The sequence below is a fragment of the Pithys albifrons genome, chromosome 1 (assembly GCF_047495875.1).
Source record: "Pithys albifrons albifrons isolate INPA30051 chromosome 1, PitAlb_v1, whole genome shotgun sequence".
NCBI lineage: Eukaryota > Metazoa > Chordata > Aves > Passeriformes > Thamnophilidae > Pithys > Pithys albifrons.
Genome location: NC_092458.1, coordinates 81631131 through 81703219, shown reverse-complemented (window position 1 = coordinate 81703219; position 72089 = coordinate 81631131). Strand labels below are relative to the sequence as shown.

The following is a 72089-nucleotide window of genomic DNA, read 5'->3' as shown; positions in this document are numbered from 1 at the left end:
TTCAAGCCATTCCAGGAAGAATATAAGTTCTCACAGTATGAACCTGCCATTCATAGAAGTTTCTCTTTTGCATAGTGTGAATGGACTTTATTTTCCATTCATTTAATTTTCTTAAGGTTGTGTATGCCAAGTCTTGGATTCAGCATGAAAAATTATTTGATCTGCAACCCTGATTTCATTCAGTTATGAGAAAAGGACATACTTTCTTAAAAGTGGTCTTTGTATTCTGAGCTTCTGAGCTAAGGAAGCTCAGAATTAACCCATAATCTATTTATTCATATTTAAAGACTCATTTCTCTCTGTGCTGCCATGGCTCTTTTTTGCTACTCTAATTTCTCCTTTACTATACATTTGTGGCTAGTATATACATTATTGACATCATCAGAGCTATTGCATGAGTACACTCATTTTGATGTGACTACATGGTGGTCAAGATGGACATAATGGAATTGCACCAGAACTTCAAAATAGGCTCAAGAAACATTTTGGTGAAGCAGCAGCCCTGCTTAACCTTCACCCAGGAAAAAGTGAAAAACCCTATGACGTCAGTTCATTTCCATGTGTGTCCATCATTACATTTTAGCAGTATCTTTAATTAAATGTAGAAGCCCATAAAAACCTGCATAATCCCTGACACGTCTGTATACAATGTCTGCATATAAAGGTGACCGCTTCCTTAAATTATTTCTCCATTAGCTGCCTGCAGTGATATCCTTCACAATTTTGCTGTTTCACTGACTTTGACTAACATAGAAGACCTGGAGAAAAACATTGAATGACTGGAGAATAATCAGATCTACACGCTATAAAAGAAATGAACATTTAATCATTGTTTTTTCCTCAAGGAGATCAAATTCTTTGTAGAGAGAACATGTTGCAATACACAGCTACAGAGCTTGTTACTCTTGAAAAGTATCACCATACAAAGCAAACACTCAGGTAGCATTCACAAAGGCAAAGCTTCATTTTAGGAAGGTCAATTTGCTCAGTCACAAAACACTCTTTTCCAGTTTTTGTAGGATGATATATCATCATATCAGTCATGCATAGAAAATGTACAGTTAAGTGTTTATGGGACAAGGGGAGATAATTTAGCCAAATCCCCACTGGCAAAACAAAACAAACTAGAACTAGATAGGAACTCCAATATCTGTACAAAGCCTACAAACCTGACTGCTTTGAGAAGGTCCATAAAACAGATCACAGAACACAAGATCCTGTGACCAAAGAAAGAAGTAAAATGCATGTTTTTCTCCATCAGAGAAGATCAAGACAAGTATCTGCTGATGTAGCATTTCAGTGAATAATTTATGTGTGCAGAGGCAGGGGGAGGGGCAGCTATAGGGTTTTCATGACAAAGAAGTACCTGTTTTCTTTTGTGTATGAGTTAAAACTCTGGATTTTGGGGTAGAACTTGAGAAGAGGACACAGGTCCACAAGGAATGGTTTGCATTTTCTTTTTAGCACTCTCACTGTCTAGGAGCAGTAGGTTTTCATTTAACCCCAAACTCTCCATTCATAATCTACCTGGAAGCGTACATTACTCGTGTAGAAAGCAATCCCCATCCCTGGAACTGGGGACACTAAGCTCACCACAAGATCCTCTAATAACTGCGGAGTGCCCTGCTTCTTGAGATCCCCAGGAACACAGAGCTCAAAATAGGAGGCTGTACACAATGTGTTGCTGTCCCAGAGCTGTTGCCTTTTGAACAATAAATTTGGGAACCACTGGCATAAATGGGGGGAAAGCAGAACTTTGGAAGGCACTTGAAATTCTGGTTAAAACTCAATATTTACTATTATGTACATCAAGGTCAGGTTAGGCAGGTCTTTGTGTAAGCTGGTCTAGTGGAAGGTGTCCCTGCCCACAGCAAGCTGGGTGGAAACTAAATCTTTAAGTTCCCTGCAACCCAAAGCATTCTGTGATTCTGTGGTTCTATGATTATTCCTTCATGTTCTGACCAGCTGCCTAATCTTGTGTGGACTTCACCACTTCCCATGGCAAGCTCAGTTAAGCCTGTCTGCAAGTACAGTGATTAGGTAATATATGTTTATTTGGAGATAGATTTCATGTTTCTTTGGGTGTGTTTTGGAGGCAATGCTTATCCCTCAGAGCTGTCAAACCTATCCATGAGCATGCAAATAGTGGTCTTAACATCCTTGCAAAAACACTGTGAATACAGAAGAGATAAAACTCAACAGTATCAGTGCCCCTATAGCAAGAAGTTTTAATATTCTTTTTAGAGATGGACACAAGCATAATGTGAGCTAAGTCCAACACATTGTATTTATCTAAGAAAATTCCACAAAAAGGCTTTCCAGTATTGAAACACACAGCCAAGGGTAGAAGTCAAAACCTCTCCTGAGCTGTCAATTTTTGTAGCAGACTTTGGGGACAGATACACTCAGGCACGGAGACTGTGCTGGGTTTTCCTAAAGTGTATTTGTCTTGTCAGTACCCCTGTGTGGGATAATAGCTTTCCAAGATGATCTCCCAAGCAGAAGTTGAGATATTTGCTCTCCAAGCCAATAACCTCAGAGCCTGTGATAATGTTCAATTATAGCAGCTTTAATTCCATTATGTCTAAAGTAGATATAATTGATTTGTCTTCTGGATACTTATGCATATAATGGCACAGTTATTCAATACTTCTACTCTGCTTGACTCAGAGACTAAGTTTCTTGCCATACATGTCTCAGACATTAAAAAGCATCTTTATTTGAAGAAAAATTTTCAGGATGGGTTATTTCTACATGTGTTTTTCAGAATCAGGTAATCCCAGTGCCCTTACAGCATCAGCTCAGAGCATGCTACATCTTGCACAGAAAATAATCCCCAAAAGATAACATATTTCTCCAAATATTTCAGAGATAATATTTACACCTTGTCAGAAATGTCTTAACACAGTGGTTTTGCCAGAAAAAGATGAAACATCAAAATTAAAACTTTTCATGACCACCAGCCTGTTTCCATGAAACTTTTGGTCAGGAGAGGATCCTCAGCAGCATGACTGAAATTTTAGATAAAGAAAAAGCAAAATAATATGTGGTGTGTTTTTTAATATCATCAAGACCTAGGATTTGCCCTGGTCTCAAGTAAATGTCAAGCACAGATATATTGGAACGTATAGCACTAAGGCTTATTTTGTTCTTCACATACAGTCAAGAAACTACTACTGAAAATACTGTTGAGCTGATCAGAAACCCAGAATTTAAACCAACAATATTTCCTTGTCTGTTTCTCAAACGGCAGCCTCAAACCATCAGAGGAGGAAATCACTAGCATCTTTGTCTGCAGGCAAAGGTAAGAAGGATGCCCAGACCTCGTTCTTCAACCTTGCGCACACTGCTGACTTCTTTGCACCAGAAGTGATTCCCTGTTTGCATCCATGGTACAATGTGGACTGGAACTTCTCATGGCCTGCAGGTAAATTAATCACCCATGCACACTGCTTCACTCAAAATTCTTTTCAAACAACTGAGCAGGTGTTGTAGTTTGGGATTATTATGTAAATTCTCTCCCCTGCCACTTAACTGCCCAGGCCAGCGGTTAACAAAAGAAGCAGTTAACTGTGATCGCTGGGGTGGGGGCAGGTTTGTCTCTTTTGGTTTTTTTTTTTTTGGATATTCTCCTCAGTCTTGGCTCGGCGGAAGGGGGGAGTGGGGACTCCAAGGAGGCAGGCTGCCCTGCTGGTTACTGCTGGGGTTTTTTTTCCCTGGCTGTCTTGCCGCTGCCTACTTCGGACCACCTTTTCCTGCCGTGCTGCTGCCTGCCTTGGATTTGCTGCTGGTTGCTCGTACCTTTTCTGCTTCTTGGACGGGGAACACAGGGGGAAGAGACTGAGTCCATCTGAAAGCCCACTGCTCGTCTGTTTCGCTGGAGAGGGACTGAAACTCACTCTGCAGCCAGCCGAGCTGTGACAAGGACACTTAAGTATAACCTTTTCTCCCGGAGGAAAACCTGCTGGGTTTTGTTGTTGTTTTTTTTTCTCTTATGGTGTTGGGGAAGTGGGTTGCACTAGTCTGTTTACATATATATATATATATATATATATATATAGCAGTTATCCTTCTTGTATTAAAATTCCTTTTCCTAAATTTGATAAAGAGTGGTGTGATTATTGTGGAGGAGGCCCCTCCCCTGCTTGTGGGTAAAACATTTTGGTTTTTCCCCTCAAACCGAGACATTTCTTGGCGCCCAACATGTGGGGCTTGTAAACAAAGAAGGATAACTGCTATTTTGTGGCACCATGTGGGTCTTGAGCTTAGGGTTCATCAGGACCATCCTGTATAATATATTGGCTTTTTGTTGGTACAAATTCATGCCAAAAGGAGCGGCAGGTTTAAGTCTTATCAACAAATCAATGAGCAAAACTCAAATAGCCGCAATTATTATTGAGTTCTTACTCTGGATTTATGGTGCCATGAATTCGATGCCTTTGGATGTCATGTGGGTGGTGCTCTCCAGGCTGTTTTCCTGCCGCAACCTAAGCTGCTACCTCTGGGGATTCAGTGATAATAGTACGGACCCTTGGGAAGGAACAAAGGGGAATCTCTTCTCCCAACCCTTTGTCCATTCCCCATTCAAGTCTGCTACAACAGCTTTTGAGATGTTTAAATTCTCCCTGGATGCCAGAGATATCTTGCTCTTTATGGTTTTTCTGCAGGGTTGTATCCCTGCAGCTTACAGAATGTTTGAAGGTAGGGCCAGGGTTTTTCCAGAATGCATTCAGAAACCTAGCCCAGTGAAGGGGGAAAAGCGAGAGAATAAAACCCCTGATGCCACAGTGAAGGGAGAAAAGGATGAGGCTAAACCAGGAGGACAGGCCAAGCCTATGGAAGTTGCCCCTATTCAGAAAAGGAAATATAAGACCAAATTAGACCATCCAGCAGACGATGAGGGGGCTGCTGCACCTCCACAGCAAGCAGACCCAGAGCCTGAGATCATCACTGAGTCATTGTCATTTGATAATCTCCGTAGTTTGCGGAAAGACATTGCTCGACACCCGGGTGAGCCCATCCTGACTTGGCTGATCCGAGTTTGGGACCTTATGGGTGAAACCTTACAACTGGATGGTGCTGAAGCCAGGTTTTTGGGGGCTCTGGCCCAGGACGTGGCTATTGAACAGGTGTTCGTGAGGGAATCAAAGCCCCTTTCACTCTGGGCACGACTTCTAACGAGTGTAAGAGAGAAGTTTGTTTATAGAGAAATCCTGCAGGAACATCATATTAGGAAGACTTGGAAGACGATGGAAGAAGGAATTTTACGTCTGAGGGAGATGGCAATGATGGACGTGCTTTTTGGAAGAGGTGGGCAAGCCAATAATGACCCTGACAAGGTCAGATGCACACCACATATGTGGTGGGACCTTTCACGCTCGGGGCCAGCTGAATACACCGATTTCCTGGCATCCATGTATAGGGAAGAGAACCATGAAACAGTGGGCGCAGTAGCAAATAAGCTCCGGATATATGAAAGCATGACCCACAGCCCAATGCAGGCCCGTATTTCTGCTGTAGAGACATTGGTTGAGAGTCTCAAGACGCTGCCTGCAGAGGTAAAAGCGATCAGAGAGGAAATTAGGGAAAGTCTCCAAGTGGCACCAGTGCGAATGAGAACCTCTGAAGTCAGAGCCAGACGCCCCCCAGCCAGAGGAAGTGGACAAACCTCACGAACTGAGATGTGGTACTTCCTGGCCAAACATGGAGAAGACATGGGACGGTGGGATGGGAAACCCACCCGTGCCCTTGCAGCCCGAGTACAAGAACTGAAGGAGAATGGAAGAAGGTCAGTGAGAGTAAGTGCAGTCCCAGTTTCCCACGGGCAAGAATCTGACCCACAGGAGGGCACCTCCCAGGTGTACTCATCGAGAAAAGGTTCTGACCGCTATGACCAGGATCAGTGTTAGAGGGGCCCTGCCTCTAGCCAGGTAGAGGCACGGGACAACCGTGTCTATTGGACTGTGTGGATTCGATGGCCTGGTACATCAGACCCACAAAAGTATAAGGCTTTGGTTGATACTGGCGCTCAATGCACATTAATGCCATCAGGACATGTGGGCTCAGAAACTATTTCTATTTCTGGGGTGACAGGGGGATCTCAAGAGTTGACTGTGCTAGAAGCTGAAGTGAGCTTGACAGGGAGAGATTGGCAGAAACACCCCATTGTGACTGGTCCAGCCGCCCCATGTATCCTGGGCATTGACTACCTCAGGAATGGATATTTTAAGGACCCAAAGGGGCATAGATGGGCTTTTGGAATAGCCACTGTACAGACAGAAGGGATTGAACAATTGAACTCATTGCCAGGTCTCTCAGAAAGTCCTTCTGCTGTTGGACTGTTGAAAGTTGAGGAACAGCAAGTGCCAATTGCCACCACGACAGTGCACCGTCGGCAATACCGAACGAACCGTGATGCTGTGATCCCCATCCATAAGATGATCCGTGAACTGGAGAGCCAAGGGGTGGTCAGCAAAACCCACTCACCCTTCAACAGCCCCATCTGGCCTGTGCATAAGTCTGATGGAGAATGGAGATTGACTGTGGACTATCGTGGCTTGAATGAAGTTACCCCACCGCTGAGTGCCGCTGTGCCGGACATGCTGGAGCTCCAGTATGAACTGGAGTCCAGGGCAGCAAAGTGGTATGCCACTATTGACATTGCTAATGCGTTCTTCTCCATTCCTCTGGCACCAGAGTGCAGGCCACAGTTTGCTTTTACCTGGAGGGGCGTGCAGTACACCTGGAACCGACTACCCCAGGGGTGGAAACACAGTCCCACCATCTGTCATGGACTGATCCAGACTGCACTGGAGAAGGGTGAGGCTCCAGAACACCTGCAATACATTGATGACATCATTGTGTGGGGGGACACAGCAGAAGAGGTTTTTCAGAAAGGAGAGAAAATCATCCAGATCCTTTTGGGAGCTGGCTTTGCCATCAAACGGAGTAAGGTTAAGGGACCAGCCCAAGAGATCCAGTTCCTGGGAGTGAAGTGGCAGGATGGACGCCGTCAGATTCCAACAGAAGTCATCAATAAGATCACAGCAATATCTCCACCCACCAGCAAAAAGGAAACACAAGCCTTCCTGGGTGCCATAGGGTTCTGGAGGATGCATATCCCAGCATACAGTCAGATCGTAAGCCCTCTCTACTTGGTAACCCGTAAGAAGAATGATTTCCACTGGGGCCCTGAGCAGCAACAAGCCTTTGACCAGATTAAGCATGAGATTGCTCAGGCTGTAGCCCTTGGACCAGTCAGGACAGGACCAGACATACAGAACATGCTCTACTCCGCTGCCGGGAATAATGGCCTGTCTTGGAGCCTTTGGCAGAAGGTGCCTGGTGAGACTCGAGGCCGACCACTTGGATTCTGGAGCCGAGGCTACAGAGGATCTGAAGCCAACTATACCCCCACAGAGAAAGAGATCCTAGCCGCCTATGAAGGAGTTCAAGCCGCCTCAGAGGTGATTGGCACAGAAGCACAGCTGTTTCTGGCACCTCGACTACCAGTGCTGAAGTGGATGTTGTCAGGACAGGCTGCCTCTACACATCACGCCACTGATGCTACCTGGAGCAAGTGGATTGCCCTGATTACGCAGCGCGCCCGTATAGGAAAATCAAATCGCCCTGGGATCCTGGAAATCATCACAAACTGGCCTGAAGGTGAAAATTTTGGTCTAGCAGATGAAGAGGAAGAGCAGGTGACACGTGCGGAAGAAGCTCCACCATACAATCAATTGCCAAAAGAGGAAATACGCTACGCCCTCTTCACCGATGGCTCCTGTCGCATTGTAGGGACTAATCGCAAATGGAAAGCAGCTGTATGGAGTCCCACACGACAAGTTGCAGAAGCTACTGAAGGAGAAGGTGGGTCGAGTCAGTTTGCAGAGCTTAAAGCCGTGCAGTTGGCCCTGGACATTGCTGAACGAGAGAAATGGCCAAAGCTTTACCTCCACACCGACTCATGGATGGTGGCCAATGCTCTCTGGGGATGGTTAGACCGATGGAAGAAAACCAATTGGAAACGCAGAGGGAAACCCATCTGGGCTGCCGATATATGGCAAGATATTGCCACCCGAGTAGAGAAGCTGATTGTGAGAGTCCGCCACGTAGACGCACACGTGCCCAAAAATCGGGCCAATGAGGAACATCTCAACAACCAACAGGCAGACCGAGCTGCGCAAGTGAAAGTATCACAGACAGATCTGGACTGGCAGCACAAGGGAGAGCTGTTCTTGGCTCGATGGGCCCATGATGCCTCGGGCCATCAGGGCAGAGATGCCACTTATAAATGGGCACGAGACCGAGGGGTGGATTTAACCATGGACATTATCTCTCAGGTTATCCACGACTGCGAGACATGTGCTGCCATTAAACAGGCTAAGAGAGTGAAGCCCCTGTGGTATGGTGGGCGCTGGGATAAGTATAAGTACGGGGAGGCCTGGCAGGTTGACTACATCACACTGCCACAGACCCGCCAAGGCAAGCGCTATGTGCTCACCATGGTGGAAGCAACCACAGGGTGGCTGGAGACACACCCAGTGCCTCACGCCACTGCTCGGAACACCATCCTAGGCCTGGAAAAACAAGTGCTGTGGCGACATGGCACCCCAGAACGAATTGAGTCAGATAATGGAACTCATTTCAAAAACAGCTTAGTTGCTACCTGGGCGAGAGAACATGGCATTGAGTGGGTGTATCATATCCCCTACCATGCACCAGCTGCCGGGAAAGTTGAGCGGTGTAATGGACTGTTGAAAACCACTTTGAAGGCGTTGGGTGGAGGGACTTTCAAACACTGGGATCAACACTTAGCAAAGGCTACATGGCTAGTCAACACTAGAGGCTCTGTCAATCGAGCCGGCCCTGCCCAATCAGAACCCCTTCACACTGTAGATGGAGACAAAGTCCCTGTAATACACCTGAGAGGTATGCTAGGGAAAACAGTCTGGATCAACCCTGCCTCAGGCAAAGGCAAACCCATTCGTGGGGTTGTCTTTGCTCAAGGATCTGGTTCCACCTGGTGGGTGATGCAGGAAGATGGAGAGACACGATGTATACCTCAAGGGGAACTTATCTCTGGGTAAACGACTCATATTACTGTATTTGTAAACACTTAATTATTTGAAAGAAAATTTAAGTTTAATGTAGAGTATCGGCATGGAAGAGAATTTAGGGGTGGATAATGTTGTAGTTTGGGATTATTATGTAAATTCTCTCCCCTGCCACTTAACTGCCCAGGCCAGCGGTTAACAAAAGAAGCAGTTAACTGTGATCGCTGGGGTGGGGGCAGGTTTGTCTCTTTTGGTTTTTTTTTTTTTTTGGATATTCTCCTCAGTCTTGGCTCGGCGGAAGGGGGGAGTGGGGACTCCAAGGAGGCAGGCTGCCCTGCTGGTTACTGCTGGGGTTTTTTTTCCCTGGCTGTCTTGCCGCTGCCTACTTCGGACCACCTTTTCCTGCCGTGCTGCTGCCTGCCTTGGATTTGCTGCTGGTTGCTCGTACCTTTTCTGCTTCTTGGACGGGGAACACAGGGGGAAGAGACTGAGTCCATCTGAAAGCCCACTGCTCGTCTGTTTCGCTGGAGAGGGACTGAAACTCACTCTGCAGCCAGCCGAGCTGTGACAAGGACACTTAAGTATAACCTTTTCTCCCGGAGGAAAACCTGCTGGGTTTTGTTGTTGTTTTTTTTTCTCTTATGGTGTTGGGGAAGTGGGTTGCACTAGTCTGTTTACATATATATATATATATATATATATATATAGCAGTTATCCTTCTTGTATTAAAATTCCTTTTCCTAAATTTGATAAAGAGTGGTGTGATTATTGTGGAGGAGGCCCCTCCCCTGCTTGTGGGTAAAACATTTTGGTTTTTCCCCTCAAACCGAGACAGCAGGTGTTCCTGCTAGAGGAACTCAGGAGACTCCAGTGCCTGGAGCATACTTGAAACACAGTATGAGTGGCCCCAGGCCTGCTCCTGTCCAATCCACCCTTGGTAAAGTAACATCAGGCAGAAGAGATGCCAGAATCTTTTCTAGGAGGGCTTTAGGCTACCTATTAAAAAGGAAAAGAAAATATTGACAGCCACTCAGAAATCAGGCAATCTGCCAGTACAGAAACCAATGTTGGTTTATGAATCAGGGAGGACAACAGACATTGCATACAAAAAGAACAGCACAATAAAAACACATATGCCTTAAATCACCTGAAGGGTTGGCTGCAGTAACTCACTAAAATTCTGTGAGGATGCAACTGAGCCCAACCAATGTTTTCCATAGATGTGAACTACTCTTGCTCACAAACTGATTTTTTAAGGCTCATTTGCACCCTGTGCTTTCCAAATGGCATTCACACATTCCTGCTTTGCAGAGGACAAACACAAGGACAGCACTAGAAGTGTACTTTCCTGAACAGAAAAATCTAGTTTTCCTAGACTGGGCAAAATTCTTAAATGTGGCATTCACCACTTCCCCTATGCATAGCTGGTGTTTAAAAGAGGCAGGCAGAAACTGAAGAGCCAGCAGATCCTTCCAACTACACCAGCTATAATTTCTGAAGTGTCCTCTGCTATTTCTTAGCCATGCTCCAACTGCAGCACAGGCAGAATGTTCTGTACAGATAAAGTGTCCAAAATTACTCAGAACTAATCTTCATATTCAAATACATGTTTTCCTTTAATTTAGCCATCCCGAATGGCCTCCAGTCACTTGAAGATGTTGAAAAGCACCACAAGTGTAAAGAATTACAGCATTTGCTTTAACCATAGAAGCAATTAACTCTCCAGCAGTGTGGAAAACCGCTTTTGAGCTGTATTTATTGATGCATAGATTTCACTGTAGTGTGATATTTGAAGACAAATTGCTGTGGCCATAATTAAGACTGTTGAGGAATTGGCAAGTGAAATATAATGATGAAAGACCAGCTCAAAGGGCAAGTGAGTTAGATTGGTCAGGATGATACAATCTATATGACCTCAGTGCCCTATTCCTGCTCATTGATTTCCCAATTAAATATAACTTTTTATTCAATCAGTTAGAATATACTGCAAGTTATTGATGCACTGCTAGTAGGAAAAAGCAATGAAGTAAAGATAAAACAGTGGATGAGCTCTGCCTCATTTTAACATTTTATTAATCTTAATGGGGTCATGATGAAGATGATGTTATTCACATAGAACTTTTTGTTCTTTTTTCTCTTCATTTTTTCTTTTAGTTTAAAGTGAACTTATTTTGATTAGTCTAGGGTCAACAAAGCCCATTCCTGTGAAGTGTAAGGCCCTTTTGCCCTCCTTATTTGAACAGTACTAAATTCCACCACCAGCACTGTGCCTTCATCCCACCTCAGAATAGTCCCTAGAGGTGAAAAAGACCTTTTGCAACTCCAGTGGACTGGCATCCAAAGGATTCAGAAATCCAGTGGCTGGCAGACATTGGAAACCCAGAGAGTGACGAGACTGCCTGGTGCATGTGCCTATGATCTATGAAACCAGACTGCTATTGCATTTATGGGTGTTACTTCAGCTAGGGATACAAGCAATAGTGCCCCAGTTGAAATGAACGCATGTCTCAGTATTTTTGCTCTTTGTATACCATGTAATGTATATTGGTGATCTAAAACAGAAGGCATGGGTTGTTGTGAGATTGCTTGCAAAAAGTGAATTTCTGAGCAATCCAAACTGCTTCAGCTTCGTGAGAATCATGCAGATATTTCAGCCTGCAAGGACACACACCTGCTGTTTGTCCATTAGGCGACGGTCACTCTTTGCAAATGTTTTCATGAGAACGTCTCAACTGCCTTCCTGATCTCCGGACATGGACCTCAAAACATCGGGATGAGATAATACAAACATTGGACTTGTGAGAAATAGGCTTTTAACCAATGAGAAGTTCTAGGGTGTTGGGGTGAGACCTTTTTAGCCAATAAGATGTACCTCTAACCCTATATAAACCGTGTGCTGTGTGAAATAAAGGTCTTCACTATAAACTTCATCAGCTTGTTGGTGAAGTCCTTTCTCTCTGTGAAAGTTTGTTTACTTTAACGGGTTGCACAAGCTTGAATGCAGCTGCAATCTTAATTTATCTTCATGACCTGTGTTACCTTCTGTACACTCTATGAGATTTATATTTTGTGCATTCTTTTCAAAAATGTGCCACAAAATTTTTAACATCTTAATTGGAACATTTGTAGCCTGATACAAAGCTCATTGCTGCCAATGGAAACCCTTTTATGTCTCATTTTTCCATTTGTAAAACAAATGCAACAACTCAGATTTATCTCATCAATAGCCTTTCCAGTATAATCTCATCAAAGATCATCAGGAGATAAGAATCATGGCCCTACAAATGCACAAATAAAATGAGTTCTAGAGGCCTGCATATTCATACTATCTATAGAACCTATTAATTGAAAGCTGGGCACAAGGAGAACAGCTTTCCTAAGGAAAAAAACACACACAGATAAAACAAACAAACAAACAAAACCCACCAAATATTTTTGCTCAGGGAACCAATTACAGTAACTCTTCATAGAAGAAAATCACATGACACCATTCCACCAAGGCCCTTATGGAATTAATGGGGAACAATATATTCAAGACCTTTTTTGTGAAAAAAAGCACCCACTATTGCTTTTTTTTTTGATCCACAAGGACACTGGAGTGAAGCACCAAAGTTAAAATGAATAGCTTAATTACCTGCCATAATTTATTGGACATAGACAACTGATTCTACAGTTCTCCAAAATTAATTGATTATGACCTTGAAACAAAGAAATTGTGTGAAGGACTGTCAGACTTTTTTCTTTTTTTCCCCATAGATAAATTTCCAAAAGTTTTCAGAATTTGTTAAACATTTTTCATGATAGAAGAGGAAACAATCGTTCTCAGGGCCTCTCAATGTCCTGCATCTCTTTAGGAGAACATGCGATCCATGTTCACACCCTTTCATCCCTCTTTGAGGATCACAATTAAAAGACACAAATTCACTGTATAAAAGGTATTAAAAGGCACTAAGGCTTCAGCCTAATTCACTTAACTGTAGATCTCTACTGTTAAGATCTCTGTACCTGAGCTAGTCATCCTGGGTTAACCTTGCAAATGAGGAAGGAAATAGTCACTTTATCTTTGTGGAGTATTGCATCGTGTAGCAAATATCTGGAATAGCTCAAATGAAAGCACATATTTCCTTTCATTAGCTGTAAAGGCAGTCCAGTCTACCAAATCCAATACTCAGCAGATGTCATATTTGGTCATCATGATGGATCCCATGCAGTTGTCCCAGGATTCACACATTACTCTGACAGACCTGGTAATGAATTCACACTTCCCAGGATCCCTTTCTGTAATGCTATCTCACTCCTAACTTCAGAAGTGAAAACAATGCTGATTCCTGGGACACTTCAAGATACCTTACTTTCCCACTTGAAGCAAAGTCGCTTCCCTTTTTCTCAACAGCTGGGAAATCCAACAGGAAACAAAATCCACAGAAAAAAACATTTCTCACAAAAGAGAGATCTTTGGGGAAGACAGTACATAGATACTCATCTGAAAAATGTGTTCTGGAGGACATCTAGTCCTTCTGAATATTTTTTTCATTTTTTTTCTACAGTCTGAGAGGAATTTTAACTAGGAACTCCTCATTTCAGAGATTGGCAGTTTGAGAAAATTGTCCGGGAAAGCTTTTCTGAAGCACAGGCCCAGGGCACCCACATAAATAAAGAGGTGGGAAGAAGCAGTGCCACTACAGCATTTAGTTTCAGTTTTCCAATGCTCTGTAAGTACAGGCCAGTCAAAATACACATGTGGATGATCGCTCTTCTGCAGTATCTTCCCTTGTGGACTCCTTATTCCAAAATAAAACTTTCTATTCCTGAAAACTGATTCCACACTGGGAGCAAGCTAAGTACCTGCAATGAAATAACTTTCACTCTGAAATCGGAGCATCCCAGAGTGCCCTACTTCAGTATTACACTACTGGGAGAATTGTTCTGCTCATGTTCCCCTTTTAGCTATTTTCCAAAGCATATGTGCTAAAACCCCTCCTTGCTCCAAATGAAAGCTGAATGAGATTCTCTGTTGTCTAAATCCCCAGTGCTAGTGACAGCAAGGAAAACATACAAATGGTCTGTGTTTACATCGGTCACACTTTTTACATTATTGTACTGTCCTCATTGTTTGTGGACAAAAATAGCTCATATGCAGCATTCTCAAAGATGCAGCATCCTTCTCATCTGTTAAAGATTTTTCCTTTTTGGAGCTTTTGTAATTTACAGCCCTTAAGGATCTGCCTATTTGTATTTTGCATGGATCAGTATGCATATGTATTTTGCCTAGTGAGGCATTAAGTCTGAAATGAGTCAGTATTTTTTTCTGTGCTTAAATGAGATAGTTGGAAAACTGCCTTGGCTGTTGGTGCAGTGAGATCTGAGCAGTTACCCTTACAACGGATAAACACCTTTTCAAGGGAGTCATCTCTCTGAGGACATTCTTCCTTAAATTATTAAAATATCTGTTGATTCTTATTACGTCAGACACATCTCAGCAATTGCATAATAAGCCTTCTCTAATTTGAGCATGTCAGGGACCAGCACAATTGTCCCATCTGGACTCCTGCATAATGGTCATCTGCTGGAGAACTTTCTTAAGCCCAGCATCCACAGCTGAGCTGCAGCATTGTCTGCAGAGAAGTATAAAATCTTGCTTTAAAGACTTCCATATAAGTGATCTATCACAGCTCCCAGCAAGGAATTCCAGTAACTGAGCACTAAAAACATGTGCCCTATATTTAAAAAATGCTTCTTATGTAATGTTTGGCTGCCTTGGGTAAAGACTGTGATCCAGGCACAAACAAATGAGCTTTACACCACTACACGGTGTTCTGACTTTTCCCTACAGAAGTTTCCTCATACGAATATCAGTTTTTCACTGAATCTCCTATGTCAGCATTCCTAGAATTGGCTTAGCTTTACATTTCTCTCCCAACCCCTTGCTATAAATAGCTAAGACTCATATATCATTTAAAGAGAATAAAACATTACTCCTTGCATTCATTTATTTGATTTTACAGCCTTGCTTGTATGTTAATCAAACGCATAAAGTGCTGAGGTGCATAGGTGCCAAGTAAAAGTCAATATTTTACCATGAACCTCATTTATCTACATTAGCCTGAAACAAGGTAGATCTGCAAATATGGACGTTATTGGATTTAATGACAAAGATCAATTACAATATCTTTGACAGGACAGGGATTTGTCAGAAGATGGGGGGGAAAGCATCACTACTTCCTAGGGGAGCTTAGAACTGCTGGCTAGATGAGAATGTCCATCTTTTCCAGTGGATTGGTGCAAGTGAATGCTTAAATAACATCAGTTGTGTTTGAAATACAGACCCACAGTTTAAAACAGAGCTAAGTTTAGTGATTTCCGAGGGACTATCCAGCAGGATTGGCTGGAATACAAGAAAAAAGTACTAGGAAGTCATAGAAGTGTCTTCATGGGAGAGATGCACAATTTGGCTGCAAAACTGAAAGCAACTCTGGACTCAGGCTGCTTCTTTCTGTGTCCAGTACAGAAATACAAATTAAGCTGTTTAATGAGCACTGTGGTGATGCAGATTGTTACTTACAAAGCTTTCCAGAAGCACAAGCACTGCTTTTCTGAACGAAGCTTGGGAAAATAAGGAGAATAACCTTCCCTGATGGAAACTACTATATTTTCACAGACGTGCAATACTTCCTACCCAACATTCAACCCTATGTCCTTTCTCCAGCATTGGGTAGGAAGCATTTATCTGTCCAAGTTGCTAATACACCATTCACCCAGTACAATAACGATGTTTGCCAGCAGCCACATACAGCTTGGCTTGACTGGAATGTAGACAAGATTTCACAGAGGGAAAACAATTTTTTTTTCCTCAGTGTTTTCCAGACTTTCATACAAGAGTTGCTGGGTACCATTACAGCCTGTGAACCTACCAGGACCTGAAGAAGTTCAAGGCATCTCAGGATTAGCCATATATCTTGGTATGTTTTTCCAGAATCCAAGGCTTAACCACATTCTTAATGCATAATATAATTAACAGATAGGCAGAGGTTAGTTACTATGGATCAAGTCTTTAAACACATAAAACCTGTAACCTTGATGGAAGTTCATTAGACTGCTTTCACAAGGAAAGCTACAATGTTATATTCCATATTTTCACTGGTGAGTCTTAAGTAACTGTCTTGGTTTGAGATAAGCAACTGCCAACCCCCCCCCCCCCCCCCCAAGCACAGAGAGAAAAGCCTCCCTCCTAACACCAGGGAAAGGGAGGAAAAGAGAGGGGAAAGAAAAAAAACACTTCAAAACGCATTTATACTAAAACTACATATATTTTTCAAAGAAAGAAAGAGACAATTAGAAGAGAGTACAAATACACACTCACACAAGTCTGCAACACGCAACAAATTCCCCACTTCTTAATGAACACACAAATTCTACTGTCCTAACTACACATCACTTAAGAAAAACCTTATTCCCCAGGGAGACAAACTCAAGCAGAAAGGAGAGACCCAGAACAACACAGTTTACTTTCCTGAGATACCCGGTGAGCCAGTGGTGGGCCTGGTCTTCTCCATCCCCCCTGGGACAGCATCATGCATCCTCCCAAGAGGAGGGCTGAGAAGTGACTGCCTTAACCACTCCCACACTGGTTCCTACTTCCCTGGAGATGATGTCATAATGTGGTATGGAATACAAAATTACTGGCTAGAAGAGGTCAGCTGTTAGCTCAGCCCAGCTCAAGTCAGCTGACAGCTTCGGCCTAGTCCAAACTTCAGAGCCCAAATCTAGGCCCACCTAGGTGAACCCATAACAGTAACCCACTCAAAAAAAGCAAGCTCTCGTCTTCAGAAAATGTTCTTTCACGCTGAATTAAAACAAATTTTTGTGCTTCTACAACATAAACCACTTTGCTTCCTTTACATTTATCTTATTAAACAGCTCAAGCCACTCAACAAACAACTTGAGCTGAAATGGCCTAGAGTATGCAGGTTGAATGTTGCTTCTTCTATATGCAGGAATCCCAATCAAAGTTTTTAAAAGTACTACTGCTTCTCACCAACTGTTCATACAAAAATAACAGTACACATTTCTGCTTGCACACAATACAGTACATACAGTATTGTGTAACATGGATTTATTAGCATGATAATGAGATTAAGTGCTTCTTTTAGTTACACCTGACCTTTGTGAATGTGTTCCAGCACACACAAACAGCAAGCTTGGATCTTGAATCCAAGTGCACCTTGGCTTAAGCTGACACTGACCTTACCACTATTGTATCTAGTGAGATGAAACTGAACAAAAAGCACTTGGCCAGTTTTGAAATGCAGTGGGGCCTTCTAGGTTTCCAGGTTAGCTCCACCAAGAGAGCAGCTGTCTGCAGTCATGAGTGAAGACCAGAAAAACAGAAGTGGGAGAGAAGTCAGCAAAGCTACAGATTCAAAGCACAGCCAGATGATCATGCAGAGAGGTTCTCCTTTCTGAACAGGGAAGCAAAAAGTAGTCAGGCATGATGAAGAGCTACTACAGTTTCTAAGAGCAGGAATGAACAACCCATGCTGTTAACTGCTAACACTGACAAAGCTTAGTCCATTCCATACACAGTAAGCCAGCAAACTGGTATGCGTTAGTTGAGACACGTAGCTGTCATGGTCTACCTTATTGCATGCTGTGAAGTGAAACAGAGGGAGGTTACCTTCTTACCTGGGACAGAATGAGTTCCGAAATGGTCAACTATGATGTCTGAATGCCAAGTTGTAATGGACCAAGACAGGCAAAATCAACCACCTGCAGTCCTGTGAACAAACTCTCAAGATCAGTTCATGCCTCACCTTCAAGTAGCTGCATATTCCTCTCACCTTCTCCCAGCTCCAGCAATAAACACACTCATCCTGGTGTAGAATTTCTTATTTGTTCTTTTCTTTTCAGACTTTAGGAAAAACAGGGCAATTCTACCACTGAATTTCAACACCAACAGTGCATAAGGTAGAAAACCCCTGTTAGTTTTCTTCACTATAAGCAAGCCATGCCTTGCCCATCTTTGATGTATCAGAGACTCCCAGGCATCTAAGATCTGCTGGCTCTTATGAGTACTTCTGTAGGGGGAGCATAATGGATTGGCCTTCATCAAAAGTTGAGAAACTGCATTTAATGAGATATAGGTGACAGGACAACGCAAGCAAGAACTAAGGGTGAGGAGCCTCTGTATGTGCTGTAGATCAACAAGTAGCAGGACACCACCACCTGAAGCTGCAATGTCACATTATCATGTGTTTCTTTAACTCACTAATATGTTTCATTCACAATGTGCCCAGTTAGATCTAATTTTGAATCTGTTTATCCTAATTGAGGTTATTTTGCCAAAAACAGTTTGGGGAACACTTAGCAGGCAATCTGAAGAAACAAAATGCTCTAACAGGAGGAGTGATGAACAGGTGCAGTTGAGCAGAAGACACAAACCTATGGAGCTAGCACAGTTGGATCTAGAAAACTGTGATCAGACGATATCTTTTGTTAACATTTATCAGTAAAGTCCAGAAAATAAGTGTCTTGCTTATGCTACAAGTCAATTGAAACTTTTTCTTTAAGCAGTTGTAGGCTAGTTTCTTTTTATTTATGCATACAGGAAAGAGGCAGAGCAACTTTAGATGAAACAGAATTAAACTAATGTTAATAACTTTGGGGAAGCCAAACTTGGCTGTTTGAAGTGTTCAAGAAAAGCCAGGCTCGGAGAGACATTCAGGCAGTGTAGATCTCTAATTAACTTCTGCAACTTAAGTTGATTTTACATAACCAAATAGAAAGGTCTTAAAAAAATACTTACATAGTGATCTACAAAATATAGTGTTGTTGTGAAGTTGATTTTAAATTCTAAATGCAGATGGAAAGCGAAGCACCTGGATAGCACACCGAAAAAGGTTAGTTTGCTTGTATTTCAGACCTCGGAGCAAGAGGTGTGGGAACATGTATCTGTGTTGTATGTGCGGCATGGGGGAGACTGATGCCTCTTGGTGTCTAGCATTCCATAAGGGTCCAGCACTACGGTTTATCTGTTGCGTTACTAGTTATGATCCTGAAAATATAGTTCACTGCCTGCCAGTTAATTACCTATCATTAATACATTTATGAACTGTTTCATCCCGATTAGGGTTTAAATTGAACGAAGCAGTTTTTCATCCCGATTAGGGTTTAAATTGAACGAAGCAGTTTTTCAGCAGAGACACAACCAGAACCAGTTTCAACCTGTGAAAGAAGTTAGTTTTTATGCCAAATCCTGGTATTCTACCACCATCTGCTGGCCGTAAGGTGTCATTCACTTAAAAGATGTAAATTCAGTCTCGGCATGTATAAAATATTCTCTTTATAAAAAATCAGAGATCTTAAAGGCAGCAAAACTTAGTAAGACCACCATGGAACTCAAGTTCCAAAAAGTTATCTGAGGAGCAGATAGAAATTACATGATCTCCTAGATTCTACAAATCATCTGTTCTGTCATTGCTAAAGCTTTCACTGAACCATAATAGTCAAGTGCTGTCAGATAACACTGTCATGACAAAAGCTTCAAGGTTGTTGGCGAGTGAAATAAAATTAACAGTACAGACACGAATTTCCTCGCTACCACTAGCAAAGAAAAAATCGCGCAGTCAATAAGCCAGGCACTTTCTGATGACCAGACCAGTCACCACCTTTTCATTTGCCCTGAGGGTCTTAAAACCATTTGCCAAACCTCCAAAAAGTGGCACTACTAAAAAAGTAAACTGCATTCTCCTTCTTCCTGTCCTCTGTTGCAACCTAATGCCCTTATGGCTTTCCTAATGCTCAACATTCCTCCTTTCCTCCCTTGTACTTCCTATCACACCTAAAACCCAACACTGCAAATGGGAGAAATGACTGGATTCCTCCCACTTAAATTCCAACATAACTGAGGTTCCTCAGTTAGAGGGCAGTACCACCAAGATGTCTTCTATAATTACTGGCAACAAAGACGTTCTTCCAGAGGACAATTACTGTTCCAGAGGACAATTTCTGTTTTAGCGAAGAAAATGTCTAGAAAGAACAGAAGGACATCCTGGTTTTAATTTAGGTACTTCCCTCAGGTGGTTACATTGGGTGAGAAGGGCTCAGTACTCTCTCCCTGCCTTGGTGCTCAACCTAGATGCAGTTACAGAGGAAATTCTGAAGACCCCAGTGAGACCTGTTCAGCATGGACAGAATCTGTGCTGCTATATAAGTTTCTGCTGAGTGTGTACAAGCTGGGATTCTCCATATATTTCGTATCTAGAAACATGTGAGCTTATTTTCATGACATCATTTCTAACTCAAGGCTACCTGCCAGCAAATTGCAAGTCCTTCCTTTTACAATTTGAGGGAATTAGGAATTCTGAAAGAACAGCTCATTCAAATTATTTATTTTTCTTTCTGACTTGAGGAAAACAACACATTTCTTGATTCATGTCTTGGAAACAGCTGAAATATTCTGCCTGAAACTTTTACATATATAAAAAAATAAACAAATAGAAGCACTAAAAAGAACTTTAGTCATAATGGCTTAAGTTTGGAAATGTTCTAATAGTGGAAAATTATAATGCAAATTAAAATCTTTTAATATAAAATAGTGCCACCAGTTGCACTTGTATTCACTCTCTTCAGATTTTGATTGCTTTACACAGTTATTTGATCATACCAAAAGACCATAATTAGACCGCAATTAAGTTGGGCACTTCATCTCCTTTTTTTCTGGTCTCCAAGTAAATATTCAACCTCTGCAGATTTATCTGGTAATTTTTTCCTGATCACTATTTCTATAAATAAAATGTTCACTGGCTTCAAAAGGGTGAACTTGGTCAACAGCACTGAGGAAAGCAACAACAGAACAAATACAGGCCACTGCCCAGCAGAAGGACAATTAAAACCTTTTTCTAAAATGACCTTAGAGTCACTGACCCTGAACCACTCGAGACTGAATTCCTACATGCTCCATTTAGCCTTGTTCATCCTCTGTCCCATGCAGCAGCTCCTTCACCCTTACATAACTGTATCATTCCTATTTCCACTACCCCAAATGTCCTCAGCCCCTTCCCCTTCTGGTACCCAAGTGTTTCTATGCAGCCTCATCCAAGCTCTCAAGAAGCAGAGCTCTGAGATTCCTCAGCTACACAGAGGAATCAATTCTTGAACCATCCCAGACCTGTTAAGTGAGCATAACAGGTCAAAAGTCCATTCTTTCACATCATCCGGTCTCACATGCCCAAAAATGAGAGCTTTACCACCCTCCCAATCTGGGAGAGATACCCACCTGTGGGCAGATCTGCCTAATGCCTTCCTGGCGGCTGCAGCTAGAACTGGCTGCAGAGCTGACTGCTGCCCTGCAGTGAATCTGGGGGAAACAGCCCAAGAAAGCATAAGAATGATCAAAAAAGATGGAACAACTTCTGCACAATAGATGACTACATAGGCTAGGGTTCCTCAGGTTGGAAAACATGCAAATGACATAGGTTCGTGAAATCCTTTAATGGCCTGGAGACTAGAGAGACAGTAGAAACATACACTGAGAAAAAAATAAAAGAAAAAAGTGCTCACAGAAGGAGGAGAGAACTACAAAAACACCCACCCTACCACACGAGTCTTTTGCAAGCTATTGTTGCTTTTGCAACTGTGACTAGTTTGAAAAGACCTACATCAAAGTACAAGAAAATTACTCTTTATTCAGGAGAAAAGTTACTTATCACAATTCTTGCCCATTCAGCATCCACACCACGCTGCACCTACATTCAGATACATGTAGATGCTGCTGGGCTGTGTGTTAAGGTGGCACACCACCCACCATTGTGTAGGTGAAGTTTTGTGTCAGTCTGGACTCAATTTGCCTGAGGTTTCTGCCTTTTACTCATGCTTTTGCATGAAGGAACAAAAACATTCTTCTCAGGTGTTCTCTAAACAGAACTGTTTTCCATGTTGTGCCACTATCTGTTACTGTTGAATGGGAAATAACTTTCCCTTACTGCACACAGAGAGTGTGCCTGCTCTGTATAACCTTCTTTTACCTAAATAGCGCTAAGCCACAGATTTTACTAGGGGCTCAAGTGGAGATCAGTGTCACAAGTAACTCCTAGGGCAAGATCATAGACCAGCTGAGATTAACTTTTGGCATGGGGAGCAGTAATGGCTCTGCTGTCGTCATTGCACAGTAGGTTTAACAAGTTTTAGGCAAATACTAAATAATTACTTTTAAATTAAAAAAAAAAATTATGCCTAAGCAAGAGTGCTTGAGAGCCCTGCAAGTTGGGGTTGCCCTGAGCCTTTTAGACACGGTGTAATCTCAGAGGTCTGGAGCAAATTGGCATTGTGAGATGAGCTCTTGCCTAATTAGCAGATTTCTCGTTGTGCCTCAATGGCTGCACTGCAGAGCTTGGCCACCCTCCACTAATTTGCAACATCTCAAGCTTCAAAACACTTTCTTTCTTTCCAGTTCATCAGAGCCAGCTGGAAAAGCACCTGTCAAGTGCAGAACTCTCTTGCAAAGGTTCACATTCAAAATGAGGCATGGGACTCAGCAGTTCTGCACTACTACCTCAACACTTCTCACACCTGGGCTTCTTACTAAATCCAAGAGGTGAATCGGACAGAAATACATATTCTATTATGCCTGTACAAATAACTGTGGGCTAGCATCAGGATTTTTAATAGGTCTGGCTCTCATAATTCCCTCACATAAACACATTGCAAGGCACAGGTTGGTTGCTCCATCTGGTAGCAGGCACTGGGGTCTTCATTTTAAATTTTTTAAGTTTTTAGCATTTGGAAAGGCAGAGTCAACTTTTGCTAACAGCTTTACTACTTCAAAGTGGGCAACAAAAGCAACCCTGGAAGCTTGTCCAGTGACAGACCTTTGCCATGAGCCACAGATGCAGTGCCCAGGGCCTGGGATGGCTGAGGACAGGAGAAGCCATCCACCAAAGGTGAGTTTGGCTGCAGGAAAGACCCTGACATTTTTTACTGAGGTAAGTCTAACCACAGCTTTCAGAGCCCAGAGAAGCACACTGGCACAGTAGAAAGGGGGAGGTTTCATAAAGATTTGTAACAGAAATACTAAAAGAGGTAAGACTAAGATTGAGGCAAGAATTAAAATACCTGTGTAAACACTAGAAGACACAGCAGAACAGGATTTAAAAGAACAGCTTCCATAGAAAGTGCAGAACAATGTTCCCAGTCAAACTGAGGAATGATTTGTTTCCATCTAACCAAGACAGCCTGTGCTCCGACACCCAGGAGACCACAAGCAATGAAGCATAGAAGCTCTCAAGAGAAAATGGATAACAATTGAATATTTAAAATTTTATTTAAACATAATTATCATGGAAATTCTAGATAATATATGCCTATACAATAAGTTCATTGCTAGACAGCAGTGATAAATAGCAATAAAGCATATTATTGATCATATTAGTACAGCATTGCAAATTCAAAGAATGAACTAATTAATTACAGGGGAAAATATAAGAGGTGATGCACGGGATCTAGGTTTATATCTAGTTTCTTACATTATATTTTCCTCTTTGGTCTTGTGCATATATCATTTATATAACATGAAATATCTATACCCTTTTGCACTTACACTGTAGGTGGACCCTGCCCAGAGCATTAAGGAATTTAAAACAAAGAGGTTAAGGTTTAGGGTGTAGGAGAAAGGTGGAGAAATACCACGGCAGTTCATGCTGATGAACCTGGACATTCTTGGTTCTGCCTTGGATGACATTTCAGTGGCCGCTTCTGTCCAAGCCAACAGTGACATTTGCAGCTAAATCACCTTGGAGCTAAATAAGACAGGAGCTGAGACTGTTGCCTAAGAAGGTACCAAACCTGCTTTACATGCTCTGAAAGAGGAAAGACAACCTCCCCAAACTGAAAAGGTAGAATGCAACACCTGATACTGACAGAGAAGCCTGTAGCCATCAGCAGCCTCTAAATATTTCCTCTGTATTTTTCAAATCCCAAGGACCATGGGAACAGGAGGGATTCTATCTCTAAAGACTGTTGATGTCCCAGAGGGATGTTGCAAAGGCTCTTTTACCAAATTGCTGCTCAGAAGGAAGGAGGAGAGGGGAATCCTTTAAATAATTTCTAGAGACGTACTAGATGAACTGCTTCTCTTCATCATCCTGTTAATCTTTCTCTGCTGTCTGCTTGATTTCATCCCGTGTCTAGATTGCAATAACGTGGATCTACTGTAATGAAGCATAGTTCAAACAGAAGGGGAAAAGACTCTCTGATGCCTTTGTTGAGAACACTCTTATCTGCCCACAACCCTTGGGGTGTGGGAACACAAACACCTTCTCATTGTACTCATGAACAGAAGTTTGAAGTCAAGGAAGTTTGTGATCTGAGCACCAAGTGCAGTCTAACGGTAGGTACTCTTAAATCACAGAGTCACAGGATTGTTTGAGTTGGAAAGGATCTTTAAAGATCACCTAGTCCAAGCCCTTTGCCATGATAAGGTTGTACCAGAACCACCTTCTGCTAGCCCAGGTTGCTCAAAGCCCCATCCAACCTGGCCTTGAACACTTCCAGGGATGGGGCAGCTACAGCTTCTCTGGACAGCCTGTGCCAGTGCCTCATCACCCTCACAGTAAGGAATTTCTTCCTAATATCTATTCTAAATCTGCTCTCTGTCAGTTGAAAGCCATTCTCCCTTGTCCTGCCATCACATGCCCTGTCAAAATTCCCTTTCCAGTACCCTTGTAGCCTTCTTAGGTATTGGAAGGCCACCAAAGATCTTTCCAGAGCATTTTCTCCAGACTGACCACCAATATTGTCAGCACAGAAGTGGCTCAGAAGATTAGGGTACACAGTGAATGCTCACAACATGTGCATTTCTTGAGTGCAAACCTCCACAACATGAACTGTATCTGTGAGGGAACTCGAGCTTCTTGTCAATGCAGCATTATACACAGTTACAGTAGACCCCTCTCAGTGCACACAGTGTGTGTCACCAAGTTTAATCAGTTTCCCTGGTTTACTTTTGCAGTTTTTTCTCCCTTATATTTTTGAATACAGATTTTATTTGATCTTGATTGCTCTAGCCAGGTTTATCTGGATTTAAACACTTTGGATCCAGCCAGATAGCAAGACTGATTTTAATTGTCGGGTACAGGAGACACAAAGCCCCCTGTTTCCCCACGGAAACCGTGCCAGGCTTTAACCCGGAGCGGTGGAGGGGTGGCGGGCCCGGCGCTGGGTGAGGGATGTCGCCTTTTCCCGCCCATGCCGTCCCTTAGCGCGCGAGCGAACTACAACTCCCGTCATGCCCAGCGCCGCCCCGCCCAGCGCCTCCAGTGCGCGGCCGCGCCTTGCCCCACGGGACGTGTAGTCCTTGGCGGCGGCGCCGCGGAAGTGACTGGTGGTGTGGGTGTGCCGAGCGCCCGGAGACGCGGCGCCCATGGCAGGTCGGGAGCGGCTCGGCGTCTGAGGGCTCGCCGGCGCCGCCATGTTCGGCTGCCTGGTGGCGGGCAGGCTGGTGAGCGCGGCCCGGGCCCGGGCGGGGCCCTCAACCCGCTCGGGGCTGGGGTGGAGCTGCCGCAGGGCCCTTCCCGGCCCCAGGCACCGGGGCCCCGCCGCCCGTGTGCTGCCTGCCCGGCGGCGCGGCCGGCTCCTGTCTAGAGCCTCCTGAACGGGAGGATTGCCATCCCCTCTGTTAATGTTGTCTCCTCAGAGACAAGCTGGGAGCTTAAAAGAAGCGTTTTAAGCCTAGATTGTGCCTTGGCTGCAAGGATGTGGCATCTCGGGTAAAGAGGAGGGTATCTTTTGCTCTGGCATTCAGCCATCCTTCTACTGCCTTTCTCAAGGTCTATTGTATTTCCTATGTGAACAGGTGTCCATGATCCTGGGGTTGTGCCAGCCAGGTGGTCAACAGCCACTGCTTATTGACTTGGCAACCTCTTCTGCACCCTACTTTCCTCCTACGCACGTGGGGAGCGAAGGTATTCTGATCCTGTAGTCCCGGGTGGGATATGTGTTCAGTGCAGGTAGAAAAGACTGTTGTGTCTCTCTAGTAATATTTTTTACAGTTGTTCTTCTGCTGTGTTTGACTTTTATCTGGCTCTTTTTGCTCTTTAGGTTAGTACATTCCTCACTTTTCTGTTATGTGCCACTTTAGGTGTATTTCTGTAAAAGGAAGTTCACAGTGAAAGCCAGCTATGAAAATCACATTAATACTAATAAAAGTTTTGTTCTCTTTAGGTACAAGCAGCACCCCAACAAGTGGCTGAAGACAAATTTGTATTTGATTTACCGGACTATGAAAACATCAACCATGTAGTGGTCTTCATGCTGGGAACAATACCATTTCCAGAAGGAATGGGAGGATCTGTCTATTTTTGTTATCCGGACCAGACTGGGATGGCAGTGTGGCAGCTGCTGGGATTTGTCACTAACGAGAAGCCAAGTGCCATCTTCAAAATTTCTGGTCTGAAATCTGGTAAGACTGGTAGAACACAGCAGTTGGTGAATCAGACATGTTCCTGCATGCATGGGGGGGAAATGCGTGAAGGTGGTTTTGAACAAAATGCCACTTGAAAAGGATGACCACTGTGTTTCCAGATAGTTCTGAGCAGATGTACTGTAAGCAACCTGTCAGCTTCATGGAAGTCTGTCTGTGTGCTGATGTTCATAATGAAGTTTCTCACTTGTCTTCTCTTCTGCATTGTGATGATCTGGAAGTTCCTCTGAGCAGGCTGGACATATATTTTCTGTGCTTCTATATAGAGAACCTGAGGAAAAATGATCTTGTAACTTCTAGTATGGTTTTTAAGCATTTGTCTAGATATGCCTGCAGCATTTTCTTTCAGCTTCCGCTGCTAATGGTTGTATTCTCTATAGCTCAGACAGGTTTTGTAGAGCATGTAGCCTGACAGTGATTTCAGGCAGCTGGTGTTTCCCAGTCTGGTGCAATTGCACTGTGTAATTGTCCAGTAGAGGGTGTCATCATTGGAAAGCAGCTTTGCAAATGTTTCAGTATTCTGGTACAAAGCTGAGTCGTGTCATGCCGGTGCTACCTAAAGAAGGTGTGTGTTTATATGTTTTCCTAAGTATAAGGGGGGGTTGTTGTGTACATTATAAAAATGATGATGTGTTCCAACAGCACACCTTTATCGTATCAAAGGGATTGATTTGTCAGTCAAGCAGTTTGAAGTCTTATGGTGATAAAGCAGTACATATTCTTTTGTAGGCTGGCGTGTCCTCTACAGCTTTAACTTGAATCTTTGTTTAATTAGGTGTTCAGGTTCCTGTAATAAAATGTATTTATGGATGAATCATTCCTGGATGTGGCAATGTGGTATGAGATAAGAGCTCCCAAGCTGCAGAGCAAACTGAATGCTGATCATACACATTCCTTAAGAATTTGGGCTTTCTTCAGAAGAGAGAGCAACTGTAGGAAGGTTTTGGGTGGACATGGTTTTGTATGTTCCAAAGCTGTGTGGTTGGTGAAACAGTAAAACATATCACTGGTGATTTTGCCGTATGTTTCTCATGCTTGAAAGACTGTCACTTTCAGACAGCTTTGAAGGAAAATGCCTTTTCAGATGCTTTTTGCATGATTAGCCATAATTTCCAGGCGGGGGCTGCTCTCAAAGAACTCCATGATGTAGCTGGGTGCATTTGCAGTGCCTTAAGGGAATGCTGTGCTTGATCTGAGCAACAGAGAGTTCTGTCATTCCCATTGCTGTCTACGGCTTGTCTCTGTCTGTGGGGTCAGTATAAGCTACATGGCCTAAGTTACCATGGCCATAAACAATTTTATGATGGATAAGACTACAAGACTGTAGAAAGGGGAGGCCAGAGAGAGATAACAGAGCTGGAATCATTAAGAGACATAATTGACACTTGAAATTTGCATTTTGGTGAGAGGAACAAATTTGTGTCCTGCTTTGTCAGCTCCCTCTGAAGCAGTGGTTGTAGCAGAGTTCCTTGTTGTGCTGTGAGTTTTGTTTGTTTGTGCCTAATGGAAGGGGCTTAGAAATATTCCCTGCCTTGGAACAGTAAGGTTTTTTGTTTTCTAGCTGTGCCTGAAGGTGTGGTAGAAATAGAAAACAACCTTTGGACTTAGATTTTGTGCCCTTATGGAAGTATGTTGACAAGTGGAATGAAAGTTACAGGACAGCTTTTTCCATTACAGACTTTGTTGTGCATGCAGGGATGTGCACGGTGCTGTTCACGCTGTCATGTGATGTCTGCATTTGAGGCCTACACATGGGTAAGGTTTTTGATGTGATGGGCTGAACGGTAATGAGGACTCACCATTTTGAATCAAGTGTTCAATGAAGGGAAAGAAAAGGGTGGAAAAAAACACTTTTCAGATGGCAGTTGCTCTGCTGTGGCATAAGGTTTGAATGTGAAAACCTGGGCTTGGATTTCAGTGCCAATTAACAACATGCTCTGTTGTCTGCATTTGTAAGGTTTGGAATGCTAATCACAAAAGCCACGCGTTGAAAATATAGAAGTGTATTTCATCTGATGTAAGGATAGCAGTGGATGCTTTTATTTCATCATTTTAGGCAGAAATCTTTCCCAGGGAGTGATTCCATGGGAAAGTGACAGAATGAATGTATATTTATTGTTTAGATCATGACTGTCTTACTAAGTAATGATATATTCTAATGGAGCCTGTTGCCTGAAGATGTTGTTTGTATTGTAAATGTCAGCTGCTCAGGGGAACATGTTGCAAGATGTAAAACTAATGCCAACAATCTTGTTGGGATTTTTAATAATGAACTTGAGTGATATTTGGGTTCTGGTAGCTTTTCTCTTTCTTTTTTAATATGTAAATAAATTTTACCTTTATTGAGCAAGCATCCATCAACAGTAAAGGTTGAGATCGTACAGCAATGAGATTTCCAAGAAGAGATTGTAAATAGCATTTCAGGAGAACACCTCTCTTCTTACTGGATTTGTGCTAAAGTGACATTTTAATAGCAAATGCTCTACTCATAAATGTAGCACTGTGTTGCAGTGGTAGGGTCTGGAGTGAGGAGTAGTGCTTGGCTTCAGCTGAAAAGTATGAGGGTTGGTTTATTGTAGCCTCGTTGTGCTGTGTGCTGAAGGAATCTGCAACGATATGGAATCTCCTGGTCCTGGATTATCAGTCCATTAACCTAGGAGAAGTGTGTGCTCTCTGCTTACCCCGACCATGTGGTCTCTGAGAGCCCACAGAAAGGACACACAGGGACCACCGGTAAAGGCAGGAACAAAGAGCAGGTTTAATCAGGAGTACAGGCTTATATGGACTTTGGAGGGATACAAATTCACCAGTAAGGGACAAGAGGGAAGTCTGGATTTGTGCCAATAGGAGTAAGGGGATTTACATTCAATGGGAGGGGGTTACAGGAAATATGAGGTCACTGTCCTTCTCCCGGCCCCCTGGCCTGGCAGGGGTTTATGGAAAAAAAGAAGTTATGACCATGCAGTTTTTACATTTAGTAAATTTAAACCACATTAAAAACATCAGTTGTTAAAGCATTCTCAGTGGCTGGCGTATTTTCTTCATCCATCCATTTCTGGCATGACATTCTCCAAGCCATGTATTGAGAATGCATTGCTACAGAAAAGGGTGCTGGATTTGTGAACATACCTTCCATATGGTTTGGCCGTTTGCTTCTTTGTGGTACTGCCTTGTGTGTCTGCAGAAGAACAGCCAAGCTTCTGAGATGTTCAGTCTTGAGCCTCAATTCAGCTTGGCTGAATGAGTTTTTGAGTGTGGAAATAAGTCAGATGGTGCTTTACATCTCTGTTAGCCTTTCTTGCAGCTCAAGATAGCATTGACTGGTTTGTAGGACAGACCTTGATTACCTCTTGATTAGTTTTTCTTTCTCCTGCTAAAGGGGCCAAAGAGCGCTACTGAAACATCACTTGTGTTAAGAGATTACTTGTGTATGGTGTTTGCACAAACTCAGGTGGAGTATTAGTTTTTGTTTACTAACAGCATTGTGGTCCGACAGATCTTTTTCCTGCATTTTCCTTTACAGATGCTGACAGAGGAGTATATGATTTAAGTGACTCTAAGTATCTGTCCTTGTTTGCAGAGACCTTGGCTGAAGCCGGGACTGAAAGTATGGGTTGAGAAAGGTCAGAAGTGAGAGCAGGGGGCTGGGATGATGCGTGTGTGAGTGCATGCAATTTGGGGGTGGTTTCCTGCCCAGCTCATTGTTTTCTTTGTGGCACTTGCAAAGTCAGAGCTCTTTCTGTTCCATGGCTATTTCTTTGACCTTTGCTCTTTTGGTGGTTTTGAGCAGTTCAGACGAGTCCTGAGGCTGCCCAGAGCTCCCTGAGTCAGATGCATCTTAAAGTAGTGTTCTCTACTTTTTCAGAGCCCAAACAGGTTCACAAGCACCTGCGTTTGAGTGAGCAAAGTAAACAACTGTGCAGCAGTGCTGCATGTTTCCTGTTTATCAGCAGTTGCTAAAATGTGAATTAAAGGCTTGGTTCCTATAGAGAAAAATTCTGCTGTCTTTCAGATCACATTTCTTCTTAAATCCATTTACTTCATAGGGAGTTTTAGTTATGTTTTCCCATTTTTTAGAATTTCTTTATGATCTGTTGTGGTTTTTAAATGTATCAGTCATTCTGTTCCATCTGTTGTGCTTGTGTGTACTTGTGCCTGTGCTTGGACTGAGTGATTTTTCTGTGTTTCAGAGATAGGGCAGTCTCTCTAGTGGGAGTTGAGGAGTACCTTTTACTGAGGAAACATGGTGATTTAAACTACACAGTCTTTACCTGTGTGCTAAATCCAACGTGTGCTGTCCGTGGTGCTTTCAGGAAAGGGAAGCCAACATCCCTTTGGTGCCATGAACCTCCCTCAGACACCAACAGTGGCCCAGATTGGAATATCAGTGGAACTGCTGGAGAACCTGGCCCAGCAGACTCCTGTTGCAAGTGCTGCTGTGTCATCAGTGGATTCATTCACAGAGGTAACTTGGACATTCTGTTTTCAGAAATTCTGTGTACTATGAAAGTCTTAAGAATTGAGCCTCTGAAGAATTAATGGAGGGGATGGGAGGGGAAGCTGCTGTAGGATTGAAACCAACCTAATCATTTTCAAATAATTTGGCTGAATGCTTTGATATTTTGAAATTACTTTTTCTTACACTGAAAAACTGTCTCCTTAAAGGATTGGAATTTGTATGCTTGGTGGCATCAGGCCAATAGATTCCCTTGTGTCAGTGTCACTCTGCTGTAAAATTATTTATGATACTTCCTAATAGAAGCAGCTATGACTAAATACATGTAAGAGACAGTGAATCTTTGGTCAGAATTGCAACAATTCTGAGTTGGAAAGGACCCAGAAGGATCATCGAGTCCAGCTCTTTAATGAATGGCTCATACAGGAGATTGAACCTACGACCTTGGTATTTTTACCATCAAGTTTTAACCAACTAGTCTTAGGGTCATTTATAGGTGCTAAAACTCTGGTGCACAGATTTACAGGGATGATCAAAAATTACTCAAAAGTCAAGACAGACCCAGGCATGGATGCAAATAGATACCCAAGCGTACCACTGGCCCTTGAGAAGCCCTTCTGATGTAGCTTTGCAGAGCTACACAGTTATGCCCTGTCCCACAGAAAGATTTTTCTTTTTTCCAGTTCTTACCCTGTGGATCAGGCCCTGGGCAACAACATGTGCCATTTTTTTACCCAGCCTGTTAGTTCGAACCTCTGGACACCCACAGCCAGCACTGGCAGTTAGTTGGCCATCTAACAGCAGTTCAAGGCAAGCTAGACCTGTGTGGTGGGTCTTGATTTCCCTAAGACTGACAGCTGTGACATTCTCTTTTAACATTTCAGCAATTGGTGAGGCTTTTCTTCAGGCCTTTTTTTCTTTCTCACTTTCCTTGCAGGTTGCTGAGTTAGACTGTAATTAAACAGTAATCCTGTACTGATGTTCTTTGGCCGTTTATACACAGCTCCAAATAGGTAATGTCTCTTGGAGACAGTTATCATGACTAGAAGTTGACTAACAGCTATTTTTGTGTAGTACAGCTAGTTGAGCTTTTCTGGAGTTGTTAGAGGCAAGTGACACTTCTGATTCCACCAGTTTTTATTAGAGCAGTGGTTAAGTCATGAAGTAATCATGTGCCACTTCAGGTCATTTGCAAGGTGGCTTGTAGATTTTTCTGTAAATAGCATTTAAAGAAAAAAAACCACCTCATGACTGCATAACATTTTTACAAATAATTATTTTCACTTAGGTGGATTTTTCTACTAAAAGTAGCATCTTAACTGAAATTGTATGTTGCCTTCAGGAAATGCAGTTGACCAACAGTTGAAGTAATAGTTACTCCCATAGAGAAAATTGTGATGTCAAAGTTGAAGGAAACCTTTGAGGGAGCAGGTTGCCGAGGAAGGGCATGTTCTACTGAGCATGTTTGTGAATGACTAATGGCTTTCAATTAATATTTGACATCATCTGTTTGGAACTGCTACATTTTAGCAATAAAAGTATTTTTTTAAAGGTAAAATCATAATGCTACCCTAAGCAAAGGAGTTGCTCTCCCATTACATTTTTAGTGAGATTTGTGAAGATTTATGATTGAATGTCTTTTTTAATTATGTATAGTTATATATAAAAAAGTTATTTGGAAAGGAGTAGGACAAAACCAGAGAGTTCTGCCTGTGAGTGGGGTGAGACTGGGCTCCTGGGACATCCTTTTGTCAGAGCCAGTGGAGGGAAGCACAAGACTGTGCATATATTGACTCAGGTTCTGTTTCCTTCCATCATTTCACAGTATATGAACATTCCTTGTTCCTCCCATCAAAACAATGCATACCTTTTTTTTTAATAAAAAGAATAGGGGAAATAAAGAGGTATCATGGACTTGTGTATTTGTAGATTTGGCTGGGAATGTCCTACAACCTCAACCTCTGCACATGGGACTTGCTATTTCTTGGTCTGTCTTTCACTCTTGCTTCCTTATTTCTGCAGTTTAGGAGTGTCCTGTGCATCTTTTTCATTTTCCTGCAAGATCTTGTGGCAAAGGATGACAGGATAGCAGCCTTTCTGTGGTGAATGCTAAAGGAAATTGCCCTGTCACTGGAGTCTGATGAGTTGTAAGGAGAGAGACTGCAGAGTTTTCAGCTGGTTTCACAACTAGTGTTTCACTGAGAGCTGGAATGGCAGCATTGACCTGATCTGCAGGTCTTCTGATGGTTTCCTCTGGCAGAGAGGGACAGCTGTGGTCACTGCATCACTTCTTTGTCACAAACAGAAAATGTTCTTTCCCTAAGCTGGATACTGGGTGGATCTGAGGGCAAGAGTAAGAATTAGAATGTTTTGATCAGTTTCAAATGGATGTCCCTGGATCTACTGTATCCACTGTCCCATAGTGTTTTAGACAACAATGCTAATTTTACTTCATACAGGAATCGTTTATCTGTTAAACTTTTGTATGGAAGTTCAAAATGAAAACAGAACTTCCTTAAAATGTCTCCTTTTTTTTTCCAGTTCACTCAGAAGATGTTGGATAACTTCTATAACTTTGCTTCCTCGTTTGCTGTTACTCAGGCACAGATGACCCCAAACCCTTCCGAAGCTTTTATTCCTGCAAATGTAGTTCTGAAATGGTAATGGCAGTGGTCTCTCGTAACAAATGTTCTTTTTTCACAGACATTATTAAACCATCTAAGTATTGAACTACTCTCATACTCTTCAGTGAGATGTTTAAAAGTGTTTGTTGTTATCTCTAGTGTAGAGATGTCCTGTCCACTGTTTTTATTTGTCAGCTTTTTTATTAGAAAAATGCTATATAATCGATGAAAATTAGTTGGTTTTAGAAGTGTTGCCTTTGACATAAGTGCATTTGCACTATGTTGCTGATAATGCAAATGCTCTGGAGTTGTGGGAAGAGAGAACACATTGCTATTTGGTAATTTGTGCTTATTTATTATATTTGATCTCTTCCTGGACATAGTTCCAGCATAGTTGCATTATTTAAGAATGTGTGAGAGGTAGAGAAATCATGTTCCTAGTTGACCTGGTTCTGTCAAGATCCTTGAGTGTAAATAGAGAAGTCTCTCTGAGAGTTGTTTTCCGGGGACTGGTTTAAGAAATAACTGTCTGGGAATACCTTGTGTAGTCTAGAGATAAATTGTGAACTGCAGGCAGTCCTTTAGGATGTCTGGAAATTTCCTTCCTATCAGTTTGGCCCTATTTAGCCTCTACAGTATTAACCTAACCTTTTTCAAATTAGGACTTTTGGCTATATGAACACAGTTTCATCATTAGTACAGATCTTGTGAATACACAAGCAGTTTAATATAAGCCAGGTGTTTTCTTCGGGAGTGTAACTTGATGCAGATCTCTTGTGTTCAGAAGGTAACTATGCAGTTCATGAACATACATGGGTAAGATCTCTGAAGTCACTGGTCAGTGCCTGGATGAGGTTGAAATGGTTTAAAACCCTTCAGAGTCTCTTTTCTCATTTGAGTTGGGTTAGGAACTATGAGGTGTAGGAAAAGAGTTATTTTTGTTTTGTTTCTTTGGCAGTACTTTTTGATTCCTTCCATCTTGGGTTTGTGGGGATAAAAAGGGGGTTTAAAATCTTTGTGGGTCAAAGCTTCTTAATTTTTTCCTTTTCTTTTAGAAGGGCACAGAAATTGTATACTTTACCTATTTCTTCACTGGGTCAACAGTGAATTCTGATGTTCAGTGTGTTTGTGGGGGTTTTTGTGAGTATGGAAAGGGAAACTAGGACAGAATATGTGCATACATGTTTCCATTATATGTTAAGAAAATACTTCCTCACTTGATTTTACTAAAACATTACCATATATAAGGTATATGGAAGTTAGAATTACTTGATAAGGGTGGAAAGGTAATGGGAACTCAGTTGTCTCAAAGTTTGTCAGAACTGCAAGGCAAATGTATGCACAGCCATGAGTGCAGAATTGCCTGCAGTTCCCTCTTCCTTGCCTGGGAGCAGGGTGCACACAGCCTGCCAGGAAGCAATCCGGAGCTGGAGGCTGTGCTCTCTGTGCCAGCCTGCTCAACTCTGTCAGGCTTGTTAGCTCATCTCCACTGTCCCAGGAACTGAGAGGTGCCAGGTAGGCTCTGAGCATCCTTGATGGAGCAGAGCTGAAGGAGTAATACAGGGACAGCTGAACTGGATTCACAAGCAATGGTGTTGCCTTGTGTTCCCCTGTGTTTTCTTGGTTGGGTTTTGCTGGGGTTCTTCTGAGATACGTGGCCTGATCACTAACATGATGGGCAGCCTCAGATTCACACTTCTACCTACCCAAACTTTGATTTCCTAGCCCAAAAAATGTTACGCTCTAAACCACTTTTAATTCATGGAATCACAGAATTGTGAACCCTTTCAGTGAAGAAATTTTTCCTAATATCCAATATAAATTAACTTACAATTTTACTAAGCTTGAATGAGCCTCCTCTGGGATACTGCTTTAATGAAATACATTTTGTTAAAATACACAAGTCTAATTGGGAATATTCTTGATATGGAATTGGAAAGGAAAATTTTGGATTTACTAATTATTTGTATCCTTAAAAAAAAATCTCAGACATTTTTTATGCAGCAGCTGTTATTATGGGGTTTTTTTGTTTTTTTAGGTATGAGAACTTCCAGAGACGTATGACACAGAACCCTCTCTTTTGGAAAACCTAAGCATAAGTTCTGTCATTTGAAGTTCTTTCTGAACGGTGGTACCTGAAAGATGAATAAAGTAACTTGACTGAAGATTTTTTGAGCGGGGGAAAAACAAAATGACGATTAGACTGAATAGACAAGCTTGGAACTTTTATATTACTCTTGAACAGTATTTAAAATTAAAATCAATGAAAATTACTTGTCTCCATGTTGGTTTATTTAATTGAAGGACTTGGCTGCAACAAATCAGTGTTGCATGTGCATGCGTAGAAGTATTTTTTTTAAACTGCATTTGAAGTAGAAAAAACTACAAGATAAAAAATGACAGCACTGTGTCATAATTGTGTGGTGTTTTGGGGTGTTGTAAACAAAACAAATGCAGTTTTTCTTTCTTTACCTAATTCTTAATGGTGATCAGGCAAGTAAAAACATGCTGATGGTTTTCCTGCGCATACTTGCACTGTAAATTCTTTCACTGTGTGGATAATCAATATTCCTGTCCCCATATCATATAAATTGTACCTCTTTGGCAGTGTTTGATCTCGGTGTCCCTGTCTTTACCTTTTCCTGTATGAAAGTGTAATGAAGAGGAATTTTCAGGAACCTTGGCTGTTCTAGAATTATTCCCAGTACCAAGACAGAGTAAAATCTTGTTTCCCTTTCAAACAGATGTGGGGTGTCTAATAATGCTCTCTAGGAGTCACATTTGCTCATAAATTTACAGGATTTTGGAGTGGTCTGAGTAATTCTCACGAGGAGTGCAGTTTGTGCTAGGAAGTTGTCTTCAGCCAGATGTGCCCAGGCATCTCACAGGTGAGATCCAGCTGGCCCTAGATTAGCTTGAGCAGAAATACTGTTTTGAAGAATTTATCTTGCCTTTGTAAGTCACTTTCTGTAACTAAGCACTAAGGCTCATTTCCAAACCACTGGCATGAAAATAAATATTTTGGCTTCAGTGACTGGGGAACAAATCCTTTAAGGATTCCTTTATCAGGTCAAGATGGCCTTAGTTCCAATTATCCCAAGAATGGAAACACACTCCTTTGATGCTTTTGAGCCTGCTTGAGGACATGGCCTGTGTTCACACCTCAGCTTAAAATGGACTCCCCCCTTTGCATAATAGCTGAGGAGCTCACCAAGGGACTCAAGGGAAAGAGTATGAGCTCAGCCTGGGTGCCAGAAGAGGAGGAAAACAAGACTGATGAAACCTGGGAAAGATGGGTTAAGAACAGCCTTTGGAAAGTAAAACTAATTCTATCCCAAGTAATTTACTGAACAAAGCTCAGGGTTGTTTCCCAAAGCCATGTAACTGGCCTGAGCCCTGAAGAACTTGGGTCTCCTGCTCAACTAAAAGCTTAATTTTCTTAAAGACACATTTGTAGGCCATATGTTCATGGAGAAGCAGCAATGAGGGAAGTTAGCAGAGGCCCAGGCTGAACTCCCTAATCAGAATGGGACATTAGGATCATTCTGTGTGACCAGTTGAATTCTGCTGTAGGATACTCCTTGTAATTTGCTACGGCCCTCATTATTAGGTTTGGTAAAGAATGAGCCACATAACGTACAGGTATACAAACCTAAGGGCTCTGTTGGGGCAGAGGCTGTCACTCTCAGTTTTAGTAACAAGCTACTTCTGTTCTGACCAAAACTATATTGTGGTTATTCCCTGATGCAGGTGGGATTGCTGTTTGTTCTTCACGAAGCCAGATGAGACCATGTGGGTGGGATGACTAAGTCCAGCATGAGCTTTGTGACTGCTCTTGCCCCAGCTCCAGTCATCAAGGCTGCAGAAGAAAACACGTAATTACATGGGTCTTGAATAATTCAGCAGAGTGTACCAAGAACTTCTCTCCCAGTGCTGTGGCCGCTGCAGATTCAGCAGGTGTTGTCTGAGCTTACTGAATGTGGTACAACTTGAGAACATCACTGTAAATTACTTCTCTTTCCCTCTGTGGCTGAGCTCACAGATCAGAAACTCATGGGGGGAAAGACTCCACCCCGCTTCTCTGTCACAAAGGCACCTTTCAAAACTGCTGCAAAAGTAAGAACTGATTAATCTCTACAGGTTGTTTGGATGGCCAAACTGTGCTTCTCAAACTTAAGTTTTTTTCTTTCTCATCAGCGAAGCACATGATTATAGTGGGCTACTGCTGAATTCCACCAGCTATATCAGATCTGATAGTATGATCACTGTGTAGGATTCTTGAGGAAAACATCCAAAGAAATCTAAGAAAACTCCAGGGTCTTGTGACAGCACATTTTTTGTCATTCCTAGTTCTGCCTGATCAGTTTGGGATGTGTTTTCTGCCTGCTGAACATCCTTCGCTGAGGATTCAGCATCCTTGAAAGGTAAGGTCAGAGACAGAGGAAAGGAGCAGCACCAGAAAGCCTGAAGAGCAATGGGCTAATGGACACTGCTGTGGCTACAGCCTCTAAGGGAATTGTGATTAGGAGACAGGTCCAGACTCCTGCAGGGCTGTGCAGACCTGCAGGCACTTGGTGTGCCACAGGGAGAACAGCCAATTCTTACTGCTCTGCATTAGCCTGTCCTGCTCCGCTGACTGACCAGCCTTAGGTGCTGCAACAGATGCTCTATCGTCTACCTCATGCAGCTTTTGTTCCGCATGGTTCTGTCCTAAGAGGAGATCAAAACAGTCTTCAATGTTTATTTGTGATGTGAAGGATAACAAAGATTTCGTGGTCTGTGTGCTGGAACAGAGAAGTATTTCCTTGGGGAACAGAACAAACCGCTTACTGCATTTTCCTGTTTCAAGATGAACAGTGATTTAGTTCTTTTCTCTGCACCCTCAAAATGTGAGATCCCAGGGAAGGATCTATTTATATAGGTATGTATCTCCCAACAATACTTTTTACCTCAACACAGCAGGTTTAAAATAGGAGGATTATATAGAAGCTGTCTGAGGAGAAACAAAGATACAATGCATACACCCATCTATTCTGCATTTTACATAGATATAGAGAGAAACAGAGATAATATCTTTCCCCTCACAACAAATTTCTTCCCCCAGGTTCATCCAGATTTAATACCTGTAATAATAACCCCTTGATGTAATGTAAGTCATTTTGTAATGATCCTCCTACACTTGGAGTATTTTTTCCCTAGTACTGTTCCTAGTTTCTGTCTACTAGGAGTTCAGGTTTTAATGAAAACTTCTCAAAAAAGAAAAAAAAGACTGTCTACTGATCCTTACATTAGGCTTTGAGGCTAAAGATGCCCTTCCATTCCATGCCAGATTCATAATCATGACAGTGGTAGATTTATTTCCCTCCATTTTGGGACATTTTCTCCATCATTTTCCTTTCCAGGTCAATAGGAGTTGTTAGTTAGAGTGAAGATTCATTTCATGAAGACCGTGTTCCTAGGTCTGCCCTCACCTTATCACCACACCCAGAGGAAAACTTAAAAATACAGTAAGCAACAAAGTGCATACATTGCTGCTGGTTTATACAGAAACAGATGAGAAATTCATGGCAAGTAGTTAAAATTCTGATTTATGCAGAGGATTTTTATTACTTTTGGTTTTATTTTTTAAAGTTGCTTCCTTTCTTTATTGTCACTCTTTTTCTGGCACACAGTCCATGGTGACATGAAGCATTCTCAGGTGAACCTGAACTCTGCAGCACTTGTACAGAAAGTTCATTTCTTGTCTTTTGGCCATGGAACCAGAGCTCCCCAAGACAATCAGTGGTGGAACATGAGCACGAAACACACCAAAGAAAACACACACTCCTACATACACTAGGAAGGGCAAATTCGATCCATTTTTGCATTACATTCTTTGGCTTAAAATTAAAAGCCTCAAGAACCCGACTGAAAACTACATTGCGGTAACATTCATTATTCAGTCACCACCAGATGGAGTAACACCCCAGGAAACAGGACCTTAATCTCTGAAAAAGTGACTGAACCACTGATTTAACAAGCCGGAACCTGTTTTCTACTTCCACCCGAGGTACAAACTTTCCTGCTGCACCTGGGCAAAGTCGCTGCCTACTTGTAGTAGGACTGTAGTTCAAGCCTATCATTTATCCCATTTCTAAGTTTCTGAAAGTTGGTAGAATAAGACAAGGACCTCCGGGTACCTCTTCTCTTTTTTGTGAAGGGATGAAAGATACTTCAGAGATACTCGGTGTGCAGTAACTGAAATAACTTTCAAATTTTAGTGTTTTTCATGCAGAGTTCATAAAGAACAGACCTCTGTAATACTTGCAGCCTCCTGAAACAGTTTCCTGAGTGTATTACCCAGCCTCACTTTACCTCTCCTGTTTCCCATCTCAAAGACAGGTGAGGGAGTCTGCTACAGAATTTGTCAAAGAAAAGAACTACAGGTGGCCTGCAGACCGTGGGGAAGAACACATGCTCTTTTGGGCCGTTTTTGGTAGGTTTCTCCAATACTAGGGGTTAAACCACACTTCTTTTGCTGAAGAATTTAGGCACTTTCCCAAAAGTGAAAAGGTTTAGGAAAATATGAAACTTCTCTTAAAATTCCTTTGCAATGATTATAGCTTTACTAGCTCTGTATCTTCCAGAATATGTGCAGGGAGGTTTTCCCTTTTTTTTTTAGTCTAGAAAAAAACACCCCAATGAAATAAATACACAACTTTTATGTTCACTTGAGCTTTATGGGTTTGCATGTTTTTTCCCCTTGTTGTATATTCACAGTATTATCATAAAAGAAGATGGGGCTGACTGTTGGAGAAAATTTTATCACCATGGCCTGTCACAGGTCTACTTTTACAAGTTCTTCCCTTCATTAACACTTTTGATTTCAGCTTCATTCAGGTTTTTCAGGGCAAAGCCACTGCAACATTTGTCTGCATTTTACGACAGCAGTCTCCAGCACATTCTTAAGTTAGTACAGAAGTGAAAGCTGACAGGAATTGTTAGGCCTCTCTCCAGTCAAGCACCACCCTTCCTTTTCTTCCTCTCAAACACAGCAGCTCACCTGCCAGAACATACCACTTACATACCAAACTAACAGCCATGGCTGAAAATCCTTACTGCTTTTGTATCCCATCTCATTCTCAACCCTGGACACAGGAAAACACAAAAAATGCAGTCTAATGGCAATGGTACTGTAAAGCATTTGCAAAGGCTAAATGGTACCAGCCTCCAACCCAAGTCTTCTTAGTATAGTTTGGTTCACCTATCAAAGTGCTTTCCTTGAGGCTGCAGGAAGCCTAAACACTCCCACTGCTTCTCTGGAGTGCTCTCCCAACCACACCACCAGCCCCACACACTTTCCACAGAATGAACCATGAAGTACACCGGCCTTTGCTATTGCATGAACACTGTGTCACACTGTGCCAGCAGTTCTGTAGCTGCAGTAGAACTACAGGTTAAACACTTTCTCCAAGCTCTAGTCTCACCTGTATGCCTCTTCAGCTAATCTGTGTTCCAACTCTGCAGGAATTTCAGTTTCCTCCCTCCAGCATGCAGGCTTCTACCTAGTTTTGCCCAGCTCTGGGGTTTTACACTTGGCTTCCTAATATGTCCCTTTGACCAGACAGTCATGGGCACAAGAAGGAGCAAGCTGGATACTTGGTTTGTGCAAGAAAAAGAAGGTCCAGAAGGGCCAGCTCAATTAAAGACTAGTTTTGGACAGACCTGCAGTACTACTGCACCTCCCCAGTACTAAGGACAAGGATTTTAAAGAGAAAAAAAGATAGAAAAGGGAAAGCAATCATATGTTAAAGACTAAAACTTGTAAACTACTTGCCAGTTCTGGGCTTCATTTTTGGCAGGTTCTCAAGGACACAAATCAAAACTGGCTTACTCTTAGTATTTCAAACAGAACAGGCAGTTTACTTTAACAGAGAATTTACAAACTTCCAAAACTGTAACAAACAAGAAAAAGCAATGTCCTGAAAGGTAAAAGTCAGATATGCAGTTAACAAGTCAGTAGCAGACAGGTCTACTTAACTTAATCTACTGATCAGAAATGCACCTTATGTTGACAATGATCTTGCACTTGCATTTACATAATAACTTCATACATTCTTCCCAAGTAACATGTTATGGTGAAGGATGAGATGGGCATGGTAGGAAAAAAAGTATATAAATGGTTCAGCCTCAGTAAATGTTATTAACCTTCCTCATTCAGGTACACACAGCTACTGTGCAGTGTCCTGGACCACGTCCAGAACACAAACATGAGCATTTGAACTATATGCTGACAACATACACAAGTGTTTTCAAACACAGATTATCACTGCTAATAATGTCTGCCCTCTTAGCCATTTCCCCCTTTTATTTTTATTAATTATACATATTTTAAACCTGTATGAAACAGTATTGATTTTAGAATTCATTATTCTTAAGGCAAGTAAAGCACTGATGAGGCTATTTGGGAATAATGACATAAGCAATTAAAATATATTGCCAATAGCTAACTTTGAGATAACTGAAGTAACTAGACAATCAGAATTCAAAAAGCAGAGCAATGTGATCTGCAAAAGAGAAGAAAAAAGCCAGTAAGGTTTTTTTCCCTAATCAGTAACAGAAATGGTGAGCACTCCGGACTCTGGATCACAAGGTCGTGACTTCGAGTCTCAGTGGGACCGTCCCCTGGCAGTTCAATGCCTCCCTGCCATCCCATCCCGTCACATCTCGGATGCTCAGCAGGGTCAGCCCCGGTTAGTACCGGGTGCTGTGACAGTCCCAAGGACTTCCCTGTCACTGTCCAAGCTTGCTCGGCCATGGCAGATGGACCTCAGGACTGAAACGGTGGGGCCAGTTCTGTGCACGCTGTGCCTCACCTAAAAAATCCACTGCGCAGGCTGGAAGGGCACGTGGGGAGAGCCCTGCCCAAATCTGTGTTCGCCAAGTCTGGCCATACAATACAAGTGCAACATTTCCTTTGTGAGGTTTCTGGGTTACAGCTTCATTAGGTTTTCAGTTAAAAAAGGCACAAATACAGCTGCAAGCATAAATATACCAAATTCTCCTAAGTTGTCATACATTTATGTGACAGCTGTACACAAAGAAATTTCATAGGCAATAAGTGAAAAAACTCAATGTGGGAAATAATTAAAATGGACAATTCAGAAAACTTTACAAAAATACTTCTTTTTATTAAAAGCAGCAACTTCAAGCAGAACAATACACGGAATGTAAACATCACTAAGTTCAGCTCCAGCCAGCTGAACCTTCGAGAAAGTCTACACTAAATGCATCTACTGTACTAGCAAGTTAACAGACTATATTATAATTTGAAAATATATTTTCTACTATGAATTAAGAAAAAGTAATTTATCGTAATCTGTCCCAGCGCCAGATACTGGCATCATCACACACAGCTATAAGGATACTACTATCCCTGCTAAAACTGGTCTGTCGAATCGCAGCAACACATTTAGGATGAGTAAGAGTCGTGCACCTATAAATAAAAGAAAATTATTCAGCTGTAATGTTAAATCTGCATTTGCTACTATATTATGGAGACTGTTTCACCAATCCCTTATTTATGTGACCTAGGAGGAACTGAAGGGCAACAGGATTATGGCCTTCGTGGTGTATTTTGTATTCCAAATGTGGACTTGGGAAAACAGTAGTTTCCTGTTCACCCACTGTTGTTTCTTACTCGCTCAACTTCTACTGAAGCAACGATTGAAACCTTATTGAAGAACATTATTTTGGACTTCATAATTAATGTTGTATCTCAGTAGTTAGGAATAAAATATTGTTAATTGGGTGATTAAAGACTGCAGCATTTTCAGGAACTTCAGACATTAATGTATACATGCACATATTTACACAGATTTTATATATAGGTATGTATAATATATAGGGTACATAAAAAGGTAATGCATACAGTATTTCTATATATAGTGCATATGCATTTTACACAATTTTTTTGGGACTCGGTTTGTTTGGGTTTTTTGTTTGTTTTAAGGTTTGTTCAATTTGTATGTTTACATACACACATATATATACCTATATACACCTATCTATATATATATATATAAAAGACAAGCCATAAAATTGCCTGGCCACACAGGTGAGGAACTGGAAAGCTGTACTGTTTTCTACACATTGTGCTCATTATTGTGTCCTTTCTGTCCTGCCCACAGTGTGCTCATTACTCCAGTCCTCTCACCTATCCTCCCTTAGTCATGTGCTACACCCACCAAGCACATCTTCTTTTAATTGCTTTGCAAAATTTCCACCCAATTAGTTTGTAAGCTCTGTGAGAAATATATTTTTACTATATCTACACATGGTACCCAGCACAATCTGAATGGGGCCTCTTGGCACTACTATAAAATAAATTATAAATCAGTAAAATATGATAAATGATATGATAAATCAGGGGCTCATGTTTATTTACCTTCTAGTGATAACTAAAAGTAAACTAGTATTGTTAAAGAATTTCTATAGTTATGAGTAAAGAAAAAAGGAAATTACCCCAACTCCCTGTCTTAACTAAAATAAAATACTCACTTGGCTTTATGAGGATCCTCTATTTCTAAATCCCAAACATAAAGTTTGCCAACCTGATTGCCCAGAGCAAGCATCTTTAAAAGAAAGCAGAGGATAAAGAAGTTTGTCAGAATTTTATGAAGTCTCCATAGCTGATATTTTGTGCATAAATTTTTAAACATGAATGACTTAATGAGTTTGTTGGAGGGGTTAGAAAGACTATAAAATTCACATCCTTTCTTCCATTTTGTCAATCTCTGTAGATAGGGGAAGAACCTATCAGTAAACATACCTTTGGTGGAAACTAAGTATTTATTTGGTGGAATAAATATTTTCTATCAAGTAGAACACAGAATGACAAATCTGAAGCCCCTCCAGCTTCATAGAAAGCCCCTCATAGCAAATCATTCTGTTTCTCAGACATCACTTGAACCAATACTTTTCCTATGCCCATAAACAGGGAATTGATCAGTGAAAAACTACGCACTTTCAAATACAGAAAAGTCAAAGCCAACACGTACCTTTTGCCAGAAATCCATTGAAAATCTCATGTACCATATGTCACACTGGCTATAATCAAATCTCCCAAGGATGGTCACATTTGACTCACTGGGCTTGATTTTATCTATATCATCTTCCATCTTGCCAGGTTTCCAGCAAACAATGGCATTTTCACAAGACTGGAGTGAAACAATGAAAAAAAAGTCACCTATATTTATAATTTATACTGCACAATCAATCTAACTATAAGCAAACATTTCATCTCACAGCTTCCCCAATGACATTGCAAACAGCACAACCGAAAATCTCACCTCTGTCCTTAGATCACAGACGAATCACCAACAATACATCACTGCCCATCGCTGGGCACCTGATGCCCTCACAGCTTTGCCAGGTGACAGGACTGCTGGAGCCCCCCCCCCCCACTCACTCCAGAGGAAGTCAAGCAGATGTGCTTAAACACAATTTCATAAGCACTTAAACTCATCTTGGTGTAAGGATAGTTTACCCAATCCCTTTGACTAGCAGGACTGTGCACTCATCAATTTCTGGCATCAAGGCAGCTGGACTGCCCGGTTCAACATCTGCAAGCCAAAGTTACTGCTGAACACAACAAACTAGTCAAAGTTACTACTCCATTATGGTAACCACCATCTCACCCTTTAGCAGCAGGATCCCTAGTCAGTACCTGCAGATTCTCTTTCTGTATGTTCCATGCAGGTTATGGTTAGCTAGTAACCCTATACCTTTAGCAGAGGTACAGTTGTAGTAGTAATTTTACTTTTAAAGTGCAAGCTGTTTATCCACACATCCTGAGAGCTGACAAAATTCACAATACATTCCACAAAATCATTTGATACAGTAATTTAACCTGATGCAAATGCTAGTAAAACTTCTGTTGTTTAGGATCCTCAAAACAAGCAAATAAATGTAATGTAGCTAAAAAAGCTGCAATATTACCTTGGAAAGAATTAGATCTCCCAGCCACCGTACACAGTCAACGTAGTTTCTATGTATGTCTCTCGTAGAAAAGTCAGGAAAGTGAATTTTCTGGGAAATAAAAGGCCTATGGAGAAAATGGCCAAGTGAGGTTCAGAGAAACACAGAAGCACCAGTCTAACTTTTCATAGCCAGGTTAAACATATCTCAATGTTAAAAGAACAAGCCCATCTTTTCTAAACGTTTTATAACAAAGTAGATTTCATATGCTGCTTTTTTAATAATAGCAACAGTCCCTGTTCTCATCGCTAATGAAATAAAGAGTTTCCCACGTACAAGACTGTGCAGAGACAGTGCTGAGCAAAACCACTCCTTCAGATGCTGAATACAGCTCCTGTCAATAAATACTTTAAGAATTAAGGCTCAGTTTTCCTGATGCTGCTTCTGCAACATCTATATTGTTAAACAGAAATGCACACTATTTAAAAAAAAATCACCATTTTAAAAAAAGCACGCTAAAAAAAGCATCATTTAATATTTGGTAACATTACCAAAAAAAGCCAGAGTATTTTCACAGCTAGTCTCATTGCTGAACATGTTCACTGTGTTTTAGACTCTTCAATTCTCTCAATGGTTTAACTGGAAGTTAAGATTAAAAAGTTGAGGAACTTCATAAAGGAGGATTTATCTATCATGTATCTCATTGCTATTTTTACTCGACAATTTACTCATATCTGAGGTCAAATCAGAGAATGATGGAAATGAAGGTTGTTACTATGAAAAGTTTTGTCCCCACTCCAAAATCAAATAACATACAATAATTAACTACTCAACATAAAACTATTTGCCACATTTAATTACACAGATTGATTCCCTGCTAGAAATTTTAAGATGAGATGAAGAAAAGTGACTGACATCTTGAAATACATGAATTACAAGCTTTAAGATCATAATTCTAGACTTCTTCTAGTAAAGCAAATAAGAAATAATTAAGGTATTTAAAATAGTAGTCTTAGGACTTTGAATATGAATAAAATTCCATGAAGCAAACATGAATAAAACACATACTCAAGAAAGATTCAGTACCCAGCACAATATCTAGGTCACTCACTATTCCTAAGAACTCCCAATTTGGAAAGGCATTAACCTGGACTATTATAGGAGTATTTATGTTTTGCAAAGACAGCCAAGAAGATGAAGACTACATACCTGTTGGTTTTATTTGGGTTGTATTCGTAAGACTCTTTGATAGCATTAATCATTCTCTTGGAATTAATTCTCCAGAGTTTTAGAGAGTGATCCATCCCACAGGACATGATTTTTTCACCAAGAAGATCATAATCCTATATATATAAAATAATTTTGAGCATCCCCAGCCTAGGCTGCATTATATTAACTCAGATTTTATTCCATCATTTCCATCAAAACAGCGTTTTCTGGGTAGAGAATGCAATAAAACTGCATATTTGAAATAGAAAAATACTAAGAATGTAATCCAGCTCACTGCAAAGCAGCATAGCTTCTTTATAATTATATTTACTCTCTCTCAAGAAAGAGAGGCGTATTCAACAGCACTGACAGACAATGAATCTACAGCTTGTTTTCTCTCTCAGTAAATTCCCTAGGAGCAACTTTGGCAGAATTCCAGGGCTACAACACAGGTGAGTAATAGTGTCGGGTTTCCTACAGACGCACCCCTCACCCTTCAGGTCACACAACAGGAATGGAAACAGTTCTTAAGAGCAGTGTATTAAAAGTTAACTAATCTAGTTGATATTTGCTAGGTATCAGTGTCTGTTCACAGCCACTGAAAAGCAGTTCAACTCAATTGAAGTAACTTCCTTCCTTCACTATCATGTATCTCATGGTTTATTTGCTTATGCTGTTTTGACTTGGACTTCAAAAGTGGGACCATCATGAAAAGTTTTTACTCTTTCTAGCCCCACTGAGCTTGTTTCGTTCACTTCTAGACTGCACTTTGAGAAAACTAGCTACTGAAACACACAGAAAGTGAACACCTGTCCTGTCTGTAAGAGGTGGCCAGATCAATCAAACACACCTTAGATTTAAACTTGTCTATCCCCTTAAAAATGTATTTATGCACTTCCAATTGTTTAAGTAGCTTAAATATCAAAACAGTGCACAAGAGGATAAAAAGTTGCTTACTACCCTTTGTAAATCTAAATCACTGCCCCACAGTCTTCCACTTACTGCACTTAACACCTCATCCCTGTGCCCTTCTACTCCTCCAAATATTGCAACCAGCGTGTCTGTCTGGATGTTCCACAGTCTCAATGCATGATCTATAAAGAACAAATAAAATTACATGCTGCTTTTTACAGGTACATTTGAATAATATATTTCATCTTAACCACTTTCAATAACAGGTGTTTATGTAAACATCAGAAAAGCAGTTAATTCCTCTTCACTTGTTTGAAACAACAGAACTGCATTAACTAAAATTGCCATTACAACTAAACTACTGTTAAAAGCACTTTTGTGATTGAGAAAGTGTGCCCAGCCCTTCCCCTAGGTACAGCTTCCACTAAAAATAAACTTTGATCTTTAGATCATCCAAAAAGTAAAGGGAAGTCTGATCTTGGATAAGTATGTTTTTATTCAGTTTTCACTTAAAAAAAATTTTATATATCAAAAAAATGCTAGAATTCCTTTCAGCCTTTCTAACATCAACATTCAGAATAGTTTTGATTTTCCATTTTCTTAACATTTAAAATCCTATTCTTTAACAACCAAAGACTGTAAGGATGGGAAAAACTATATAAACAGTATGTATTCAGAAGTCAATCAGACCAATCAACTTGTTTAATGAAAGTTTTAACAATTTCCAATTAAGAACCTCTAGTGTATTTCCCTTTTGGATTCCACAAGTGCACTGCACTGAATTACTGAAACACCCACAGTCCCAGAAGGGACACAGAAGGCCACACAGTCCCAAATATTTTCCCCTTTTTCTATTAATCTCTTAAAGGAGCAGTTCTAAGACTCAAAGTATTCTCCTGCCTCATGGCTTCTCCATGATAGTACCTGGTCCAGAGATTACACATTAGAATTGATAGTACTATGGCTGATGTCAAAATGTTATTAAAAAGAGAACCTAAAAATATACAGAACTAAGGAAACTCAATGTTTACAGACCCACAGCACCAACTTGACAGTTGCAAGCATCAGAGAGGCTCCCACCTCCTGTTCTCATGTAGCTTCATTGGTAATTCCAAATACTACTAAATCAAAGGTCCCCTTTTGTGAATGTTTCCAACTCGAGCATTCCTGAAGGCTACCTCTTGTGGCAGATCATTCCCTTACTTAACAAAACAGTCAGGATTAGGAAGTTGTGACTGTTAAAACTTTCTGGACAAGTCCATAAGACACTACACCAAAAACTTCCTTCACTAATAAGCCTTTTACACCAACTCTAACGAAGTTCCCAAGCAACAGAGAATCCAAGTCTTTCCCCATACACACGGTGGTGAACACTGTTTGCAACCTTAAGACTTTCCCACTAGATGGCAACATGATTCAACAACTGAAAAAAAATAATTCAACTCTTACAAAGTAAAGGCCTCATGATTCTTCCTTCCTAAAAAGCAGCATTGTTCAGGACCCCTTTTGCACTACAGGTGGAGTTACCGTTACTGTAGGCTGTGGATTCAGTAAGTACAAAATATATAGCCATAAAAGAGCATGATTTGCTCTTGAATTTCAAGGTGAACTTGTTCAGTGCCATTCATAAAAAATTCATGAAGGTTTTGGCCATTTTCAAGACCAAACTCCAAACCAAAGTGTCCCAATTTATACAAAAACAAAAGCATTTTTTTCCTCACCTTTGCTTACAGATAAAAGAAGATTTGGATCTCTTGGATGGAACTTCAGTTCATTGATTGCATTTCCATGGCCCACGTAGTGCTGGGATAGAATTCATAGACAAAGTTACCATCTTCTCCCATGTTTACATGCACTTAGAAGACAAAAGTGTCAAGCCTTATTGAAACACAAGCTGTTATCTCAAAGTTCTGAACACTCACCTTTATGCACTGCATTGTAATAGGATTAATTATCCTAATTATACCCCTGGACCCTGCCACAGCCAGAAGAGGATGGCTTGTATTGCTGTCGTATGTCCACGCACAGGTATAGAAATTTTCATCTGCCTACAGCATCTTATGTTAAGGAATACAAAACAAACAGGAGATTTATTTTTTAAACAAAGTGATTTTATTTTAAGTAAACCCGTTTCTATTTTATCTGAGTGCCCAGGAGTCTCTGCTGGAGCAATTAAGAAAAAGATACACATGCAACATCAGCTTTTCTATAGATGCCAATTCCTTGCTTCTATTCTGTAACATACAAGGAACACCTTCTCTGTCATGGCATCCCCTTTGAACTTCTTTCTCCAAAACCACGAAAGATTGGGAATAATGAATCAAGACTGAGCTGAAAAGTTACTGACTTGTGTACTGCAAATGATCAACACATGTTATTAATGCTTCAGAGCATGAAACATAGTTCTTAAGCTTTAAGCCCAACCCAACTCACAGGAAAACTGAGACTACTGTAAAGTGCTGGAATATTATATAAATAGTAGTGTTGGGAAGATTAAACAGATGAAGAACCAGTTTTCATGTATTATAACACAGTATGGTCCATGAAACTGCATTTTTAACATTTTTTCAATCGGAGGGAATCTGGGATGTGGGAAAGGGGAAAGAGGAAAGACTTGGATGTAATACAAGGAATGCACCACATGAGCAAAGTATTAAATCACAGACAAAGACTATGTATGCTTTTTCCTCCAAACTTCTTATTTTTTCATAAAGAGGAAGCAACCACATGGGTTTTTAACTTAAAAGGATACATCAGCATCCACGTAGGACTGCAACAGACGGATTTCTCCTTGGGAATGACATTCATATAAAGTAACCTGGAGAAAAAAAACAGAAAGTGTGAGAACTGTTGCTTACTTGTGCTATTTCAAAAGGAAATCACATGCACCCGTGTATCGACTGCCTGCTGGGGAGAGGCACCATGCCTCTATGGTTTAGATCTCATGCATTATTCATTTGTTTCCAACAGGTGGAAATGTTTCAGTAAAGCATAACTCCAGGATTTGGAAGCTGTCCTTCCTAGATTTTAAAGTCTATTATTTGAATTGTCTTAATAAGATAAACTCTTGTTGGAATCAGTTACTGCGGCCACCCCTAACAAGACCTGGTCTTTTAATGAGTCATTGATACATTGCTTAAACTTAGTTCAGCACTTTTGGTGAGTTGCCAGGTGGAACAAATCTAGAAATGAAAGGCTTGCTTATTTACCAGGCTCGCATAGAATGGACTTTAGGACTTATTTTCAAGATTGAAATGACATAGACCCTGCTTCAAAAAAAGCCTATCAACTCATTCCACACAAGCCATTAATTTAGCTGCTGAGCTGTCTGGCATCATTGTAGACAGTTTCTGCAGACAGTTCTCATCCTGTTTTAGAATGTACGACCTTTTGGAAACAATAACATTTATGAAGATTAGTGTTATTGAGAAGATGCACTTATGCACCTCTTTTTCCCTTATCCCATATGCATATGATTGAAGGACTTTTTCCTTTACAAAATTGATTTAATTCTCAAATAGCTAACACATGACTTTATAAAAGAAACCAAAAGATGCAACTCTCCCAGGGAACAGATTCTACATACCTTAGAAATAAAGCTGCTTGTATTAAGTATTCTGTACTAAACACAGGTAAAGGGATTGGTTGGAAAAAGGAATGCAGCAGAACCACATGGAAGAGTGTATGGTGAAAAACAGATTACTCACTCTGTTGCTGCCTACAGTAGCAAAAACGAGAGGATCACCTTCTTTACTGTGCCAGTTAAACTGGACTCCAAACAAAGGCTGGCCATGGTCCTCCTACAGATGTAAATTAAGATTAGAGATTAAAAAAACCAACTAAACCCACAGACATATTATTGCTGTGAAAATTCAGCTGTGATAGTAAACAGTTCAGCTGAGAAGTTTTCCTCTACAAACTACTGGGTTCACATCCAGTTTTAGACAGTATACAGTTAAAAAGGTTAGTTTTGTAACACATTTTAACTTGGCTGTCTTAAAGAAGGCTAAAGGAATATTCTGACAACACACCCCTTCCTTTTCTTTCCTCATCAAGATTTTAAAAAGTAAAGGGGAAGAACTGTTGTCTCAGTTATGGCTAGAAGCTGGCAGAAGTCCCAAGTTGTATTTGTAGCTCTACTACTCTCTTTTGCAATTTTCAGCAAGGCAACCTCTGCATCTAAGGCCATATCTATACACATTTTATATCATTAAAATTACTTCTTCACAAGGTTCTGCATCTTAACAGAGAATAATTATTAGGACAGAGAAGAATTATACTGGTATAAGGACAGAGAAGGGCCACATTTAACTATTACATTACAGTTAGGTCTTGTAACTTTGTCCCAGACAAGAGGATCTCTCTCCAGCATGTCACAATACTGCTGTAAAGTTCATCCCTACAAAGTGTTTTCAGATCACCTTCACAAACAGCTACTAGAGAAATGCCAAATATTATTTTTATATAGCTTACATCAGTTCAATAGGGAAAAAAGCAGATATGTTTATGAATTGTGATGAATATGGTGGTGCTTGTTAATAATTGATAACAGTATTTTGGCCTGTCATGACAGGATGTTTTCAGCAAAAATAATGTTCACTAAAGTGCCTCCCCACAGGGGACTGTCTGGGACAGTGTAGGCAGGAAGGAAGTGTCTCATGACAGCTGCTAAGCAGCCTTCAAATGGCACTGCTTCAGAGACAACACTGAAGTACTGGCCTTGGCAGCTCTGGACTATCCAAGAACCGAAGAATAAATCTGAGGAGGGGGTGTGGGTAGGGAGTCTAACACTACTCAGAAAAAGAAAAGTAAAGGAAGTCTGGAAAAAATTCAATAGCATTATTTTCTGAGAAAGGCAGTATCTGTTACGAACAGACATACCTAGAAGAGCTAGAAAGAGAAAGGAGAAAATCTTTTAGAGAAAGCCCTCCTGCAATTCTTAAGAGAGGTAACAACTTTCAAAGATGAATACAGACTAAAAAGAATCGTTCAACGTTTAACTCAAAGTATCACCCATCATAAATTAAAGAACAAACTAATGGATTTATGTGATGAGGGATCTGAGATACTAGGAAGGAAAGAGAAAAGTAGCAAGGTTATTAGTGACCCCAGGACAGAAGGAAAAAGCAGGTATTCAGCATCTGTAAAGCATCATAGTTAAATTAGAGAAAAAAAATGAGGAAAACTGGAAGCCATAAAATTGCATACACAAGGCCATGATTTTTTGTGTGCATTAAGTTTATAGCCTTTATTTTTGAGTGTATTTAAGTCTTCTTAATGAATGAAGAACACCTGAGAAATCAAATTCATAATGCTTAAGTTTTTCCATCAGTAATTGGTTGGGTTTGAATTTTCCATTTGAAAGAATTCATGTTGGTGAATACTGAGGGCTTCGGACATATCATATGAGGATAGCACAGGTAAAATGCATGGATTCTACTGCTTTATTAGCCATGTTAGCAGGTTTTGCACTTGTTTTTCTGGAATAATCTTATTCTCTGTCATGTGTCGTGGTTCTGACAAATTGTGAAGAGAAATATGTTTTTCCCCCTCAAGATAGGATATTTTCCCAGCATAAGTTGGAATAAGTTTCTGATTATTTAGGTAGGACTCAGACCAAGTAGATCCAGGCTAAGTAGAGAGAGAAAACAGAGGGTTATTCTGTTTCTACATTTTTATTTTTGAGTACATACCTAAAGAATTTAGTAAGCTTTTCTAAAGAAAACCTACTTCCCTGGAAAAATTACTCTGCAAGACAAATGTCTTTTAATCTACTCACTTCACCCACACTACATTCCCTCACACCAAGTGCTACAAACTCCAAGAGCCTAAGCGTACATACTGCAGTTTTGCTGCTGTTTGATGGATGAAGGAGCCAGGCAGAGGCTCTTGCAGGAAGATACTACACTATCTGAAGAAGCTGTACTCCCATTTAAACTACCAACATCCTCATTGGTCAGAGACAGCACATAGCTATTCTGAAAATACCCCTCTGCTCTAAGATGCCAAGTCGTTCATGCAAACCTGACACTGGTTTGTACAGACAAAAGAGTGATGCACATGCTGGTCCAAAAGCGTAACAGTGAAATGCCATCTTGTCCCTGTTATGAACAAAGCGTACAAAACCCTTGTTTAGCCTGGAGAAGAGGAGGCTCAGAAGTGACCTCATCACTCTCTAGAACTACCTGAAGGGAAGTTCTAGCCAGGTGGGGGTTGGTCTCTTCTCCCAGGCACTCAGCAATAGGACAAGGGGCACGGGCTCAAGCTCTGCCAGGGGAAATTGAAGTTGGAGATCAGAAAAAAATTCTTTCCAGAGAGAGTAATCAGGCATTGGAATGGCCTGCCCAGAGAGGTGGTGGATTCACCATCCCTGGAGGTTTTTAAACTGAGATTGGACGTGGCACTGAGTGCCATGATCTGGTAAACAGATTGGAGTTGGACCAAAGGTTGGACTTGATGATCTCGGAGGTCTTTTTCAACCCAATCAATTCTATTCTATGCTATTCTAAACCAAAATACTCAGGTTTTTCATGCACCAGAGAAAGAGGGCAGGGCAGAAAATAGACCTACAATTGCTACAAATGCAAATAAATAAACAATGAAGGGTTAGTTCTGCCCTTACTCATCCAAGACCAACTTGGGTTCAGCTAAAAAAGTAACACCAGACCTGTTTTCAGACTGAAAGCAGTGAAGTATATACTATGCCAAGACCAAAAATAATCACCTGCATGAACACATTTTAATACACTGTCACCCACACTGCCAGTGGGGAACCAACTAACCACACATGCATTTCCAGTTCCCAGAAGTGGAAGCAAGCCATTAAGGGTTTTAGTTACCTCTCCTTTACACATCAACAAGCTGGATTCCTGCATGGCACCAGATACTGATTCCCAGGTAAAGGGACAGTGAGAAGAAGGTGAGAGACAACACTGGGCTGCTTACAACCTCCAAGCCACACCCTACGCAAAGCAAAGGGTAGGGCAAATAATTCAATTGTTTTAAAGGGAGCATAAACAAAGCAAAATGCACACGGTTTTCTGCTGAAAGATCTATGGTCAAAATGTATATGGATGTATGAGGATGTGCAACTGTTAGCTGTATATGCTAATTTATAAACTTTATTTCCATTCAGCCCCTAAAGACTAAAGATTTTTTTCAGTATATCTCACAGTAACTTAGTACTGCAAAAAGAAAAAATAAAAGCCAGCTTTTTATTTCCTGTCATTTTCCAAGTTATATTTTCGTTTTCCTGATGCTTAAATTTCACCAAAAATAACTTCCAAAGTAGTGTTTAAAAAGCATATTTAGCAAGCACTGAATTTTTCAGGCTGAATCATAACCATTTAACATTCAAAGCAGGCAGTAATAGCCATATTTCTTTGCCTCCCCAAGAAAAAACCTAAGAAGTAAAATAAGAGGGGAAAACCAAGAGTATGAAAGCGGAAAAACACAGAATCTATACAGCCCTAAAAATATTAATTTTTATGTCTTTAAATTATGTTGACCCTTCCAGCATAGCTCAAAGTCATCTAAACTCAATGATACATGGTGTGATAGCAAAAGAGTCACACATGTCTTTCTAAATCCACATATGATGTTCAATCATTAAAGTTTATCTCCAGAGTATTTGCAAAATTAATATAGAAGAACAGGAAAAAGAAAAGAGGCTTCCCCAACCATGAAGTAAAACCCCACATTTGGCTGCCACCTAGTCTTTGTCTTAACATGCACATCTATTATTAATTTCAGTTCAAAGATAAATGGGGGAAAAAAGCTAATAAAAATACCTCTCTTAGTTGAAATGCTACATTTACTCCACTTGCACAGGGATCTGTTCCCAGATTCTGATCCAAATTCAGGGAAGTCAGGGATTGCTTAACTTCATACGGCAGTCTTTTGGGTCACCCTACAGTGGGGCCTGGGTTGACATTGGGGTGAGGGAATGTTTTGTTTTCCCAGAAGAAACTTGAAAAGTACTAACCCTCTTTGTCTGCAGATAGAAAACATATATGAGCAACAAAACTCAGAACTCCTTAAAAGCTTGGGTGCCAAAGGCTCGTGTCTGTGTTTGAAATATGACTTGAAGCCGCAAATAGCACCATCCACGGGGGCGATTCGTGTGAGTTACAGGAACTACTGCCTACCTTGGTGAAAATGAAACAACTTCCCTTCCTCCTACACCTTGAAGGAACTGGAGATAAATTTTATACTTCAAAAAGACAATTAAATCATTTGGTCTCCCAGATACTTTTGTCAGTGTAACTTCATATCACAATTTCCCCAGTGGCAAAGCTCTTTTAGAAGGCTTCTATCATCCAAACTTCTCATCCCCTCCCACTCAGGTACCCCTGCATTTCAGTGAGGCAGCCTGAAGACAAAATTCAGAAACAGTTCCGTCAGCACAGCTCAACAGTTCAGCATGGGGGAATGAAAAAAGCTTCTTAAAGCAATTCTGCAGAAAATACCCACTATGGAGCTGCACAGATCCTTATACTAGCTAAATATAACGTGTAACAAAACTCCCATCTTGTTCCAGAAATCATCTTTTCTTTATTTAGAAATCCCTCAAAAATCAAATCATAAGACATATTTACAGCTATTGCCACATAAATATCCCATGCAAAGCTGACAAATGAGAAAAAAGGAATATCCTGACAGCATAAAATAATCTTGAATGAGAAAACTCATTCAGTCCACCACAGTCTGCCAGTAGTGCAGAAGAAAACCACAACACACCAGAACAGGGAGTAAAGACCATGAATCCACACCTCTTAAGGCCATTAGTTGTTATGTGAGAAGAAAAATAAAACTTCGGGCAGATGCTAACAACGTAACAACACTCACAACCAATTAACCAAACTGATACAGCATTTATTGTAATTGCCACAGGACCAAAGATACCAATACCTGATCTGGTAAGTTACCTGAGGAAAAAGCTATCCAAAATTGGTTGTTTTGTTTGGGTCTTTTTTTAAATATATTTCAACAGACAGAAAAATCTGTACAGGTTCTGTGCTTTGTATGGAGATGCCACAGGTTTTATTTGATTTGTTTATCTGATTTCTTATGTTTATCTACAGCTTCAATGAAATACGTAATTATAACATCACACATAACTTTGCAAGCCCATACAAAAATGAGTTAATTGCAGCACTACCTACTGTTTCCTATTTCTCAGTACCCATTTTCAAAACTTCAGGTATTCCAAAGAAGAGAGGTATGGAACATAATTGTTTGCATATATTTAGAACTATCTATCCTGACAGTCTCACAGTTAGTATTAACATTACTGCCAGCAAGTGGTACACAGCATTCCAATGCTGAAGCTCATACATACCTACCTTTAGGCTATTTACACATTTGAAGGAATATTTGCACTTCTTTGACTTCCATTTTCCTTTCCCCCAGCTTTTTCTTCCTGGAGCATTGGGAGTGTTCGTCGGTGTATCCGGACGTTCGGTGTTAGTGCCACTTTCAATACTAACGGCATCATCCTGAAAACATTCAAAATTACACAGAATGTTATAAAGCAATCATTAACTGCTGTATAAATTCAACTAATCTTGCAGAACTTAGACTTTTCACTTTTTCTTCACCTCCATAAGAAGAGAATACCTCCCAGGACTTGGTGTTATTTAGACTCGGGTATTTAAATCTATTGCTAACATAATAGCATTCTTCCCTAGGAAGAGAACATGAGTACCATGAGGATTAATCCAGGAGGGAGCGATGCAAGCTGTGATCTAGTGGAGTTTCTTCAGAATACTGGGAGCTGCTCTTAAGAAAATGTCTACAGAAAAGCAGCTGCTTCCCCTGGAGAACATCTTTGATCCAGATGAAATGAGTACTGCTGAAGTACTGAAGAAGAGTTGTTTGTGTAAAAACATGATGCCTGTACACCCCAAAACCTGAGCCATTCTGAGACTTCTGTACACCCTCAGTGGCATTAGTCACAGCATGGTTCTGCAGCAAGTCTACACTGCCACCAGGAGAGGATGTCCCACCTTCTCCTCCTCCTCTTGCTCCTTCCCACAGACTCTTGCTTTCACTAGAAGCTGCGTTCTGATCAGCTGACTAATCCAACTGGCCCTCCAGTCATTAGTAGCCAGAGCTAAGAACCAGGAAAACTGAGAAAAAAGGGATACACAAACCAACCCATCCATCTGCTATGTGATTTTAGATCAGCTTTCGACAATGAACAGAAACTACAATTTTGTGTGCAGTCTGATGGCAGGACACGACTTGAAAGGACATTTCCCTGCATCACCCATGACAGCACACTGTATCTTCATCTGCATTGTACTGCCAACCTGTGCTTCCACAGGAGCATGTTCAGCTTGTAAAAATCAACTCTTCACGGTTTTTTCCTGTCTAGGTAGTCCATCCACTTTCTATCAGAGCAATGGACGGAAAACAACTCATCCCGAGGCCATGCAATTTCTAGATCTGAACTAAGGGAGACAGAGGCAGAAAACAGCCTGTCACTGAAGGAGGTTAAGTGTAACATGAAGCTGCATTAGGAGCTCTACTAGGAATATGGAATGAGGTCAACTATAAACATTAATCACCAATTCCCACCAAGCATTTATTCTTTGTCCCAGTTTTATGTCTGTATCATCAGAAGCCTGTAGAGGTGGACTGGGCTTTGTTTGCCCAACAATGCTGAAAATCAGGGTATCAAGACAAGAAAAAGGAGGAATGATGCCACACAAGCCTCTAAGTGCACTGCCCAAATCTGGAGTCATGCCCTTTACGTTGCACCCCTACAGGAGCCAACCCTCCCCTAATACATATAACCAAGTTTAACAATTTTTACATTTTCCAGTTTCTTTTCGACCTTAAAAAATTTCAGGCTTTGCCACTTGCTAGCCAGAATTGTAATACCTGACAAGACTGAAGTTTCCTCTGGACTAGCCAGATATTGTCAATGCAAGAACACCAGGCACCTGATGTGGTGCAACACCAGGTCTCTGCAAGCACCACATAAATGGCAAACATGCATACAAATACCTGTGGAACAAAACACATCCCTTCTCCAAATCAACACTATTAGAGCAACTTTTAAACAGAATCCCCCATCTTTCAGGAGTAGTGGAGTCCAGTAACAAACTCTTGAAAAGGGAATCCCTTCACCATTTAGACAACCCACATCAGGAATCACATAATCATAGAATGGTTTGGGTTAGAAGACCTTAAGGATCATCTAGTTCCAACCTTCTCCAATACTTTCCACTAGACCAGGTTGCTCAAAGACCCATTCAGCCTGGCCCTGAACACCTCCAGGGATGGGGCATCCACAATTTCACCAGGCAACATGTTCTGTGGTCACTGATAGCCTAGAACGGACACCAAAGTAAACCTGAACGTCTGTCACCAAATTACACAATTACTTGGATTCACAAGTGCTGCTGAGCAATGCAAGAAAAAAAATCAGTATCAGTGATATGGAGCATCTCAAACCTGCCTCACAAGCAGCACTTCCACAGGCTGTGGAGGATGTGGTGCAGATCCTTCACTTGCTGGGTAAGTGCTATGTATGTATATGTATATATGGCCAGACTTCGCAAACGCAGATTTGGGCAGGGCTCTCCCCACGTGCCCTTCCAGCCTGCACAGTGGATTTTTTAGGTCAGGCACAGCGTGCACAGAACTGGCCCCACCGTTTCAGTCCTGAGGTCCATCTGCCACAGCCGAGCAAGCTTGGACAGTGACAGGGAAGTCCTCGGGACTGTCACAGCACCCGGTACTAACCGGGGCTGACCCTGCTGAGCATCCGAGATCTGACGGGATGGGATGGCAGGGAGGCATTGAACTGCCAGGGGACGGTCCCACTGAGACTCGAGCTCAGGTCCTTGGGATTCGGAGTCCAGAATGCTCTCCATTACACCACAGGATCGCCCAGTAAGTGCTACAACCAGGAAGAAAAACCCCTATATTGCACAAAATGAATAGATAAATAACACCCTGCACCCCTACATAAAGTGACTGCTCAATAGCTTAGATTTAGTTTCCCTTTCAGGTATAAAATTATTCTATATGATCACATTACCTGTGCTCTGAATATTCAAATTTAACCTAACTTAGACATTACAGTCCCCATCCCCTGCTGCTTTCTGTTGAGATCAATATCATGCTGTGACACACAGAATCACACACACAGACTATTCTGAGTTGGAAGAGACCCACAAGGATCATCAAGTCCAACTTTTAAGTCAATGTCCCACATAGGGGATTGAAGCCACGACCTTGGAATTATTACAACTAAGTTTTAACCAACTGAGCTATGGAGCATCTCAAACCTGTCTCACAAGCAGCACTTCCACACCTTGTGGAGGATGTGGTGCAGATCCTTCACTTGCTGGCTAAGTGCTATAATCACGAAGAAAAACCCCTATATTGCACAAAATGAATAGATAAATAACACCCTGCACACCTACATAAAGTGACTGCTCAATTTCATTATTACAGATTCACAGACTGTTCTGAGTTGGAAGGGACCCACAAGGATCATTGAGTCCAACTCTTAAGTCAGTGTCCCACACAGGGGATTGAACACATGACCTTGGCATTATTACAACCAAGTTTTAGCCAACTGAGCGTAGATTTAGCTTACCTTTCAGGTATAAAACATTCTATATGATCACATTACCTCTGCTCTGAACACTCAAATTTAACCTAACTCAGTGATTACAGTACTCACACCTACATAAAGTGATTGCTCAATAGCTTAGGTTTAGTTTACCTTTCAGGTATAAAATTATTCTATATGATCACAGTACCTCTGCTCTGAACACTCGAATTTAACCTAACTCAGTGATTACAGTCCTCACACCTACATAAAGTGACTGCTCAGTAGCTTAGATTTAGTTTACCTTTCAGGTATAAAATTATTCTATATGATCACGTTATCTCTCCTCTGAACACTCGAATTTAACCTACCTCAGAGATTACAATCCCCATCCCCTGCTGCCTTCTCCTACTGACAGGAGCTCACCAGCAGCATCTCCTACTCCTCATTCGCCAAAGGGCCGCACAACATAAACTTGTGCCGCGTGTTACTTTACAACGTGACAGCGAAGACACACCGCGCAAAACTGCAGGAACAATGGAAAACCGTTTTGCAAGGAAAAGAAGAAAAAAAACCCAAAACACTGAAGTCTGACGTCTGGAAGCAGACTTTCGAGCCAGAGCCCGCTCCCACTTCGGGCCCCAAATCCTCCCCCCACGCACGTGGAGGCAAAGCGAGTGTCTCTTCCCAAAACCCACCCACCCTGTTCTTCCCACTGGGTCCTCCCTCCGGCGGCCACGGTGGGATCGCGGTGTCAGCGGGTCTCCCGCCCGCCTCGTCCGAGGCGGGAGACCCGCTGACACCGCGATCCCCCCTGTGGCCGCCGGTCGCCTGTCGCGATCCAGGTGTCCCATCAGGCGATGTCCCCTCAGGCCCATGTGGCGGGGGGGGGGGGCGCGCCCCGGCGCAAGGGCCCCCCGCGTCCGCGCGCGCCCCCCGCGCGCGTTCCCGCCCTCTCCCCCCCCCCACCCGCCTTTTCCCCGGGCGCTCCATCCGCCTCTTCTCCCCCGCACCCTCTCTCGTCCTCCCTCACGTTCTCATCGCCGGACAGGTCCCCGGGGTTACTGTTCTCGTCGCTGCTCAGCTTCTGCTTCTTCGCTGGCATCTCCCCCGCCGCTGCCGGTCCCGCCGCCGCCGCCGCCGCCGCCGGGGCTTCTCCCCGCTCAGACATCTTCCCCGCCCCCCAACCCGCCCGCCGCCGCCGCCACGCAGCCGCAAAGCGCGGACGGGCAGGCCGGGAAGGCTGTGCCGTAAAGAGGCCGCGCTGTGGGGAATGGGCCCTGCTTGCTGTCCGTGCGCTCCCTGCCCTTCCTGCCCTTCCTGCCCTCCTTGCCCTCTCTGCCTTACGCAGCATTTCGGCACTCACCTGCTGCTGCCCGCAGCCCGAGCGCGCGTGCGATGGAGGAACGAGCAGCCCCTGAGGCCACCGGTGTCCCCGGCCCCTCTGCCCACCACGTGCGCCAGAGCGGATTTTTTTGTGTCTGCTGTTGCTCCACAAAAGTCGTTTATAGTGCAAAGAGTGATCCCGGGTGAGAAATAGAGGCTCTGCGCTGCTGCCGACTGCCTGTCAAGCTCCTTCTGCAGCTGTAAATGAAATAACTGCAACTGCAAATGAAATAACTGCAACTGCCAGGGTTTTATTTATTTATTTCAGAAACCACACGTCCCAGAGTCGTCATAATTGTGAACAGTAAAAAAAAAAAAAAAACAAAACCAAAACAAAACAACAAAAAACTAACAAAGGGGGAAAGGCATCTGCCCACAGGCACAGCATCTTATCGGCTTTTCTTGCAGGTGCAGGAGCAAGTCTTTCCTCCCTGAGGGAGACATTCCAGGTTCAAAAAAGCTTTGAGAGCTATGACAGAGGTGAGCCATGCCCTGTATGTAAAATTTAGTCTTGCATAGCCTTGAGAGATGAAAGAGGAAGAGATACACTTCAAATGGTACATGTACTACAGTGTTTTTAGCAATAAACAGTCTCTAGAACCATGGGCTCCAATGGAGCATTACATAGCAAAAGCTGGTAGTTTACAACTAAAAGGTCTGCCCAGGTCTGTGCCATGAGATCAAGGTCTTGATAAAAGTGCTTGTGGGAAAATATAAAGGCTTGTTTTTAAAATGAGACAGGATGTTTTTCAGACTGATATACTTAAGACTAAATCACGGCTGTGCTGTGGATTTGTTGAAAGAAGGGCAGGCACAAAGTTTTCAGTGGTGAGAATTTTTAACTTCTCCCCGTGAGTGCCATTGAGCTACTGCAGAGAAGACAGTTCTCCTTCATTCTACAGCTTCCAGCTGACATGCTCCAGATGGTCAGCTGCACCTTCAACTCCACATCTAAGTCATCATGAAAGTGAAAGCCTCAGCCAGCCTGTGCTGCTTGGCCAACATGGAGAGAGAGGTTCCTCACCCGCACCCCCAATCCAGCAGTTCAGTCTCCCTCACCAGCTGGCTGTCTTCCAGATGCTAAAGGACTTCCTTCACCACTGACAAGCCTCCTGGCCTCACTGTACACTTCTTTGTCTAAAACGTTTGCATTTTTTTGCTTTATTGAAAGACAGGTAAACCAAGGGAGCTGAGTTTCCAAACGTCACAGTACACTTCATCAAGCATCTATTTAAAGAATTGGTTGTGTGGTTGAACACAGGCTTGAAAGTTCAGAGAATTGGTCAATTTGTGCTTTGCTGAGATTCTCTTGGGAAACCTCCATGCCTTTCTGTACCTCAATTTCTCAACAGTGTTATGGGAGAAGCATTTCTTACATCCCAGAGGGGCATTATAAAAAAATATTATATTTATCATTGATCATTATGTGTTTAATTTATTTGTTTAATTATTTTTTTAGCATAATACTGCTCTATATCATACATAATTTAACTTAGAAGCTATAGGGCCCTTGACACAGTGCATAGAGAAAAACAGGACAACAATAAAATATTTTTTTAAAATCTGCAGTGAGCTTCAAGTAGTGATTTAGAGATACTTTAAAAGCACATGATGGCTACTTGGGAAGTCTGGATTTGATATATCTGTATGTAAAGATTTTGCCAAATGTGAGTTCTCATAGGATTGCAATAATAAATGTCAAAAAATTTCTGGAATGCCTTGTGGATGTGGAATCTTAAGAGATGGTCTGGTTGGGGGTTTTTGTTTTGTTTTGGGGTTTTTTTTATACATACCAGACTATTTCTGGATCATTCAGGGACATAGAAATACTTTTTGTATATGTGGGTTGAAAGTAAATCAGTTTCACTCCTTTTATTCACTCTCTTCCAGGCACACGTCACAAAATTATGGGATCATGTAGGTTGGAAGAAATCTCGAAAGCTCATACTCTGTAACCCCTGCTCAAAGAAGGGCCAGTTCCTCAAGGCCTCATTGAGTCCAGTTATGAGTACCTTTAGTGCAAGGGATTTTGCAGCCACCGTGGTCCCCCGTTTTCAATGTTTTACTAGGCTCATGGTAATTTTTAACTTGTAAGTAGTGAGACATTCACATGCTTCAGTTTGCATCCTTTGCCCCTCATCCTTTCTCTATGCATCTGTGTTCTTTCCATTCTTCCATGAGGCAGATGCTAATAAGCTCCCTCCTTAGCTTTTTCAGAAGGCCAAACAAACTCAGTTCTTCCACATTATCATCATACATCATGTGCTCCAGTCCCCTGACCATCATAGTGGCTCTCTACTGGGCTCAATCCAATGTACTAAAGTATTTTATGTACCAGGAAGCTCAAACGTGGACACTTGTAAGATGCGATCTCACAAATGTCTAGTGCGGGAAAGAACCACTTCCCTTCATTTACTGGTTAATAACTCTTGCTAGTAACAGCCCTGTGTGTGGTTTACCTTTTTTGCCTCAAGGACACTATACTGACTCGTTCCCCTCCGTGTATACCAGGACCTCCAAGTCTTTTCACTCTGTGCTCCTCTGCTGGTGCCTGACCTTTGCTGTTGAATAAGGCTATTTTTGCTCTAGCGCAGTGTGGGAGAATGCAACTGGCAGCAGCACTACCTCTGGAACAAACTGCACCAGAAACCCCAACAAGACTGAGGAATTTTAACACAGAAGTTTAGTTTGTCACGTTTATTGCACAGTTTCCAGTTTTGCAAGTTTATTGCTACCCTGTTTACAGTTTTCCTCTCATGCTATTCCTCCCCTGTTTTTCCCCTTATAGTCCTTACCCCAGTTTGTCCTCCATGTTGTCTTCTTCCCCCTACACTCTTTTCCCACCCTTGCCCTGATCCCTGGACTCCCATTGGTTAGCTTTCCCGCCTTTGCCCAAGATCCTCTTTTCTCATTGGACTTTGGCTATCCTGTTTCCCTAGTTACATACTCCGCCCCTGCTTTCACCTAATCCCATCCAAGTTCCAGAACCTTCCCCCAGAACCCTATAAATATCCATGTTGCTCCCTGGTAAAGGCTTTTGGTGCCTTTGCAGGAGGAGTGTGCTGGAAGTCCTTTAATTTCAGTTTCTCCCCTCAATCAGCAGTCATCAGTTGGTGCCTGAACAGGGACCCTGGGCAAAGGACTCCTACCATGTAGGAGATTCTCCAGGTATCCTCGGGGATCAGGCAACAGAGTGTGTTGTGGCTCCCTGCTCAGACAGCCATCTGCGGCTCAGCATTTTGGATTTCAGCCCACCCACAAGGTAGGTGGCAGCCGTGTAGTTCTTTGTTGCCCCCACCCTACCGTTTTTTAACTCAAAATATGGGAGCCCGATTAGCAAAAGAGGAGGAAAGACTATACAATTGAATGAAATACCTCCTAATGCTACATGGGCATCCCCTCAAGCAGTCCTCGATGAAAAATTTGATCCTGTGGATCAGGAAAAAGAACAGTCATGTTTTAAAAAGTTTATTTTATTATGATTGGGACCAGATGGGAGCGGACCTCTGAGAGGCAGCCTCAGCTGGGGACAAGCAGGCAGCAAAGTCAGCGGTGGCCTGGCGGCTAATCTGGAAGACTGAGAAGGACAATGATATTAGAGAATGTGGTCAAAGTACATGATCTGCATCACAAGAAGAGAAAGGGCAAGAACCCTCACCAGCACAAGATGGCCGCTCCCACCCCAATAGACTTCCTTCACCTTTACCACCACAAAATGGTGGCCTTTCCTGCCAAAATGTGGCACAAGATGGCTGCCAGCTAGTTGTACCACAAGATGGCTCTGTAGTGTATCATTACCACAAAATGGCAGCGGCATTTCTTCCAAATCTGTTGCCCCACCTGCTCCTGGATTTTCGGCTCCAGCCCCTTTCAGTGACTCAGGTCCACCCACCTCTTGTCCACTGGAAGCTGATGAAATCCAACATGGTAGCAGACCAAAACATCCAGTATTCAGATTCAAACGTCCAGTCCAAGATATCAGCGCCCATAGACTAAGCCTCAGCGGCATTGGTGTTCATACTGGACAGTTATCCCACAATGATCCTATTGTTTGCCAACAACCACTTGCTGCCATCACAGCTAAAGGTGAACCAAGGGACTCTCCAGTCCCAGGTTCAGACCCATCTCTCCCGATCCCAGTTTTGGGCTGGTTGAGCCAAGAGGGAATGTTGCGGTGGTGGACCCATTTCTTCAGGATCCCAGTCTGGAACTAGTTGAGCCGGAGGGGGATGTGGCAGTGGGTTGGACAAATTGAGGTTGGACAAATTGGAACCACCGTCGGTGAGTCAACCTCGCCAACACAGAAAGCTGCGCCAAGGAAACCGAAAAAGACAGAAAAGAAGAAAAAAGGTCCCAATGATACTAAACTGCTGGAAAAGAAAAAGAAACTGCTTTCTTTTGAAGTTTTGTTTTAAATGTGATTATGTTTTAAGTGTTTTTCAGATATGTTTACTGGTCTGTTGCTGGATTGTTTGACCCCCCCAGACAAAGAGATTCTCATTCTGGATGAATTGGTTATTTTAATGTTTGTGTGCATGGTGATTGAATGAGGTGCCACCAGTGTGAATGAGACAGCGAGTGTTTCAGAATGAACGTATTCCTCCACAATTATCTCCCCTTTAAAGAATACTGTACAACCAAATTGAACGCTACCTCATTTTACACCACCTCAGTTTCACCCTCCCTGTGAGAATGATCTTTTAATATTCACCACTTCCCCAGAAACACTCCCAATGATTACACCAATAATAGCTTTTAGTTCTGTGTGAGAGTATGTAAAAAGAAGGTATTAGTAAGTTGATGGAAAGTCTGCGTGGATGTGGGAGAATACCCAGGATTAAGCGGTGGGCCTATGAGAATGTGGACTCTCCAATTTCAACTGCCCCTAATTGTTGTTAGGTTTACATTAGTGGTGTAATAAAAGTGCATCACAAATATGTCTTCCCTATTGTATTTTCCCTTAGTCATCCCCTGTCCAAATTTCTTCTTCCCATGACCCCCTAGGGTGCCTTTCCCGACACTCTCTCCCACTGGTTGAAGTTCTGTATCCCCATTGGTCTTTATCCTGTTCTTCTGATTGGTTGTTATCCCTGTTCTAATATTGGTTGTTGTGAAGTTCCACCCCTACTCCCCATTGGTCCTTTTCTCAATCATTCCCCTGACTAATGGGAAGCTTGACTCCGCCCATTGTTCCAGAACATTCCCTGCCTGAGCCCATTAAAGTGGGCGTTTCCAATCAAATTTGCTTCTTCTGTTGCCACCAAGCCTGGTGTCTGGACCTCTCTTTGGGGCGTAGCAAGGGATTGGTGCGGAGGGACCTTTCTTGGCTTTGAGGGGCTAAGGCTGATGCACTGAGAACTGTATCACTAGAGCTAATTAATCATGCAGAACTGAGCCCGTCAGAGCTGAATTGCTCACCCACATTTGGTGGACAATTATCCACCATTACGTGGAGGAAAAAAAAAAAGTCTGTGTGGGGTAAGACCAAAATGGTTTAAGGAAGTTGAAGAGAGGAGTAGCAGAAAGATTTAGAGAAATGAGAAGAGGAAAGGGAAAAAGAAAAATCAAAGTTTTTATGTCGTTTTCGTGATAATGAGTGGTAGAGGTCTGCGAGGAAGTGAATAAAAGGTGGCAGCTATTGTTGGGGTATCATATGCAAGCATTTCGCAATTCCTTATTAAAGAAAGTGAATTCTCGCTTTTCACACAACGCCACTTCCTTACCAACAATCAAAGCAAATTAATGATGTTTCCTTATACACTGTTAATTTTCTTTATGTGTTTGATGTATATGTTGAGTTGCTTATAATTGAATTGATTGTTTATGTCATTTTTAAGTCGATTATTGTTCTAATGTTCAGAAAGGTTTAGAATCCTTGTTAGTACCTATCAGGCTCAGCCTCCAAGGCTCACGCCTCCCAGGTTCCTTCCCCCTCTCCGTGTGCTTTTTCCTTGAGGTTTTTCCATGCTGTGAAGGTACCTTGACTGTTTCCCTGAGTCTGGGAGAGTCCTGCACCCCTCTCCTGCCCTGCTGCAGCAAATCCCACCGCTCCTGAAGCGGCACAGGTCTGCAGGTGTTCCTGAAGCCCATGTGCCCCCTGCTAACAGTCCCCTGGGGTTCCTTCTCCACCCTGGATGTCCCCGTGAGGTTTCTCCCAGTACCTGAGCCTCTCCCATCCCTGCCTTTGAGCCTAACCCTGCCCCCAGATGTGCTGTCCAATCCCCTCCAAACCCCACCCCTATCAGGACCCTTGTAACCCAGAACCCAACCAGAAATAAAGGCTTTTAGGCATATCCACCACCCCTGCATGTGTCTGGATTATTCTGGGAGCCATTCCCCACCTGGTCCCGAGAAGTACCCCAATACATTCCCCTGTTTCAAGAGGTCTACCAAAAGCTATTGTACCTCCAAGTTCTCGATGGTAGTCTCTCCCACTTCCCCTCTTTTAATTGTTTTTGTTGTTTCTGCTACTTGTTTGTGCTTCTTATGTTTCCATCCTTAATTAGATGCTTTTGAGGCTTGGTTTTGTAACATCTCTCACCCTTTTTACAGTTCATTTGTAAGGCATTTTTGTTGCTACAGTCATAATAGTCTGAGATTTGCTTAAGGTGCAAGCAAGCATAGATTGACTTGGAACAGGATAATATGTACATAAGTATTCCTTGATGGCATATGTTTGTGTCAAGGGTAACCCCTTGCTGTAAAACAGTCATCTATCTCAATCATGTTTAGTTTGTTCATTCTGAGTCCCATAACCAGCATGACCTCAAAGAGACGCAGAAGTGACATACTGGGAACATTATAGTCCACTTGTCCATTTGGGCTTATTTTCAGGTCGTAGGAATCTTTGGTTGCTCACACTTCCCATGAAATGTTTTTTGTTATTTCTGTTATTAGACTATTGGTGTTGTTCATCCTTCTATTTGCATTCCCATGTTTAGTTAGATGCTTCTAATCTTTTATTTTGTGTAACACTTCCCAAGTCTCTTTTGATTAAAAAACAAAAAAGGGGGAGATTGTGGGAGAATGCAACTTGCAGCAGCACTACCTGTGGAACAAACTGCACCAGAAACCCTGACTAGACTGAGGACTTTTACCATAGAAGTTTAGTTTGTTGCGTTTATTGCAGTTTCCAGTTTTGCCAGTTTATTGTTACCCCTGTTTACAGTTTTCCCCACATGCTATTCCTCCCCTGTTTTTCCCCTTATAGTCCTTATCCCAGTTTGTCCTCCATGCTGTCTTCTTCCCCCGTACTCTTTTCCTACCCTTGTCCTGATCCCTGGACTCCCGTTGGTTAGCTTTCCCACCTTTGCCCAAGATCCTGTTTTTCCATTGGCCTTTGGCGACCGTTGTCCCATTGGCTATCCAGTTTCCCTAGTTACATACTCCACCCCTGCTTTCACCCAAACCCGTCCAAGTTCCTGAATGTTCCCCCTGGAACCCTATAAATATCCGTGTTGTTCCCTAATGAAAGCTTTTGGTGCCTTTGTAGGCGGAGTGTGCTGGAAGTCCTTTTATTTCAGTTTCTCCCTTCAGTGCAGGTCTTCGCATTTGCCTTTGTTGAACTGCATGAAGTTCCTGTAAATCAATTCCTCCAACCTGTCTAGACACCACATAGAAGTCCTGGCCTCCAGCGCATCAATCATTCACCCTTAGTTTAGTGTTGTCTGCAGATTTGCAGATTGCCCCTATTTTATCATCCAGGTCATCCATAATAGGCATTAAATACTACTGGCCCCAGTAGCAATCCCTGAGGGATGCCACTAGTAACCTGCTGCCAGGGTGACTCTGTACCACTGATCACTCTTTGAAACAATGCCCAAGGCAAACTTTCCACCTGCCTTACAGTCCGCTTATCCAGCCATATGAAACCAATTTGACTATAGGGATAATATAGAAAGACATATCAAAACCTTTAAAAAGCCTTTAGAGCATCCATAGCTCCCATTTTGTTCACACAGACAGTCATCACATTGTAGAAAACAATTTTTTGACCTGGTAAATACATGCTCCAATTAGCTTGTTGTCATTCATATGCTTGGACATGGCTTCCAGGATGATTTGCTCCATCACCTTCCCAAGGACTGAGGTTAGGTAAACTCGTCTGTCACTCCCTGCATCTTTCTTCTTACCCTCTGGGAGACAAGTGTAACCTTTACTCATTGCCAGTCACTAGAAACCTCCCCACATTCCCATAACTTTTCAAAGATGATAGAACCTCACAGTGACATTGGTCATCTCCTCCAGCAGGCTTTGTTGCACACCACCTGGTCTTGTGGACTTGCTTATGGCCAGTTGGCTTCAGCTCTCCCTTACTCCTGTGCTGGGCACTGCTTCACTCCCATGGACTGGTACTAACCTTGGGGAACTGGGAAGGCTGAGAGCAGACCATATTAGTGAAAACCACAACTAAAGAAAGCTTTGTGTACCTCAGCTTTTTCCATGTCCTTTGTCACTATGTCTGCCTGGACCTGTATTTTCCTCAACCTTCCTTTTGCTGCTAGTGTACCTACAGAAGCCTTTCCTGTTAACCTTCACCTCCCCATCTGCTTTCATCTGCCAGCTAAGCTTTGACTTTCCTAGCACCAGCCCTGCATGTTCAGTGTCTCTGTGCTCCTCCTGGACAGCCCATCTGTGCCTTCACTTTCCATACATTTCCGTTTTGTGTCAGAGCTCAGCCGGGAGTCCCTTATATATCCATGCTGGCCTCCTGCCATACTTGCTTGGTCTTCTGCACATCAGAATGAACTGCTCTTTTCCTTACAGGAGGTTCTTCTTGAAGATCAACCAGTTGCCCTGGGCCTCATGCCCTCTAGGTCAGTCTCCCATTGAATCCTACCAAGAAGATTCCCAAGCAGGACAAAGTCTGCTTTCCTGAAGTCCAGGTTTGTGATTCTAATACTTTCCTTGTCATTTCTCTCAAGGGTTTCAGCTCTACAGTCTTGTGTTAGCTGCAGCCAAGACTGCACCTTCACACCTTTGACCAGCTTACTCTTGTTTGCAGAAATCCAGCAAGATATCCTGGCATCTTTCTTCCTTGATGTGGTTCAAGTAGTTTACATAAAACTGAAAGACCTCAACTCTTCTGTGTTCTTCTGGTGGTGGTTTTGACAATCAGCTGGTCCAGGTAGCCAAGTACTTTTGTCTCCAAGAGTAGGCAGTAGAGGATATGTAAAAAAGGATGTAAGAGATAGTGGTGGTCTAGAAAGTCTTAGAATTAGCTTGGGGTTTCTCAGTCATATGGGTAGCACTGAATTTTGCCATCTTAAAGATGAGGGGCTGTGCTATGCTGGGAAAGGAGGAGACATGGAATAGAGAGCTAGTAGGCAGACATAAAAGAGCAGAGTGTTGGAAAGAAGCTTGTTCTCACTGCCACAGGGAACATGGAGTAGTATTCTTCCCAGGTGATACCTGTTGCCTTCAAACCTCTCCTGTTACTCAGTGAAGCTGAGTCTGATTTTAGAGCTCCTGTGTTTGCAGTGAGGCCCTGGCCTTTGTGCTGCCCCTGATACTACACTGCCTTAGGTAACAGTTACTTTACCAGCATGCAGTGATAGCCCTGCACTCGAACTACCTGATAACAGCAGCTGCTCTATAAAATGTGTTTCTTCTTATTGTTACTGTTTTCTATCTATATATAGGTCAGACAAATACTGAATTAACTGGAAAAAGAAGTATTTTTTAAAAAAATCTATTAGCTCAATGGGAAAACACAGCCATGGCAACTGAGGTAATTTCGGTTCTGTTCCATGTATTGTCAATTGCCCTGTCAGCTCACCCCCAATTACAGAGGCTGTTATACTGATATTTTTATTAACATTCTGAAAACATGGCTGGATTTTCAGAACACCAGTTGAGTTTATAAGTCTCACAGCTAACATAGTTTTTGCCTTAAGAAAACAGCAACATGAGAGACCAATGAAAAAAGCATCGACACAGAAACCTGTAACATCCCTTTTGCATAGTGGGAGTGCAACAGCCAGAAAAGGCTGCAGTCTTTTCCTCCCCTCTCACTTTTGAAAGATTAATGGGTGAAACCTTTAGCTGACTCATGCTCTGAAAGCAAGGAACAGCTCACACATTTAAATCTTGCTGCAGAAGTTCAAGATTATATGGATAAGACATATCTATTTTATCCATCTGCTAGAGCTAGCAACCTGCATAAAAAATGGAAAATGTATCTGAATCAGAAGATGAGACAGCTGAGTTGATCTAGCAGCTCAGTGCTGCTGAAGGAAGGATGTTTCACCCACCTCCCTTTCCAAACTTTCTTCATGTTCCTAGTTCTGGTTTTCCACTACTGCACTTCCATGGGCTCTGCTTTTCAAAAGGCTACCAATGAACCAGTTCAGCTCCCTAACCCAGAAGAAAATTGATCAAGCACAAAGTAACTTGATCCTATCTCTTTAGCTAATGGGCAAAACTAGACTAATGCAAACTCTCT

The 72089-nt window shown here is 42.0% G+C and overlaps 2 protein-coding genes across 5 annotated transcripts; one reads left to right on the top strand and one right to left on the bottom strand.

The window, feature by feature from the left end:
- The first annotated feature begins 25425 nt into the window (after positions 1–25425).
- On the top strand, positions 25426–35882 carry HIKESHI (heat shock protein nuclear import factor hikeshi). Of its 4 annotated transcripts, none has more exons than XM_071556756.1 (5): positions 25426–25548; positions 26271–26508; positions 30843–30994; positions 33527–33645; positions 35648–35882. In XM_071556756.1, the coding sequence occupies exons 1-5, from the start codon at positions 25519–25521 to the stop codon at positions 35700–35702; spliced, it is 594 nt and encodes a 197-aa protein (XP_071412857.1). In that variant the 5' UTR covers positions 25426–25518; the 3' UTR covers positions 35703–35882. The 4 variants fall into 4 exon arrangements, with proteins under 4 accessions (XP_071412857.1, XP_071412877.1, XP_071412887.1 ...); XM_071556776.1 differs by having other exon boundaries at positions 25430–25477; XM_071556786.1 differs by lacking the exon at positions 25426–25548 and adding an exon at positions 25916–26011.
- Positions 35883–42755: 6873 nt separating this feature from the next.
- On the bottom strand, positions 42756–61430 carry EED (embryonic ectoderm development). Its single transcript, XM_071556742.1, has 12 exons — positions 61293–61430; positions 57033–57185; positions 51396–51488; positions 50441–50506; positions 49611–49736; positions 49410–49491; positions 47779–47870; positions 46777–46910; positions 45589–45694; positions 44649–44807; positions 44149–44222; positions 42756–43084 (listed from the first exon to the last, which is right to left on the bottom strand). Exons 1-12 carry the CDS (start codon positions 61428–61430, stop codon positions 42958–42960), a joined length of 1350 nt encoding a protein of 449 aa, XP_071412843.1. The 3' UTR covers positions 42756–42957.
- Positions 61431–72089: the final 10659 nt, after the last annotated feature.

Coding starts and splice junctions, on each gene's coding strand:
- HIKESHI (XM_071556756.1), top strand. CDS start 25,519: ATGTTCGGCTGCCTGGTGGCGGGCAGGCTG. Junction 25,549..26,270: donor GCCTGGTGGCGGGCAGGCTG/GTGAGCGCGGCC, acceptor TGTTCTCTTTAG/GTACAAGCAGCACCCCAACA. Junction 33,646..35,647: donor GCAAATGTAGTTCTGAAATG/GTAATGGCAGTG, acceptor TTGTTTTTTTAG/GTATGAGAACTTCCAGAGAC.
- EED (XM_071556742.1), bottom strand. CDS start 61,430: ATGTCTGAGCGGGGAGAAGCCCCGGCGGCGGCGGCGGCGGCGGCGGGA. Junction 49,737..50,440: donor AGTCCTACGTGGATGCTGAT/GTATCCTTTTAA, acceptor AAGATGCTGTAG/GCAGATGAAAATTTCTATAC. Junction 45,695..46,776: donor AACCCAAATAAAACCAACAG/GTATGTAGTCTT, acceptor TTTTCTCCATAG/GCCTTTTATTTCCCAGAAAA.